The sequence below is a fragment of the Zophobas morio genome, unplaced genomic scaffold (genome assembly GCF_036711695.1).
Source record: "Zophobas morio isolate AGI-343-1 ecotype UQ-CSIRO unplaced genomic scaffold, CSIRO_AGI_Zmor_V1 ptg000532l, whole genome shotgun sequence".
In the NCBI taxonomy this organism is placed as follows: Eukaryota; Metazoa; Arthropoda; class Insecta; order Coleoptera; family Tenebrionidae; genus Zophobas; species Zophobas morio.
In genome coordinates this window covers 1890-62837 of record NW_026972635.1, presented here as the reverse complement: position 1 = coordinate 62837, position 60948 = coordinate 1890, and the positions used below count along the sequence as shown (strand labels likewise).

At 36.5% G+C, this 60948-nt stretch overlaps 7 protein-coding genes and 4 long non-coding RNA genes across 18 annotated transcripts; 5 read left to right on the top strand and 6 right to left on the bottom strand.

The window, feature by feature from the left end:
• The first annotated feature begins 4208 nt into the window (after nt 1-4208).
• Nucleotides 4209-5229, top strand: LOC135121219 (mitochondrial assembly of ribosomal large subunit protein 1-like). The gene is made up of 7 exons (XM_064045527.1): nt 4209-4218; nt 4281-4376; nt 4428-4625; nt 4681-4767; nt 4830-4890; nt 4953-5064; nt 5154-5229. Exons 3-6 carry the CDS (start codon nt 4449-4451, stop codon nt 5060-5062), a joined length of 435 nt encoding a protein of 144 aa, XP_063901597.1. The 5' UTR covers nt 4209-4218; nt 4281-4376; nt 4428-4448; the 3' UTR covers nt 5063-5064; nt 5154-5229.
• LOC135121218 (peptidyl-prolyl cis-trans isomerase B-like) lies at nt 5065-6046 on the bottom strand. Its single transcript, XM_064045526.1, has 5 exons — nt 5923-6046; nt 5772-5867; nt 5669-5719; nt 5358-5515; nt 5065-5264 (listed from the first exon to the last, which is right to left on the bottom strand). Exons 1-5 carry the CDS (start codon nt 6026-6028, stop codon nt 5100-5102), a joined length of 576 nt encoding a protein of 191 aa, XP_063901596.1. The 5' UTR covers nt 6029-6046; the 3' UTR covers nt 5065-5099.
• A 5027-nt stretch (nt 6047-11073) lies between these two features.
• On the bottom strand, nt 11074-13293 carry LOC135121228 (uncharacterized). The gene is made up of 13 exons (XM_064045540.1): nt 13214-13293; nt 12926-13087; nt 12757-12869; nt 12564-12692; nt 12324-12512; nt 12211-12257; nt 12033-12099; nt 11935-11969; nt 11762-11881; nt 11591-11708; nt 11432-11540; nt 11308-11359; nt 11074-11252 (listed from the first exon to the last, which is right to left on the bottom strand). The coding sequence occupies exons 3-13, from the start codon at nt 12840-12842 to the stop codon at nt 11074-11076; spliced, it is 1131 nt and encodes a 376-aa protein (XP_063901610.1). The 5' UTR covers nt 12843-12869; nt 12926-13087; nt 13214-13293.
• Nucleotides 13294-15246: 1953 nt separating this feature from the next.
• Nucleotides 15247-17319, top strand: LOC135121226 (uncharacterized). 3 transcript variants are annotated; one of them, XM_064045537.1, is made up of 8 exons: nt 15247-15460; nt 15512-15652; nt 15718-15899; nt 15955-16079; nt 16149-16292; nt 16375-16487; nt 16543-17176; nt 17264-17319. In XM_064045537.1, the coding sequence occupies exons 1-7, from the start codon at nt 15363-15365 to the stop codon at nt 17150-17152; spliced, it is 1413 nt and encodes a 470-aa protein (XP_063901607.1). In that variant the 5' UTR covers nt 15247-15362; the 3' UTR covers nt 17153-17176; nt 17264-17319. The 3 variants fall into 3 exon arrangements, with proteins under 3 accessions (XP_063901607.1, XP_063901608.1, XP_063901606.1); XM_064045538.1 differs by having other exon boundaries at nt 16543-16739; nt 16788-17300; XM_064045536.1 differs by having other exon boundaries at nt 16543-17300.
• Nucleotides 17320-18257: 938 nt separating this feature from the next.
• LOC135121214 (uncharacterized) lies at nt 18258-18971 on the top strand. 2 transcript variants are annotated; one of them, XR_010278890.1, is made up of 4 exons: nt 18258-18421; nt 18523-18602; nt 18695-18769; nt 18821-18971. It is a non-coding gene; the product is annotated as an uncharacterized LOC135121214 (long non-coding RNA). The 2 variants fall into 2 exon arrangements; XR_010278891.1 differs by having other exon boundaries at nt 18695-18843.
• Nucleotides 18972-19144: 173 nt separating this feature from the next.
• Nucleotides 19145-21195, bottom strand: LOC135121227 (transcription termination factor 1-like). Its single transcript, XM_064045539.1, has 10 exons — nt 20944-21195; nt 20489-20876; nt 20351-20427; nt 20218-20296; nt 20042-20150; nt 19847-19971; nt 19626-19785; nt 19449-19566; nt 19275-19392; nt 19145-19225 (listed from the first exon to the last, which is right to left on the bottom strand). Exons 1-10 carry the CDS (start codon nt 21193-21195, stop codon nt 19152-19154), a joined length of 1500 nt encoding a protein of 499 aa, XP_063901609.1. The 3' UTR covers nt 19145-19151.
• Nucleotides 21196-24107: 2912 nt separating this feature from the next.
• LOC135121240 (uncharacterized) lies at nt 24108-25116 on the top strand. Its single transcript, XR_010278899.1, has 5 exons — nt 24108-24160; nt 24236-24357; nt 24425-24506; nt 24851-24968; nt 25026-25116. It is a non-coding gene; the product is annotated as an uncharacterized LOC135121240 (long non-coding RNA).
• A 392-nt stretch (nt 25117-25508) lies between these two features.
• On the bottom strand, nt 25509-31075 carry LOC135121235 (sodium/potassium-transporting ATPase subunit alpha-2-like). The gene is made up of 29 exons (XM_064045547.1): nt 31036-31075; nt 30203-30280; nt 30018-30149; nt 29909-29969; nt 29721-29852; nt 29600-29667; nt 29448-29538; nt 29283-29390; nt 29156-29227; nt 29008-29103; nt 28756-28951; nt 28639-28694; nt 28442-28573; nt 28346-28385; nt 28126-28286; nt 27935-28046; nt 27820-27880; nt 27536-27761; nt 27375-27469; nt 27230-27323; nt 27049-27178; nt 26918-26988; nt 26810-26866; nt 26538-26742; nt 26251-26478; nt 26041-26188; nt 25869-25933; nt 25701-25804; nt 25509-25646 (listed from the first exon to the last, which is right to left on the bottom strand). The coding sequence occupies exons 2-29, from the start codon at nt 30269-30271 to the stop codon at nt 25528-25530; spliced, it is 3129 nt and encodes a 1042-aa protein (XP_063901617.1). The 5' UTR covers nt 30272-30280; nt 31036-31075; the 3' UTR covers nt 25509-25527.
• A 12651-nt stretch (nt 31076-43726) lies between these two features.
• Nucleotides 43727-45706, top strand: LOC135121222 (uncharacterized). The gene is made up of 7 exons (XR_010278894.1): nt 43727-43913; nt 44037-44143; nt 44208-44360; nt 44426-44545; nt 44670-44757; nt 44824-45489; nt 45542-45706. It is a non-coding gene; the product is annotated as an uncharacterized LOC135121222 (long non-coding RNA).
• Nucleotides 45707-49331: 3625 nt separating this feature from the next.
• LOC135121241 (uncharacterized) lies at nt 49332-51026 on the bottom strand. 2 transcript variants are annotated; one of them, XR_010278901.1, is made up of 4 exons: nt 50938-51026; nt 49902-50190; nt 49501-49748; nt 49332-49438 (listed from the first exon to the last, which is right to left on the bottom strand). It is a non-coding gene; the product is annotated as an uncharacterized LOC135121241 (long non-coding RNA). The 2 variants fall into 2 exon arrangements; XR_010278900.1 differs by having other exon boundaries at nt 49332-49748.
• Nucleotides 51027-52216: 1190 nt separating this feature from the next.
• LOC135121223 (pseudouridylate synthase 1 homolog) lies at nt 52217-54658 on the bottom strand. Of its 4 annotated transcripts, none has more exons than XM_064045531.1 (15): nt 54549-54658; nt 54416-54491; nt 54226-54352; nt 54091-54140; nt 53901-53994; nt 53780-53848; nt 53676-53726; nt 53471-53617; nt 53288-53410; nt 53134-53227; nt 52929-53044; nt 52798-52869; nt 52630-52693; nt 52490-52577; nt 52217-52435 (listed from the first exon to the last, which is right to left on the bottom strand). In XM_064045531.1, exons 1-15 carry the CDS (start codon nt 54571-54573, stop codon nt 52426-52428), a joined length of 1206 nt encoding a protein of 401 aa, XP_063901601.1. In that variant the 5' UTR covers nt 54574-54658; the 3' UTR covers nt 52217-52425. The 4 variants fall into 4 exon arrangements, 3 of the variants coding, with proteins under 3 accessions (XP_063901601.1, XP_063901602.1, XP_063901603.1); XM_064045532.1 differs by having other exon boundaries at nt 52217-52422; XR_010278895.1 differs by lacking the exon at nt 52217-52435 and having other exon boundaries at nt 52561-52577; nt 52747-52869.
• Between the last annotated feature and the right edge of the window lie 6290 nt (nt 54659-60948).

Genomic DNA, 60948 nt, shown 5'->3' with positions numbered 1-60948 from the left:
ATATGGTAATAGCTAAAAAAAGAGGTTTACTTAACAATTTAGGAAGTGTTTTCCTGATAAAAAAGTACAATTTGCCAAGATGCAGAGCCATTAACGGAATTATTAAATAACCTTAGCCCCAAATAACACCTTTTAAAACTTAATTGAGAATCAACCGATGTTTACAACTATTTTTGGAGGGACAAAATAAACTAATTAATAACTAAGAGAGATGGATGCCACCGTGCTCTTTCTTTTCTAGATTTTGTTAGTTACGGTTTAGTAGGTGATGAGGTGTTTTAATTACTTTATTAATTATATTATATTAGATCTTGAACTTTAAGCTTGTAAGATCAACACTGCTAAAAACAACAATGACCTAATAATATTAAAGTAGGTCGTTAAACTTTTGATAAAAGAAAAGTGAACCCCTTACTTTCGTCGCAACTGAAGTGGTAAAGTGTTAGAATGACCTTAACTATTAAAGCATCTTTTAGGGAAACGTAAGTACAAAGCCTTTTATTGGGCGCAAAAGTACGAATAAAATTAATAATGCTTACACTCTTAGACTTTTCACAGATAGAAGAAAAACCACCTTGGAACTGTCAATTAATACCTCTTACAGGACAATATATTGCTTCTTTTGTGTACTAAAGTAACGTGCCAGCTTCAATATTATCATTCAGTCGAGCAGGGTAACCAAATTCCTAATGACCGTTTTTCAAGGATTCTAATGACCCGTGAGTACGATTATTCGTCTTAACTCAAAGGTCCACGAGTATCCTAGAGGGTTCCTTACTACCACAAGACGCTTTAGAATATACACTAAGTCAGACCATCTTTGGAAGGCGTCCTGTAGTCTTCATTAGTTATTTCAAATTACTAGAAGACATGGGGATGATCGATCTATATATAGAATATACAAGTAAAAAACACTAACACTACTCATCCTCCATAGTAACGACACTGGTTTAAGGTCGAGCATCATAATCTATAGGAAAAAGCACTGATACTATCATGTACCTATAGCACAAACCGTTGATTAGCCAAACTTAATACGATTTTTCTATGATTTTATAGCGGCTGTGGGGTTAGCGTTGCTTACTTCTGCATTTAAGTTTAAAGGCTTTTCAAATACTTAGACCGAACTAACACATTTAACAGAACTTCCCAAAATATAACATTACCCTCAAAACAGAGCTGCATCCGGAAGGTACCATAATCATAGTGATATGATGGTTAAATAATTACAATAATTATATATGTTAGCAACATTTTGGTTATTCGCTAACTAGTTAAGTAAGACCTTTTTGGGATGGTCCGGTTATATAGAGAAGTGTGAGTAGCACTACCCTGTATCTATAGACAAAGGCACTAATTAAACAATACGTTTAGCATTTCAGTCCGTTGTTTAGCCAAACTTTATGCTAGCTTCTTGTTTAAGCAATGACTCTAAAATCGAGCATTTGCACTAGCAATCATCACCCATTGCCAAGTTCTTGCTTCCATGTTTTCAGCGGACCTTACTCACTCTAATAGAAGTAGTGTACATGTCAACTTAGCATGTTACTACCCAACATTTCACTGCGGAATTCGCTAAGTGATTCTAGCAGACAAGCATATATATTCAAATTCTTGTCTATAGACGCATTAGTCCTAAAAACTTTCCGATGGTTTCGATCTAGGTTAGTTGATAGGTTATCCTCCGTGGATGGAACACAGGCTTAATGCAGGTTCATTCCCTTGGGTCATGTCACCCGTGCTTTTTTTACCATTTTTAAGGTCATGTTCTTCAACACGCGTCAAACCTACGGCTTAGTAGGTTGTCATTCCGTACGCGGAGCACATGATCAAGTAGACCCATTCTCTTTTGTTCATTTCACCCTCTACTTTTCAACGGGGTCAACTCTCCTGTTGCTGTTAACTAATTTACTAATACTTTAACACAATTTTAAGGAAAACAGCTAATACAGATAAGTTTTACCTCTGAACGTTATCCCACCTCAGCATGGAAACCTATGAGCAACCTAGATCGAAACTATCGGAAGTCCGTTAGGACTAACGTCAAAGTCGGACAGGAATTTAAATAGATAGGCATGATCTTTTTTGTGCGCTTTTACGACACTTAACCTGGAGAAGAGACAGCAATCTTTACGCCAAATGAAGTTAGATTACGACAATAATATAAATTCTCGTGAAGCACAATAAAATTTTAGCCTCTACTCTTTGCTTGCTTTCTCCTACTGCCTACGTGTTTTTATTTGAGAGCGGGTAATATATATTTTTATCGACTCCCCCTATTAAATTTGGATGAACTATGTGAAAAATTGTAAATGATTCATATATAATAAATGAAATTGATATGTTGTTATTTGATAAAGCAAGGGGCGTTTGGCAGGACTTCATATCAATAAATGATTATTTGCCCTTGTTAATTTTTTAGTGAAATTAGTAAGTATCGTTCCACCATGATGTTAAGTCCCGAAAAACTTATTTTTCTTAGCCTTAAGGAATTTCTACTCCAAAAAATGTAATACGTCAGGGGGACATAATAAAACGCTATAAACAGTGCTATCAAAAGTTTTTTTTAACTTTGACATTAAAAAGGGCTCAGATAACATTTGGCATACTGAACTTCCTTACAAACTTTTTTAAAAACTGCCCTTAAAATTTTTTTTATAATAGGATAAATATCTAAGGATCCTTGCCGCCTCTTCTTTTACTCATCTATAAGGCAGCCCTTCCAGCCACTATAAGAGACAGTTTTGCACTTCTTTGCGAATGATTTAGATTCTATATTTTGCATTCCTTTGTACCAGTCAATAAGACTAATAAGTGGTTCGAAATTTAAAAAGTTATTAATTTCCGTGAAAGAGTTTCGCTACACGGCGCGGGCCTCTCCCCGTGTCCTTAGGCCTATATCAGTGAATATGGACAACAATTTGAAATGGACGAAACATATTTATTGTGAAAAGAGAAAAGGGTGACTTGCCTTAACTAAAAGATAAAATTGAAGTGTCAATATATATACAATTCATCCTCCCTTTACCTAAGCCTCTTCCGCATGGGTTACTGCTCTTCTAAACACATAAGGCCTGTTGTGAATGTTTACTGATGCTCCGGAGTGTATCGAGAACGCTCAGCTCCATAGATTTAATCAATGAAGCAATCTAAGAGTACGTTAAAGCACTGTCTATAATTACCTTTACACAGATGGGTAGACTAATAAACTTAGTAAAAAAAAACTTCAATTTCACCATAAACCAAGACACGCTCCCGAGTAATTAAGTTGTGCTAATAGTATAAATAGCAATTTAATAACTAAGCTGCATGGGTAACTAAAGATGAAGCAGTAGAAACATGTATATGTAGGCTGTGTATTATTATAAAAAGATATATTTATAATAAATAAACGCTGCTCGTCGACTTTTACTTATACCGAAAAATAAAGATAAACAGGAAAAAATTACTTGCACCCCCCTTTTCGAGGTAAGTGCTACTTGTCCAAAGAATAACTAAAAACAAAGCGAAGTCAGTGTCTCAGTAACCCTTCAACCTAATGCACGGACGTCTCCTTCGGAGACCGAATCGCGGGGGGGCTACCTCGACGTTTCTTTGCTGAACTTCAGGCCTTTCGGATAGTCAGTATATTTTCTTCAGAAGGATGCTATCGCGGACAATCGGGCCCACACTTTTTCGAGGAGAGAACTGAAAGATATGCGACTTAAGATCTTTCTTTGACGCCGCTTAAAGACTAAGTCCAAATTCTAAATACGTGTGTGCCACGTGCATTTATGTTGCTGGAGAGGGAGAGTAGTCTCAGTTATATAACCATTCCACAGTTTTAGGTTAAAAACGGTGTACTTTTAGAATTTTTATTATTATTTGAAAACCGTCAATATGTTCTTACACTTGCGCCTTGGCTCTTCTTGCATCCTTAAATGCCTGTTACTAAGAAAAGGGATTTTACCTAAACCTAGCTTGGTAAAAAATTTGGAAAATTTTAAAAGTTAAGCTAATAATAAAAATCCATTTTATATAAGCCAGTGTCATAACTTTAAAGCAGTTCATCTCACTAATAATTTTTCTGAAGCTACCTCAGTTTTGTTAAAGTGGCCCTTGTTTAAATTTTATTAACTTTTACTACTACACCTTATGTTATGATAATCAATACTTTCTAGTAATAACTTTGAAGGCAGAGGTGAAGAACTTTTATCTGAGTTTGATTTGATCGATTTAGTAACGATATATTTGCTTTTTGAAATGTGTGTTAATGAACTCTTTACGACGGACTATTATAGGTTAAGAAGATAGATTTTAACTACATTAAGGCACAAGGACACGTCTCTAACCTTTCTATTTCAGCGGACCTAGGCAACAAGTGTAGCCTTGAAAAAGTAAACATCTTGTATTAACTTTAAAAACTTAAATGACATCCTTATGCGAAGGTTTTTTTACCGAAAGTAGCTATGGAAACTTCATTAAACCTGTTTAAGAGACTCTGCCCACTTTTACTAGAATGTAAATGCAAGGCCCTCGTCGCCATCAATGTTTCTGGCCGTCACGAACGTGCTAACTACTTTATTATTGTCACTACTTTATCTGCGCGACACTCCCGCAAGGTCATAGAAGAAATTAAAAAATTGGTTGTTTTTTTTTTTCATTTTTTTTTATCTATTCGTCTATCTGTTAATTAACTAGTGGCAAGAATTGTCTTCAGACAAGAATTCTTTTGTTGTCGATGAAAACGATTTAAATTGGTGTATCTTGCAAATTGAAGGAGTTCAGGTAGGCGGGTTTATATGTCCAATACGTAGGTTTTCTTAATATACAACTACGTATTCTGATAGGTACATTTGTTAGATGCCCCGACCAGGCAAAGGCTTGAACTGGAAAAGCTCTGGGTTTTGGGTGCGTTTATAGTATTAGTTGAAAAGATACGAGAAGTACTTTTGTTTCCTGCACTTCTTAAGGGAAATATGACGATCAATTATGTGATATGATGACGAATCACGTGAAGTTGATGCCGAGGGGAAAAAGAAGGATGCGGATCAAATACATTTTTAACGAAAGCGAACAGTAAAGGTTGGCAACACAAATAGTTTATTCCAGAGGCAGTCCTATGGATCGGGCTTTTTTAGTAAGCCGCAGTTTCTGACGGTTACTTCTTCCAGAGGCCTATCCCGAGAACCGGTCTCGACTTCGCTTATTTTCCGTACTACATCTTGGCCCTCAAGAATTTCTCCAAAGACCACGTGCCTACCGTCAAGCCAGGGGGTCGGGACCTAAAAAATAAAATGTTTCTTTTTACTTTTTTTATTATATAATTAATATATATATATATGTTATGGATTTCAGTAATAAAGTAAAATTTGTACCACTGTAATGAAAAACTGAGATCCATTGGTATCGGGGCCAGCGTTTGCCATGCTGAGGTAGTACGGTTTAGAGTGCTTAATTTCAAAGTTTTCATCTTTAAAACGCCTTCCATATATGGAGCGTCCGCCAGTGCCATCACCATTTTCAAAATCTCCCCCTTGGCAAGTAAAAATTATCAAAGTTGTTTCTGATGAATTTTAGTAATTTAAATATTACAAGCTAAAGTGTATGCTTGTTTTTATATAGTAAAGTGTTTATAGTTTTAAATATTATTTAGAAGCGGTTCACAGTTAACGCCATTAAACTATACCTTGAATCATAAAATTTTTAATAGTACGGTGGAAATTAGAACCCTTGTAACCTGTCAGAAATAACATGTTATTAAATTTGATAGAATTTAAAACTGTTATAACCCTTTTCCTCAGAGAGGCACAAACTCACAAAGTTTTTGACGGTTTTGGGAACAACATCTCCGAATAAGCCAATTATAAAGCGCTCTGAAGTTTTTCCTAAGATAACTTTTTTTTAACAGCTGTTATTAAGAAAATTTGAAAAGATTTTAACCCCCTATGGACACATCCATAAACACCTTCTGAGTAATTTTCGGGGAATCGTCACCATAAGCTAAAAGAAAAAGAAATGGCAGTAAATATAAATATCTCGCCAGCATATTTAAAATCTTCCCAGAGGGACCGCCCAAAGAAGGTTAAAAAACTGACAACCTCTTTCCACCACTCCATCATGCAATAGAGAAAACCCTTGCGGTGTATTTCCTCTAAATTTTAAAAGTTTAAGTGTTTGTTCCAAGTAGTTGGCAAGTTCAACGTTTTACTTGAATAAAATAATTAGCGAAGCGAATAAAAATTAATAAAAAGAATTATATAAGATAAAGAACATAGACCATCCAGACTTACTTTGGCGTTTGATATATAACCACACAATCTACATACAAGTAATATTAACTTTAATATTAAAAATAATTTATTGCTGTAATTTTTTCAAAAATTTTTGTTTAAAAGGTAAAGGTTTAGTTTTTTAAAAGTAGGAACTGTATAAAACAAATTTTATATAAAAATTAGTTATTTGATTAAAGGGGTTTTCCGCTGAGTATAAAGCTATTTATTTATTAAATTAACGTTACCTAGAACACCCTAGATATTCTGAATTTTTTATTATTTTATCATCGCTTTCTGTTCCTGCAACATGGTATAAACTGGATATAGTGACTAAAAAGAGATAAAGCAACAATAATTATAATATAGTGGATAATTGCAATTAAAACACAATAACAATTGATATTAATATAATTTTAATATAGTGGATAGTAGCAATTAAAACACAATAACAATTGATATTAATATAATAGTAATAATGATGTGTTTTTATTAATAATTTTATAAAATTTTACAAAACAACAGTGAAGGTTTACTGTTTCTTTATTTTTGTAATATATATATATTTATAAAGGAAATTTTTCAATGTAGGCAGTTTTCAGTTTTACTTAGACATGACCCTTAAAGGCAACATAATATGACAGAACCTCCCAAACCCTCACCTCGAAAAATGTAGATTAAGCAGATTACTTTATTTATAACGACGGTAACATGCAAGTGCAAAAAATAAATAAATAGGTATATAATGTATATTAAAAGGTTCACCCGCTTACCCTAAGATTTAAAACCGAGAGGATGATCTTTTGTAATATTATTATTTATGCACGTTATCTTTAAGCACAGCGTGCTTAGCTTTAAATCCTGTTAAAATGAGTCTGCTACACTCTCCTCATTACAATTATATCTATATTTTTTTTTTAAATTAAAGTTACAACTTGATGCTTTGTGTTCATCAACAGAAATTTATGGATCATTATTTTGCAATTATATTGTGTTCTTTTTACACGAAATTAAAATGTAAGAAAAAGTTTTTATATCTTTTACTCATAACGTGGGTTCAACGAGTCCATGGTGTTCATCCGCACATTTAACGTGTTGAAACATGGTATAATTAGCGCAGAAATCAGCTGATATAATTGCTACGACTTAAGTGTTACGTCTTCGATTTGCGTAAATTTTTTAGTCTTATAAGTTTACTTACAGCTAACATTAAATTAGGTGGGTAAGTCTTTAATTAAACCATAATTGGTTTGCGATATCATATATTTTAAATATCAGAATGTCTTCAGGTCATTATATGTCAGATAAAGACATGAAGGTATTTAGATAACCTCAGTGTTGACAACTCTGCAGCCCTTGACAGAATGGAAGAAGATTATTCTGGTCTCTGATCATGAGTCAAAATCATCAGATATACCAGATAGAGTAGCTTCTGAGTCTAAGGAGAATGATCTGGATTTATGCACAATGACGACAGCGGAAGGTGGAACTACATGGTCTTGTAGCCCATTCCCATAAACAAAAACCCAATCACTCAGTTATTCTATTTTGAGAGGGTTACAATATATGGGTTTATTCTTAATTAACAAAAAAGGTTTAGAGTAGCAGTTTTGGTTTTGGCCTTGTTACATTCCCGGTAGTAACTCGAACATTGATGAGCAGTTAGTACATTTTCAAGGTAAATATTTGTTCAGGCAGTGACGACTCAAAAATATGGTGGCTATTCGATTTAAAAGTTTTTATCCACTAATGGTATTCCATATGTAGGAAAACAAAAAATGAACGAAGGTAACATAAATTAGCTACAAGCGGAGTTTTAAGGCTAACAGAACCAAATCATCACAAAAGCCGCAATGCAACGTGTGGTACTTATTTAACTGAATTTGAATTAGCTACATGGTTATTATTAAAAAGACTACACTATACGTTATATAAGAAAAAATGAGATTCATCCCTACTAGTTTTTTACCTTATGAACACAAAGAAGAAAAATCTTCTATTGATATGGGAAGACATGACGTTAGTCTCCTATGTGCCTAGGAAGAGAAAAGTTTGACACTTCTTTAACAGTGCAGGTTGACATTGGCAATAAAAAGACATAAAAAAATCCAGTATTCAGAGAAGATTCACTAATGGTAAGCTAGTCAGTTGCTTGATCCACTAGGAGATCGATAACACGAGACTGAATTTACCTAATGTTTGGTAACCAAGATTACTTCCTAGTTTAAAAGGTCATAGTTTCTGCAAGTTTTGTATGTTTTACCTTGGTTCATAAACCCTAGCACAGGAAACTAAACAACATTACAAAGATATTTAAAATTACCCAAATATTACCCCTCCATGCTAGGGAAGCTAAGTGCTACACGTTAGCTTGCTTAAAAATAAAATCGAACCAACGACTTTACGGTAAAGAAAAAAGGTTATTATACTTTATTAGAAGGCAAATAAAAAAGGTGTAGAGGTCTAGACCAACTGGTTCATGAGAATGTGTCCAAGAGAAAAACAAATAGTTGGCCGTTTGGCTTTTTTTCTCTGGATTACTGCGGTGTTTCTACTCATGTAGTTTGAACAAAACTACATTCTAGTTGGAATAGTAATAAACATTAAAAAGATTCCTTTTGAAAAAACTCACAGAAAGTCGGATTCCTCACATTTTCGTCGGTTTATTTACAACAACAACAGACCGGTTTTATCTTAAAATTACAAAAAAGTAGTCTCTTACTAACCAATTATTTTTTAATTTTTATTATTTATTCGAGCAAAATAATATTAAAACATAAACGATGACTTAGCGATTTATCAAACTTGAAACTTTTTTGCATTGTTTTTGTTTTTTTGGATGATGGCTAAGGATGGTCTGAAGCTTAAGCGTTAATGAAGACCAAATAGTGTTATAAATTGAAATATATATAACGAATGGTTAAAAGGGCCAAAGCCCGAAGAATTAGGGGCTAAAGAAAATTCAAAGTGAAAGGTTTGGAAGCAAACAGCACAGGTACACAGTGGCTGTGACTACGCGCTTGTCAGAAAATAAAGATCTCTCGGATGTAATGCGAAGCAATTCAACAAAAGATATTGACTTTGCCTTTTTCTTCTCTTCTCTATTAGTTAGATAAGAGTCGCCAGAGTGTAAAAGAAAGTTCTACGCGAAGGGCAGTAATAAACAGCATGAAGTAAAAAATAGAAAGATTAGTAGTAAACAAGAGGCAAGGGTTTCTAATTTTTCAGTGAGGAGCTCACAGCCGGGAAGGCCTCGCTAACGGTGGTGCTGGTTGTTGTCTCTAGACGGCTTCGGTTCTAGTGTTTATGGATGCTTCCGCGGTGTTGATTTTTAGCAATTTTTCACTACGCTAGACCAAAAATGGTGGGGGCCCGGGTCGAATGGACCAACCACCTACAGAAGGGAGGATTCCTAATTAAGCGGCTTAAGTTCTCTTACGAAGACCGGCTGTAGTATGCAAATGCCTACAAAATAATAAATTTTAAGAGGCAACGGGGTTTTCCTCATTTCTTATTTCTTTATTCGCTTCTTCGATCGCTTTTCCCTTACCTTCTTCTTATAGCCTTTAATAGAAGAAGGCCAATCAAGCGACGAAGAACCATAAAAGAATAAAAGGTGCTAATTCTGTCCTACAAAAAATCTTGAATGCAAATGCAACTTTGCTATGTTGCAAGATATGTATGCAGAGACATTTTTAAAGAACTCTGAAATGTAAAAATGTTAAATTATATACATTGGATAAGACTAGAAGTAAGGATGGTAATATTTAAACAGAAAAAAAATTATCAGGGTCTAATAAAGCGTCTACAGACACAGCTCCGTTTATGTGAAATATATAGATATCTGGTTAAGTACTATCTGGGCATGGGTACATTACCGATGTTACTCTTCCGGGGGAGTATCTAACATTCCCCATCAGGAGAGAAGACTTTAAGTACTAGACACACAACTCCCTAAGAACAATAAACCTCGTACTCACAAGAGCAACATCTTGCCGGCTACTCTATAAAAGTAGGGCTGTTTAAAAAAAAATCTGTTGGTAAGGATCTCAAGTTCTCCAGAAGTTACTACTATACAACCTTCTAACGTTGCCTCACAAAGTGCGGACGGGTGCATTAAACTTGGACTGTAAGTGGAGGAGCATTTTTGTAATACTTTTGTATTACTGTCAAATTGTTATTATCTCTGCTACTAGTTTTACAAACTATTACCGTGGCGGCCTACCTCTTAAAAGCTACACTTTCAAACGTAAAGTGAGCTATATCACTTTACCACTAAAATCATAAATATGTTTTTGAATTTGACCTCAAACAGTTATTTTTTTCAAAGAAAAGTTTACTTATAAAAAAAGGGACGAGAATAGGGATGTTAATTGTCTTTAGGCTGGACTGTATAACATCTTTTACGATGTGAGTTCTATTATAACCTTATACACCTTATCATTTCACTAGTTCCAAGTATTGCCATTGGTAAGTCGAACCTTTAGGATCTTTTTGCTCCCAGAAAATTCGCTGCGAGCCTAGTCCCGCCAGCACTTCATAAAGGATTGCCAATCCTATTCTCTAACTTGAAATGTTATAATAGGAGGGTCGACGCTATAGCTTTAGTTGATGGAATCAAAATTTTCCTCTTTTTTCGCTATCTCCTTAAAGGTATGAACATATGTTGATGAAGAATTACCGACTTATAAAAAAGTGAGCTTACAAGCCAGATTTGAAAGGCAAAAGCCAAACTACTATTATTGAGATAGTGAAATTTCTAATTATTTCATAAATTACACATAAACTTCCTTAAAAATTGAGAAAGAGAAACTGTTTAACATTAATTTTTGGAAAACTTAAACCAATTACAAGCACGCGCCACTAGCTTCGAAGAAGGGGAAGTAGAAGAGGACGGTAAAATGGGGGCAGCCTTTTCATGCACATCTAAAGTCAGTCGGTTGGCTTCTGTGCAAGTGCAAAGATACTCATTTTTAAAAGATTCTTTAAGTCGCAACGAATCTACAATCAAATTATTTTAGCAACGAGCTTTTTGATTAGTTTCCTTACACTAAACAAGTATCACCGCTCTTAAAAAAAAGGGTGGCTGCTGGAAGGAGACCACAATCCTGAAAGGTCCGATGCAGCATAGTGGAAAGCGGCGTGCGGAAAGGTGGGGCAAGCAAGTCAAAAGATTTTACAGTCTCGGTCGTTGGAATAATTTGCTCGACAGGCTCCACGTGCTGAGCCACAAGGTCGAACAAGGATTGGACGAGCTCGCTCGAGAGAAAGCATGCTTGCATAACTTCGCTGAAAAAAAAATAAAAGAAAGCGTATAAACAAATCTAAGAGAACCACACCTTTCGCTAAATCGTATTCTTAAAGATGTTTTGGATGGCCCGATACTATCTTCGACCTTCTTATTAGTATTAGAGGCCTTTTCTGAAAGTAAAACTTGGTAGAGTCGAAGATCGTCCTCTAAGAGTAGATTAAAAAATTATACAGGCAACTCTAGAAGCAGGTGGACGTGCCAGTAAGCTCAAAAAAAGAATCGGGGATGTTCAAAGCTGACGCGGAGGAGGCTGTTGAAGTTTCAAAGTAAACAAGTCTTTGCAATTCGGAATGTAGTTGAGGCGGTTCTTCCGTCTTACCTTTACTCCGCTGATTTCAATAAATAGTTAATTTTATTCACATGTATAACTACTTTGGCTAGGAGTTCTCGTTTCCATAAGGGGGTCCCTCACAATAAGATAATTCCAACATAAGCGTCCGTTAAAGTAAGAGTATAGAATAAGCTCTTACGAAACGCACTCTGCGGCCCCCCCATTATAGTTGCTTTGAGCGTGGGCTATAGAGTTGCCACCTTCTACTAATAAAAGCAATAAAGGAGAATCCAAACAAGTCAACCGTAGGGAGATTTGTAAAAAAAGCCAGCGCATCGTATCTTTCAAAATAGTTAAAAGTTAAAGGTGGGTCATACCGTCATTCGTCCTTTTCGCTTTGATGTCAACTAAGGGTGTCAAACTACTTCATAAGAGACCCCGAAGAATAAATAAAAGTAATAACAAGTAAATCAAGCATAACAATATTCACTTTATAGACTTTTGGGCAAAACTTTCTTGTGATTCTTTTGATGAAACTTTGACATCAGTGCAATTACTAAAGCAATAGCTCAGCTTAATTAGCTTCTTATAATAGTCGCACGGCGTTCCGGTAAAGGTGTTCGCGCCGTCAACAAGTAATAGTCTAATGTATACTCTTCCAGAAAATAAGCCTAACGAGCTGAGATGGTAATAAACCTTAAAAAAGTATTTTCTTAGTCGCTAGATGTACCGTAAACTTGTATATACAATGTCTTCAGGAAGAGAAAACACCTTTCTTTGTACAACCAGATTAATAAATTTGGTTGAACAGATAAATCCTTGGGAAAGATCTCCTAATTTGGTGCTTCTATTAAGATCTCTAGGAGATATACATACATATTAACTATTATTGTAATTTACTATTGCCACATATATTCATATACAAAAATCTACTGGACGCAAACTCAATAGGTTCAAAATGACATAATATTTGAAACAAAGTTGTTCCTGGTTCAAAAAGATCAACCATAACAGGCTGCTCAATAAGTTTTAAAGCCTATAAAAATATACTTGCTATCATAAACTAAATAATATTTATCCGGCTCATCTTACCACTTCAATATTAGTTTCTTCTAATAATTTCAGTCTCTTTCTTAAACTTAATTGATGGCGAGCATTCGAACTTATTGAACCCAAAGTATCCACTGTTTTAGCAGTGACGCCAAGAACGCAAAGTTCATATTCTTTAACGTCTAAATTTAATTTTGCACAAACCTTATAACAAGTTACTAACATCGTTTTTACTCAAATATTAAAGAGTTTTCATATTAATTTAATAATGTAGTATATATATAGATTATTATCATAAATATATACAGTTTAAATTTTATAGTAAATAACCCTTTCTAATAGAGTAAAAATAGTATGATTTCCTCCAAGTGTCACTTCACATATAATAGAACTGTAAGCCACCTTATAAGTCCGACTCATTTTTTTCTCAACAGCAAAGTCTTCTTAAAGAAATGGTCTTTTGAAACAGCAAGTCTATTTTAGTGTGCGTAAGTTATATAGCAAATCTTTATAACCCAATTAATCTTAACCAATTTGGGTCTCTCTTTACAATAAACACCTAGACCCATGTGGCGCATATACTGTCATAACTATTTTAGTGGTTTTAGATAATTGAATTTAGCATACAGTAATTTATCAAGTAAATAAATTTAAAGTCACACATTACTAGTCTAATGAAATTTAGAGCTTCTGCACTGTGCTTTTTCTACTTCTTCCGAACTTTTGTTCTTGTATATTCCTTTAACGCCACCTCGCTGCCAAGAGTTGATGATTACTTGTGTGTGGAGTAGTTTGCTAGTGTACATAACTTTAGCACCGCTTTTTAAAAATACCTACTTGAACACGGATTTTCTGTCATTCTAGCTTTACTGTCTTATCCATATCCCTAAAATTTAAGAACTACTGACAACCAAAATTTAAGTAATCATGCGCTATAGTTTACCTTGAAACTATTTCTTTTTTAGATATGTAAGTTCTACAAATCTTGATCAATTTGTTGTATTACATTTAAGAAATCATCTTCTGCGTTCACGCTGTTTTCCAACGCCACCCTCTTGGCCCCTCCATCGAAGTTAATCCAGACCTACGCCTGGAGTGTTAAAAGTAGAGAGGGTATAACAAGTTATGTATGTTATGTATGTTAATTTACCATTCCGAGCTTTAAGGTTGCCTAAGTAGCTCAGCGGTTAGGAGCATTGTCGCACAAACACAGTCCTGGGTTCGATTTCCACAAAATTTTTTTTTTTCTAGTCTATAAAGGTTGCGTATGTAACCTCGCTTATATAAGTTCGGATAGCGTATACATAGTAACAACGGAACAAAGTTTACTTACTGAAATTGTGCAGAAAAAATTTTACACGAGCATTAACTGCTTCAATATACTCCTTGCCCTAATTTACTAGTCGAAGATAGGACTGATGGAAATCATTATTGCTCAGTCAATTTACTTCTTTCTTGATTCGTAGATTCCAAAGTACTTTAAGTGTCTACTTAACCCTCGGGGAGATTTTTTCAAGTCAACTCTAAGTTGATAAACTAGAAAATTATGACTGAAAATTTTATTATTAAATTAAACAAAATAGATGATGAAACTGTAGGGATGGATTAGCCCTGCGCTAGACGCATGTGGTAAATGTGCACGTGTCTACGATATCAACTCTAGGAGAGATATCTTTTCAAATCACAAATTAATAATGGATGAATTTTTAGGGTGGACGATAATAGGAAACTTAGGGCGCATTGGCATGTTCATCAGATTATGTCTTAGTAAACTTAGAATATTTTAAACCTAAAGGCTTTATGACCCGTAATAGATATTAGAACTTCACTATTTTCTAATAAAAACTGAATAAAACTAATAAAACATAAAACTGGTTAGAAACTGGAGAGTAAAACAAATACACTTTGCCTATCCTCAGTTCCCGGGATTTAAGGTGTAATAAGTTGCAGTAGTTGACCCATAAAACCAGTTTCGACTACTCAGAGGGAGCATTGACAAGTTTCTATGCTATCTTTAATTTAACATATCAATTTAGGTAGCATAATTTGTTGTTAGCCTTTGGATAATAATTTTAATCTTATTTTCACTTAAGAAGTCTAATAAATAAGATTATCATTGTACATACACAATTTATCCCATTTTGGTATTCAGATATTTTAAACATTGACTCATTTCTTTCACCGGAGGCCTCCTCTACACAGAAACCCAAATTTTTTAATATAGCCCTCTTGTTGGATAAGCATTTAAGTTTAATTTATTTAGAAACATAGAAGTAGTAAATTAAAAAGCTTGAGGCAACTGATTATCTTGCTGCCCTCTAGGGTAGCAGGAAACCAAAAAAAATATTTGCTTGCTCGTTAGCAACCTGAGGAGTCCTATTTTAGTCTGCACGGTTTAGCTTCTAAAGTTTGGCCTTGCCTTATTGACAAAAGATCTCGTAAATGTTTAAAAAAAGTGTAGAATTTTTTTAGCTTAAAAATGAAAAAGTCTTCCCTTAACAAAGGAGGAGAAACGACTCACGCAGACCGTTCAGTTAAAAGTATGGCTTCTCGACCACTTAATTCAAATCTTGTTAGGTTGGATTATTGTTAAACATCTCAGAATATTTTCTAAATAATTTACATAAGCTTAATACTACGCTATGGATTTGAAGGGAAATTAGCCTTAATGATGGAAACCTTTACTATGTGTAGCAGTCCAGAATTCCTTCCTTTTGCTTACACTTTTAAAGAAATTTTTAATATTGTAAGAAAACAAGAAAAACACTGGTTATAAATTAAAGTATCTATTAAATTATTATTTTGTACTTATCCTTTTTTATGAACGTATTTAGTTTTAACCAGGACTATTTAGCTTTTTTTACCCTAATGAATCAGTTTAAGTACGCCCAGTGCAATTCTTTTGGAGCTTCCGCTTTTTTATCAGCTGAAACCTCCTCTTTGGAACTTTTATCTAGTTACTTAACGTGGGACTTAGTTGAAGTATCTTTGCTGCTCTTGCAAAGCAAGGAATCTAGTTAATTAGCTTATTTCAACTTGCTATTTACTTGATTTACTATTTGGTGTACAAGATTTCGTTAATTTAGGTGCCCATACTATACGACTTTTTATAAATGCCTTTGAAAGTTTTTTCTTTTCGAGTCCAAAACGTTTAAAATCCTTTTTTTCGGTTCCAATTCATCGGGCAGTTCGATGCGTACTAAATTAAAGTTTATAGTATTGTACACTTGGTATTAACTATTTTAAATATCTCTGTACTTTAAAGATTGTCGATGCGTGTTTTAAGATGCTAATAAATAAAGAACTTGAACTTGAAGGATTCAAGGAAACTAATCTATTCGAAATTTATATAGAGAGTTGGTTTCTACTTCATAAACTTCTTAGCGTATTATGCCGTGCCCTTAAGATGGTTTGCCTTCTTTAAATTACTGTTATTTTCGAATTTTATTGCCTTTTTTCTATAAAGAACCATAACTAATTGTGTCTTTAAGGACAGATATATATGCAAGGAGGTGAAATTTGAAGTACAGACCTGTCTGAGCACCTACTACAATAAAAGTTCCTACGAAACTCGAATTTTTACTCTGAGATCTCTGGCAGCTATGTAATAAGCGTAGTATGGTGTATTTGTTAAAATCATTAACTTATTAAACTAATAGTTATCCTGTTAAGGTGAGGCTTTGCTTAATTCTTGATCTGTTGAGAACAAGAACCAACTTTAAGAATCTCTCGGCTTTTTGCAAGTTAAGAAATAATGGAACGTTAACTTTCTGCAATGCTCCATTCTGTCTTCTGCTGATCCCGTCCTCTTTAAATTTGAACGACATTTATAGTAGTTTAACTTCAGCTGTTGAAGGTGAGCCTTTCAAAGTATTATTGGTTGTTTTTTTAACCATCTTTTTAGTTCATTCGTATGAATTTATTCAATGCGCTTTGAGAACCAGTAAAAAAGCTCTTTTTCCAGAAAGTGACTGCGAAGAAATAGTCCGACTAGTTTCTTTTTTACTTATGACTCTCCTTGAGGTGCGGAAACGCCTTTCCAGCCCGTACACGCCGGCGATGTTGCCCGATAACTATAAGTTTTGCGGTAGAGGAGGCGCCTCCGGACTGCGATGCACCAAGTGTCTCACAGCTTTCTCGCTGTCTTTACCCCGTTTGATACCGTTGTATGTCGAGAACATGGAGAAGCTCTCGACTAGTGGCAGGATCCCCGATAACTGCAAAATGCATCTCGATTTAATCACACAAAGTTGTTTCTACACAAACTAAGAAAAACTTGAAATGCGTAAATAAGTTAAGTTATGAAGATTTTTCTTAACTGCTTTCTTGGTATATCTGTAGTAGGTTTTCACCAAAAAAACTATTATAATTTCTTATCAGGCAGTTAAAGAATTTTTGCGCCTCCCATAGTTTGTAAATACGAAAGCACTATTGACACTATACTTAGACTTTTTAATTTGGGTTTTAATAAAAACACAAAATGTTATTTGTACGTTTTTGTATAAATTCTGTAATTAGAGACTTTCTTAATTCTTTAGTAACCACGAATCGGTTAAGAATTTTGCACTGTTAGCTAAGAATTAATAACTAATTCTCTACAACTTTAAGGTTTTCTTTCGAGACCTTCCGGCTGTTCCAAGCTTTTTTTACAGATAAATAATCTACGGAGTAAGGCAAAGTGAAAAATAGTATACTTCCTAGCAACATAACTGTTTAAAGAATGTACTTTTAACTTTAATAAAAAAGTTTAATAAAAATACGATAACGGTTTTTATACAGTTCTCCTCATAGTTATAAAATTAACAACAGAGACGTCCTTAACGAGTTAAATTCATTTTCAGAGGGCCTGCAAGTCTGTATGTTTAGTTATTTCATTTTTCTTGTATATTACTGTTGAAATTTTTATTAAATTTTTGTATTCTTCATAAGGATACATAAAAATACCTAATGTACGTAAAACTATTTTATAGAAATTTATAATTATTTAGTTTTTAAAAGGTACACTTGTAAATACGGGGCTTATCCCTTGTAATGCAGAGATAATGCGGCGCTGCGGTGTCCCTTGTGCATTAGTTAATCCGTGTAATGCGGTGAACCTCTTCTTTAACCCCCTATAGGTTACTGGTTACTATGTTTACCACTTGTCGCCTAGGTTCATTTTAGTGATTTCGCAGAAAAAAACAAATCTATTTAAGCCCCAAGGTTTTGCCCATTTTAGGCTTAACTACAAATTAAAACAGTTGGTTAGTGGCAGTTCGAGTATTCGGAGTCGACTCTATCGAGTGGGTGCACCCTCGAGCCAACAAAGAGGGGGTTGCTGACATTGTGGTTGCTTTGTATGTTTGCACCTCAGCTTTACATGGGGGTATGTAAGGTATGAATGGTAAACGTTGCCATCTGTTACCTGATACTAAAATTAATAATGAAAAAAATACTTCTTTCAAAAATAATGGTGGTAACAACAATAATTACTCAAGTTGTTTCAGCTACTATAACGACTGTTCCCGCACTCCTCTTGGTTCAACTGAAATTCAGCAGGTTTACACTAATTCTTCACTCACTATTTAGTGACTGTCCGGCACTTCTACTTTTCTTAGTTTTCTTTAGGTTTCCTATTTACATGTAGCTTTTTTTAACAGCTTTTATCAGTTAATGACTCTCTAATAAAAGCTTGCAAACTGTACCAGGACATCTGGACGTCGAAAGATTTAAATTTATGGTCTTAACATTCTATTTTATCATATACTCTGCTTTCTTTAAACTTTTATAAGTTCTTTTAACGACCCTTCTGATCTTAATACTTTTTATTAGTTACTTGAGATGTCTACACCGCAATATTGTAAAATTGGGAATGAACCATGACTTCTTTGCTCTTAATCTATTAATGTTTACCTCATTTACTAGTTATCTCTCTTATTTGATACCACCTAACTATAGAAATTCCAAGGAGAGCACTAATTTAAGCTTAGATAACTCTTCTATAAGTTTCTTGGGACCAGAAAAACCGGGTTAAATAGAATAAAATAGTTAAAGCCTTAACAACGTTAGATAATCTAATAAGTAAAATATTACCTGGCTGATTTTTTCAAACTACCGCTCTTCTGTATAAATAAATAAGCTATATATGATAACGCGAGCAAATTCTATTGTTTACGCTTTATTTATACGTATGATGAAATATGAGGGCGGCATGGGCTTTCCCGTGTGCCGTCCAGCCTCAAAAAAAAAGTTTATGTTATACCCTCAACAAGCAAACTAGACCAGCTTATCAGTTCTGCCTGCGATGTCTGCACTCAATTAGCTTTGAATATGAGGTGTGGTCGAGCATGTACTGCAAGCACTCTATGGTGGAAGAGAAAAATAGCAGTACACACGTGCGAAACAATGTTACCCTTAAACGATTTTTCAGCTGGCATGTTTAGGGGCAACATGTGCTTAAGCAGATCGAAATGGTATTGCAGGACCCCCGGACAGAAGCCAAACTCAGCAGCTAATACAGACCACGTGATCTAGTAGGGGGCAGTTAGCGTGAGACCCAGTTTGAAGGAAGTAACCAAGGCCTTACTTCAGACTCATCAGCAAAGCCTTTTTCCATAAGTTTTTTGCAGAGGGCTTGATAGTTAGAGATTTTCCAGAATCTTCCCATTTTTCCTCTGTTAGACCCATACTTTAGTGTGTTTCTCCTATAATATTTGTTATTTAAAACTTACAGAGTACAGGTTAAGTGGAATTTGTTAAGCACCATCTCACTTGACAACTTGGAGGATTCCTAGTGCCTACCCTCTTAGCTACTTCAACCCATGGAACACCAAACCACACATGCTTTAGTTCCTCCTCTGTGCAGCCCATGATCTCTTTGATGGCCTCGACAAGTCTTTGTTGCTCCTCCTGAGACCAGTAGCCTCATCACAAAAAAAAAAGCTTAGGAGCGTTATAATGAAGAAAGCAGCTATAACAGTGCACCTTTTCCAGTATATTCTTTTTGCCAGAGAAGTTGCTTATAACGACTACCGATGCGGTCAGCTGTCCTGTCCAATTTGGCTGCTAGCTCAAGAAGTGGTCGTTGCTTACTCCCCCTTTTTAAATATCTTTATACATAAGAGAAAGAAAAGATATAAACAGGAAGCTTATGTAAAAGTAGAGTATATGACAAAGTACTCAAGTATTATCTGATCTTCTTCGGGAGTAAAAGCTCTTTTTAGCTTAGTATTGTATAGTCTCTTTGTCCTCGCTATAACGGATCTAAGTGGCCTCAAAACACCGGTAGCTAAACGTGAAAGTAAGGAAAAAATAGGCTTATTTAAGGCAGTAGTAAAAACCCTTAAGAAAACTACCAACAAAACGCCAAAAATCGGCCGTTTCTACAGAAAATTTACTTTCTATTAACGATTCTAAATCTTTTGAGCCGTGGATCTGTGGAGAAGACAGATTGCAACAAATTAATTAGAAAATTAAACGATGATATACATCAGAGTATGTTTTCACGTTATTACGTATTAAACCATCTTCACGCCAAGTAAACTTCCCAGTGTTCCACTCAACTCCTAAAGGTATGTTCATGAAAAGTGAAAATATGTAATTCAGGTTTAAAGTTAGTGAAGTTACCGGCTTCTCTTAAAGAAGCTTTTAAATTTTTTGTCCAAGAAAATGGGAGTTCTGCAAATATAATTCCGCTATCTTTAGCGCCAATATGGCGAGGGGCTACCAGATACTTTTTAATATTAGATACTGTCTTATTTTCACCCGCATTTTCTGTAGCTAAGGGAGTAAAGTTGGTTTGTAGACCTTTTAAATCGGTTATCGGTTCAATACAGCTCTTTTTTCTTTTTTTTTTGCCAAGTAAGTTTTTTTTTCGTTTAACCTTTTTGGAAGACATAAGTAGTGGCTCTGAGGGTCCCAAATTTTTTAAGTTTTCTAAATCCTTCTCAGCTCCCCCACACCGGAGCTTTTTTTCCCTATTAATTTGACTTTCCAGTGGTTTAAAAGTTTTTTTCTACAGTTTTGCAGAAGTTAGCATGTTTATGGTCTGTGTTAAAAGTTAATTTTAGTAAAAGTTTTACATTAGGTTGGGAGTTGATCAGGCCGTCCTGCTGTGTCTTGAGTCTTTCCTCTTTTTTAGAAGCGACTCCCTTTTTTAAGGACTCCCCTTTTCTATCCTTCTTTTTCTTCTTCTTGTATTCACTATTACCGAAATTATATCGATGGCTTTTGGTTTTATGCAAAGAACCATTTTCCTTAAAAATAATGTCTTCCCGGTTATCAAAGGAGTCTACAGTTTTTCTTGTATCTTTTTTATGCTTTTTGCCCTTCATATTATTTAGTTTACAGGAGAACTCCTAGCTAACGCTCTTTTTTGAGCTGCTTGTATTTCTGATTAACCTCCTTTTTCTTTAGCCTTAAAATTTGTTAACTCAAGCCTAGATTTGGCCATAACCAAGTTATGAACAACATGCATACGTAAAGTTTACATGTTAATTTAGCCGTGTAAGAAAAGGGTACACAAGTACTTTCGTAACCGCCCTTTGTTTTGATGGGGTGACGGGCGTGGTTGACGCTTTCGTTTCCGTGAGTTCTTTTTTAAAATATTTTTTTGTTTCTTATTTTGAGGTCATCTTCCGAGAAGTAACCTTACTTCTCCGGCACGTACCTGTTGCAAATAGTCTTCGTTTATTTTTTTTAAGTGGTAAGCAGTGTTATATGTCTTTTATTTTATTAATAGTCCAACATGCAGCTCCTTTTTCAGGTATGTATTGAGGTATTTTAGAGCATATTACAATTTTATTTCTAAATTGTCCTCAAACTAATTAATAAACTCGGAACGAAGTGACTTAGTAAAAATACTAGGATTAAAGCCTTTGTCATACCCAAAATTGTCGACTTTAATCGTTTAGACAGTTATATAAGCTTATTCTTTAGAATGAAGATTGTTGAGGTCAAGAGTACTCTAAAACTTTTTGTCATTTCATCATTTGCTAACTAAATCATGTAGGTCATTGCATGTTAAGCAAAATTATATGGCATTACGTTATTATTTACATAAAGGAAATTACGCAATTACAGGCCTAGTTCCCCTTTGTAAGGATAGTTGTCCTCAAATGCCTGTACTAGTTTGCAAGTGCTTTTAGGTAGCGTTATAAGTGTTGTAGTAGTGAGGAGCTCTTGGGAGACGCTAGATTGCAGTGTCATCGGCGAAAAGCTCGAAAGGAAGGGTGGTTTCAGTAGTAGCAAGCAGTGAAATTAACGGCTTGTCCAGTGCGTGGGAGGGCGGTGAGTAATAATGTTACGGAACACCAGCTGGCGGTCAGCGGTACGAGCACAGTCAGCTTTAATTTATATTCAGTAGGTGCATTATACCAAAACGAACGTAATATTGTAAAGGTCTCACGTAGTACATTATTTGCGCAAACTTAAAGGCTTTGTTAACCTCAAAACATTCGTCAAAGCACAAAAAGATGGATGGTTGCACGCTCTTCGAGTCCACCTCCCAGCATCTATTGTACCGAGTTGTGGGCTTTTGTCTTATGCGTTTATAAGACGATTAGGCTTCAAGATACCGCGTAATGCGATCAGGCTCACTCCCGGCGTCAGTAAATAAGATTTATTATATAAATAGGTAGATGATTTCGGCGCCACACTACCTCGCTACTCACGGCAACATGAACAGCTGCTATTGTTCACTGAAAGTTATCGACTACCTCATCTAATAAAGCGGAATTCGAAGGGGGAGTCAGAGTGGAGGACAGTGAAAGCGCAATCGTAGCTGTTAATATTGTTGTAAGCTTACCTTGGTCCGAGGAAAGCACAGCCAATCGAGGTCGGCGGGTGTAACAACAAAGACTGAAAAATTTTAGCTGCTTGGACTATATCTTGCGTATAGCATGAAACCGCAGTTTTGGACAATGGTCATTCTCTCTAGCTACCATTCTATATGCTAGGACTTAATACCTAATCATTTTTCAAGGTATCGAGTTCTAACACATTTCCTTGCCTTAACAATTCAATCCATAATTTATTATCTTACAACTTCAAATCTTAAAAGACAAATTATCTTGGGGATGGTGACGCAAACCCGAGCAAATGGGCTCTCCATTTGTTAAATTTCTTGCCAGTTCAAAAAGTGAACGCGTACATTAAGGGGATAAGAATTCATTTATTAAGGTATCTGTTTTAATAGTGGGAAATCTTACACTTGATAAGTTGTAATCCTAAGTTCGCTTTCATTCCATCCAAGGAAAACCCCTATTATTCTATTTCTCTGTTTTACTGATTTTTTATAGGTTCCTTTATTTGTAATACACAAAGGTTGTATTTTTGCTAGTGCTTTGTTATTTAAAAGATTCCTAGTTATTTGCTCAATTGTTTTTAAGTAGTGGAAACCCTAGTGAAAAGTTTGATAAGTCTTTATTTATATTTTGGTAATATTACACTGCATGCTTGATATCTATATTCCCGCAACATAGAGGAGGTTAAGGAGGGTGATCTCCCTCACATTTTAAAGGTCTTTAGAAATTTTAACATAAAAACAGTGAGGCTTATTTTTCAGCGCTTACCAGCTTTTCTTCTTCTCTTTTTCCCATATATAAATAATTAAATAAGCGAGTAGATAATGCAATATTGTTATAGTTCTCGATTTTCTAAGATATGTTTAAAAACGTTTATGTAGTTTATATTATAGGAAATGCGCATGCAATGCATTAGTTATCAAATCTTTCCGTTTTTGGTTATGCAGAAGTGGCTCGGTCTCACAAGTAAACATTCTCAGGAAGTTGATCGAAGAATTAGGAGACTAATTTGTAAAATCGCAACTCATAGCAGATCAGATTATATCTTTTATACATTAAGCTTTTTTGTAATCAGGATTTATCTGGTGTCTTCTGCATAAAAGAGGACGTAAGTCACTTGCTAAGGATCATGTTTACTTCCCTTCTTTAATTATTTTTCAGCGGGGGTTAACTTTTTGGAGTGGTGGGGATAACAAGCACTGTATAGGGCTCGCTATCTTAATCTGTTTTTCATTCACGATGGGTGTTTCTGGCGATGACATTCTAGTAGTACCAGAGGCTTTTGGTGTTATTGAAAAAAATTTATTCAGATCCTCTATTTTCCATCCAGTGCATTTCCCTTTTATTAGGTATATTGTATGGCCTTATTTTGTTAGTTGATATTTGTTAAAGAAAGTTACTTAGAAATTTAAAATTAAATACTGTTCTCGTATTATCACCGGAAAAAATTGTCAAAACTCTTCTTGAATTTTTTCAAGGCGAAAACATAATTGTGGTACTTTTGTACCCCATTTCATTATTATTTTACCTGTTGATATTTTTTAGAAGAAATTTTACTTTACGTATTCAGAATCTTTTGGGGCATAAGTTGCGTGCCGAGTTAGGTTGGAAACCTGTTGGTGAGGAGTTAATTAAGGAAGGCCTTGAACTAGTGCTTGATTCAGAGAGATATCCTCTTTTGATTATGTGCTCGTAAGTGAATGTATTGCGGCACAATTTTACTTCCGCAGTACTTGTAGTGTTTTTCTCTTTGGCACAGTTTTGGTGTGCACCAAACAGGCATTCTTGTTGGGTGTTTGCGAAGACTTCAGCTTTGGAATCTAAACTCCATTATACAAGAAGTAAGTTTTTTTATTGTTTTGGTTTCTGGCATAGAGCCAAACTTGTGGTAAAGCTTGTTATGTTTGAAATAAAAAAACTCGACGTATATTGTCAGCAGGTTTACTAGACCTTTTTACTACGTTTTGAGAAAACTTTTTTTTTAATATACCTATACTGCGTAACAATTGCTTAGTTGTTACCTTTATCATTCGAAGGAAACTACTTGCTCCTAAACTTGGGCTTTGCATTAGTCGTAACTGAAATAAATATAGTATCTAGGAGCTGTAGTTACACTGGAGACGCCTTTTTCTTCTCCTTTTCCGTGTTTCCTTGCCCTTTCTTCATTTTCATTTTAATATACTAGTATCGCTTGTTTGTTAAAGATAAAAGCCGATATATGACCGAACTATTCGTTGAAGTTTTTGACCTCGACTTGATTACTCTTCCCAGCAACTTGCCAGAATGGCTTAGTATCCGTGCAGGTAAAAACTTTTTATCTTCTAATAAGAGGCCGTGTCAGCTTTACATTACTAAAATAGTTGAAGAATGTTAAAATGGACAACTAATCGTTTAAAGGGGGGCCTTGTCACTATATTTCATAAATCTTTTTTTACTAATATATTTTATAAGCAATAAATATTCAAACTTTGGAGCTTTTTAACATTACACTGTTGTTGCCCTAAAAAAGCGTCTGTTGTAACAGTAGAGAGCACTTTTTAACTCGAGTGTGGGCGATGGCAGTAAGCTTACCTCGTCTACTTGTAGCTCCCGCAGTCAGCAACAATACTTTAAAAAGAACAGTTAAGCTCCATAAAATTTTCGCATACAGGCGCTTTAGAAAGCACTAAGTCCACTATTACAATAACTCTTCTTTGTGTCATTACGTTTAATTATACCATGCCATAGTAAATGTGGACCATCACCTTTGTTCTACAACTGTCTAACAAGGGTACTAGACTAGCCTTTCGTCTTCAATAATAATAAGTTTCGAGAGGATCGGTTCAACTTTATTTTAAGGGGCAAAGAGTTTATTCAGAAATCCTAATAGTAAAGATTACGACGGACCCAACCCTGCGGGTATTTTCTAATGATTAGCTTGCGCATCTCGTCAAACAGCAGTATTAAGCAGGCGAACGGGAGGGCCGATACCCAGTAAATGGCTATAAATTATGATTATTTGAATATGCCATGGAAAAAACAGCCGTATTAGAGACGTTTAAGGGAGTAAGTTCGAAAAGCAACAGACATCCCGGGTGCATAAGTGAGCAGGATAATCAAAGTTGTTTCAAAGATTAAGGCTATAATCAGATGTTTGTTTCTATTATAAAACGATATAGTAACATGGAATGTTGCTTAGAAAGGTATTCTTAGCAGTTAAAAACCTCATGCCCTGGTGAAGGATCGACAACATCCGTGTTTTACAAATAATAAGGTCTGCCCATTGCACCTAAAGCACCACCACCCAACAAAAATGAACACAAGCAGAAGCGGCGGAGTCGCGGCAACATTTACTCGTCTAGCTGCCAGAAAATCACAACTAGACTAGTAACTTGCCTGAACAATAGCAAGCAAGAAAGCAGTCTGAGCCATCGATTCGAGATTCTTGCGACTTTCGTAGGTCCACTCTTGGCCATAAGAATCCCTCAGGTTATTGATATTTCTGTTATCCCACTGTTCTCTCAGGCCTTTCAGATGCTTCGGTCTGCGGGTCCGTAGAGGTAATAGAAGTCATACAAGTGCTATGGCGATGAATGGCGTGCTTACAAAAAGCCGTGGTCGCCCATCACAATGAGGTAGTTAAAAAAGCCAGCACACGCCTGGAGCACCCCAATTTGGAGGTAAGTGATTTGCAATAACTTGTTATTCACGAGTTTGTCCTTCTTGGAATCCCGCGGCCTCCGCTTCATTATATCTGACTCAGCGCTTTCGTAGGCCAGAGATATGGCGGGGTACATGTCAGTACCAAGGTCGATGCAGAGAATCATTATTGTGCTTCCCAGCAGTAGTAAGTTATAGATGAATGTATAAAACGATGCAGAGCACACCTTTACCTCAAAGGCAGTGGTATATTAAGTAACACATTAACCAAAAAAGGCGTCAGCTCAGGAATATTCGAGGTCAATGTGTATGCGATGGATTTCTTAATGTTGTCAAATATAAGCCGGCCTTCTTCTACACCTTTAACTATGGAAGAAAAATCATCGTCCAACAGGATCATATCTGCCGCTGACTTGGATACATCTGTACCGGCAATCCCTTATAGTGTGTATATAGAGTATTCGTTAGTAATTTGTGGCGTCAACGCCATCATAAATAGTTCAACCCATAGCAACGCCGATGTCGGCCTGGCGCAGAGCGGGAGAATCGTTGACACCGTCACCTGCCGGAAGCTCATTAATGCAAACAGCGCGACAAGATACAGAGGAAATACCGGTCACAGCAACTACGTTGCCAACGTTCTGGACCGCTTCTACAATGACCAACTTCTGTTGTGGCGAAGTCCTACTTAGAAACACCTTACTAGTTTATAAAATAAAACTGCGCGTCTTTCACCGCCAGAACCTTGCAAACACAATCTGGTCGTAATCCCGTATAATATTCTGCACCTCTTCCTCATCCATTTCCTTAAGCTTCTGCCCGCTTACCACTATGGCCTTGGCCTCGCCTGGTTCCACCTGGCTCTCCGATATGCCTGTAAAGCCGAGATTGGGATCAGTGCTTAGACACTAAGTTGGTAACGGACCTTTTCGTGCGGCTAACTCGTCGACGGTTTCATCTCGAATAATATTTACGGATCGGGCTATCGCCTTAGCGGTGAGAGGATGATCGCCAGTAACCTTGAAAAGCCGATAAAACTTCTTGACACAATTTTATATTAATAAAGCCACCATAATAACACGTATGCCAGCACTCTGACACGCCTTGACAGAGGACGGGACGGCTGGCCTGGGTGGGTCGATCAAGGCATATAGCCCGGCAAAAACTAGAAGCAAACAATGCATTGATAATATATGCATTGAGTAGGCAAGCAGACGTATCCCGACCGTACCCAAACCCTCGCAGGGAAAGTTGGGTTTCTCGGAGTCAAACTGAAAGCCCGGAGGATAGTGACTTGTGTCCAGGTTGTGATATGCAAAGCCCAGCACTCTTTCGCCAAGGCCACCCAATTCTTTGTAAGCTTTTTCAAAATGTTCTTTGTAGGTATCATCGAGCGGCGCCTCCTCATCACACACGAGTATTTTACTGCAGCGGGCAAGGACGCGTTCCGGAGCTCCCTTACCAAAATGGTCAGCCACCAATAAAAAATTTTCACTTCAAAGAGCCAAGTCAAACCTTCATGTAGACAACAAACCGCCCGCCCTCATCTCGCTGCTCGCACACCGTCACGGCATATCTGGCGAAGCATTGATAACAGCTTCCAATAAGTAACACAGAACAGAACGCAGACTTATTAGTAGAATTAAAGGGGATCTCTGCAACTTTAGGGTTGTCTTTTCTGGCGTCGGAGATGGGCCGAATTTGCTGGCAAAACTTAATCAGAGCAGATTCAGAGGCATCGCCTTAACGTTTGGGTAGTGTGTGTGTGACGGCATAGATAAGCAAAGCGAAGGTATCAAAGAGCGCATGATGCCAAAGTACCGCTCGTCCTCCACTCGCTAAGGGGCTTACTCTGGTCTGTCTCCTCAAAAGTAGCTCGTGAGTTCAGCGTGGCTATGCTGTACAGCATTTTAAAGGAATTATGTTCCTTTTGAAAACAGTCTTCAACGGCCGGATCCACTGCCCAGACTCGAAGATCGTACCTAGAAATGTTACAGTAGGCACAAGAAAGAGTGAAATTGCCGAGTAACCACGTGAATACCAAAGATGGTTGACGGTCATGCGATTCTGAGTCAGTGTTCCTGCAGAAATTGAGGCGATAAGATGAAGAAAAAGAGGTTCGCGTTAGAAAAGCAACCAGTCTTATCGGAGCAGATACACGAGGTGGAGCCTAAAGTTTCGACGGCCTCCAAGTTCTTTACAATCACATTGTTCTTCGCCATTTTTCTTGCAGTTAAAGTCAGTGAGACCGTGACCGTGGCGAGGAGACCTGAACTGATAGGTTAGCAGCTATGCTAGGCCCGCTGCGTGGGGCTAACTATGACAGAAAAGGACCTTCCGGGACATTGGCCACAATGATACCAATTAAAAACACGAGGGCCTGCAAAAACCTAGAAAAGAAGTTGGTCCTAAGGAGGCGCTGCAGGGGTTGGAGGCTCCCGCTAAGCTTACTGTTGCTTCTGAACGGTCATGGCCAGAGTGAAGAAGATGGCGCCCAGGAACAAGGCGAGCCCGGTAATGAGGTGGATAAAGTGCCGAATTTCCTTGCGGATGGGCGTTTCTTTTTTCTTTGTCTTTCCTACTAAACGGGCAATTTTCCCTATAAACGTGTCGTCTCCCGTTCGAAGCACAATTGCAGTACACGTGCCTTATAAAAAAACAGTAAACAGTTTTATCCTTGGGCACCAAGAACGGGGGAGACACCTTCAACAGCATTGGTTGAATAAAAAGCAAGATTCTTAGTTTCCATTGGGTTGTCGTCTGTGCACTCTGGGGACCGGCTGAGTGCCTCCGCCTCCCCTTATAAGGCTTAAGTTTGAGAATAACAATTAAAAGGCGAGATCCGTTTAACCAGTCAAAGAAGAGTTGTCCACTTTAAAGCTGGAGGCAGTGATGATACGGATGTCCGCGGGGACTACATTACCTGTAGAAGGTCGAAATAATTACGAAGCGTGAATGGATAAGCAAGAACGACTTGCCATAAGTCACGGTAATTATGTCGCCGACCACTAAAAAATCCGCATCCACCTCAGACCACTTGCCATCCCTCAAGACGTGCGACCGTTGTGGTTGCATCTTCAAAAAGCCTAAAGGACGTGCAGTATGTAGTAGCAGGGATGTACGTGTCTTATACTTTTCGAAACCTTTCATGACGGCATCCGACTTCGCCTCCTGGTAGTAAGAGAAGATAGAGGTGATGCAGACCACTGCAATCAAAACAACTCCCAAGTAGAGCTGTATAAATGACTCCCATTACAACCTGTTCTAGTGGTCGCTAAAATCGTTTAGAAACAACGTTGTCTCTAGGGGCACCGCTATCGCGAGAGTAATCGATGATATAGGCAATAATGGCTAACACTCCGCCTGTTTAAGAAAGCTGTCGGCGGTGGGCAACTTATAAGCAACAGAACAGTAACCAATCCACAGAAGCATTGAAAAGCCTCCAAACAAAGTAAGTAAAAACTTAATAACGGCAGGAGTTTGTTTCTGAGGAGTAAGTCGGTTAGGTTTTTCATCAGCCATCTTCTCAGCGATCGCAGATGGCAATCCTGTTTAAAAAAAGTGAGTAGAGTCTTTTAACCTTTAGTATATGCAGGCACTTCACCAGTTTCAACGTTGGTATTATAACGAGAGTAAAGTTCCTCCAGAGGGACTAAATGTTCATCCTATGAAAAATATTTAAACATAGAAAACTCATATAATAAACAAGCAACCATATTTAATTCTTCTTTTAAATCCGCTACGTTGTCCTTGGCCGACTTGCCTTGCTTCAAACGTTTTCTGTTTTCAGCCACTTTTGCTGAGACCTCGACTGCTACGGAGACAGCTGTGTTACGAGCATCGTCCTACAACACTTGAAAGTTTATAAAGTAAATTAAAAAAGTGTTAAAAATATAACCGCTCCTAATATTTGACTCCCTTTACGAGTCGTGCCTTCCGATTGCGAATAAATACTTCCACGTATCATAATTAATCACTAACAAAAAAATTAAATTTTAACATACGATAAAAATTTTTTTTACATAGGACTCCAACGATATTAATTCTCAAAAAATTTAAAGTACTATGTAGTATAAAGACTATAATATCAAAGTAATATATATAGTTTAAAAATGAACCGAATGTAAACAGATAAAAAAAATATTTGATTAGCAAAATAAGTGCAAGTAAAGAAAAAGGTTTGATAAAAAAATCATGTTTGCCTCTTTCTTACAAGGCCGCTTACTATCAGTTGTTGCGCTAAAGAGAAAATTTAAGCAATAAAGGATGGAAATCCAAAATGTCGTATAACCTGCGCTCTTTTAAGTAGTTTGAATAAGACGTCATATTAGATACCTTATAGTAAACCAATCATGGACGTTAAACTTATTTAATTCAGGCTAACAACTCAATAAACAAACGGTTAAATCTTAGCTGGTAGTTTAGTTAATGAAAGAGTAAATAAACTAATAAGGTTACATTGCGTAAGTAAAGATCAAAGTTTGGAGTAATACTTTTTCTTTATATTACAGATAAAAAAATAATACGATTAAACAATTGTTAATTATAAATCTTTTTTTTCTCCTTTTTAATAAAAAATTGTATATATTAACGTTTTAATATATATAAAAGTACTATCAATAACAAAAGAAAGAATAAGCCCAAATAACTTAAATTTACTATGCAATATTTTTATCATTTCATTTATAGTCTTAAATACAATACAAAATTTATCATAAAAAACTTGCGTACCTTTATAAGTGCTTTTGGAAGGTTGTTGCCTATGTTAACCTGGTAAAAAAAATTAGGACTTGGCTAGAGAGCATGAGTTAAAAGTAGTGCAATATACAAATCCTTTCTTATAATGTGACTAAAATCATCAAGTTTATAAAGCAAGCACTCTTCCAATCTAGCATGTTACCTTATAAATCTTATTTACCTTATTTATCCTTAAAGTTAACTTAAGCTATCTTCAAATTCACGATATTTACACCACGCGAATGAGGGGGTTTTAACCAGCGGTTCCCGGCCGGTGGTTCATGAGATATCAAAACGTAGGCCGCGAATTCATCAGAAAAATAACTAAATAATGAGGAATAACGTTAAGTTCAAATATAAGCTGTTGAAATTAGCGTTGAGCCGAGAATTGAGCAGAAAACACAAATATCATTTGAACGTCTGTTTTAGAAGTACGAGCGTAAATTTCCAGAAAACATTTAAATGCTAACCCCCAAGAAGAGCTCGTGGCCAGGGAAAGGTCTGCACATGTAACATTTTTATTTTTTAGGAAATGGCACAGCCGAAGAGAAATTATGACAAGGATAGTGATGACTTTGGATTCACCTTGATTGAAGTCAACCAAGAAGCGTGACCTCAGTTTGTGCTATATGCCACCGTTCTCTGCAATGATGCGTTTTATACCCGCAAAGCTGGCATGAAATTTAATAAACATTCATCCTAATTTAACTAATTATCCGCCAGAATTTTCCGCTGGAAATTCGAGAACCTAAAAAAATGAAGCTGGGCACAAGATTTTTCATCTCAAGTGCATCGTCTGCTCTTTCTCAAAATTGCGCAATTAAGCGTAAAATTAAAAATCCACATACCATTGGCAAAACTTTAGTAAAGCTTGTCTGCTAAATGCGGTGAAAGAAGTTTTAGGTGAGCAGGTCTAAATGAATTTTAAGAAATTCCCCTATCGAACAAAACGCTAAAAGTGCGAAATGCAAAATTGTCGTAAGATATAACAGCTTAAATACACGAAATCATCAACCGGGATCGAAAGTTGTCGTTCGTAACTCCGCGGTTAAGAGCATTGGCGGCGTACTCAAGGTCATGGGTTCCATTCCCACGACACGACACTCTTTTTCGGTCTTTAAAGGCCGCGTATTTAACCTTGCCCTCATCATTTTCTAATAAGATACTGAAGAACAACTTTTGATGATAGTTAAAAATTCAACTTATATGGTCTTACAGGGCGACGAAATGTACCGAGCTTACACAGTGTGGCCTATTTTTGGTCTTTGTTCGATTTATGAACGAGCATACCCAATTAAAGAGAAACTATTAATAAGAGAGAACTTCAAACTACATCTGGAACGGATGTAATGAAAATAATAACCGATTATTACGACAAATTCGTTATTCTATGGAAATGTAGTTGACTTCTGAACGAATGGAGCGCTCGCTAGGATCACTCTCCTGCCTAGCAACGTTGGTGAAAGAAAAAAATTGGAGAATAGCGACAACACAATGCAAAATTCATCAACAAGCACTGGCATTAAAAACGTTGCTGGGGATAACATTGGTGAATGCACTCAAAAACAGTGCTCTTGTTACGCGTATTTTTAAAATTTTACTTTGATATAGACTCCGAAAACGAAACACTACTTTCCATATGGAGGTTTGAAGACTGTCCAAAGGAAATATGCTAAGAAGGTTATATGAGCAGTGGGAAGAGCTAAGCGTTTTTTCAATTGAAAAAGGATTTTTTGTAATCCAAAATTCGAGATACGGCTGACCTATCTTGTGTACATTTCCAAACACACAAACTTAGTTGCAGCTATAAGATTCGAGCAATACGAAACTGGAAGGTAGCGCAAACACCTTCGGGTTCGAAGACAAACTTTTCGCGATTATTTGAAAACTCGAACTGTGGATAGGAAAAATTGAAGCAACAAATTATTTGGCGTTTCCAACGCTCAAGGCTTTCATTGACGCCAAAGATCGCTCGCATATCACGGTCAAGTTCAATTAAATGTTATATATTACCTCCACGAACTTAAGGAGTTTACAAGGTACGTTCTAGAAATGCAACGATGTGGAGATGGAAGCTATCAAAAATTAATTCGAAACACTTTCTGTGTTAACAGAAGAGTCCCTAATGAAATCCAAGAAGTCGTCAAATTTTTTAGCAAAGACAAGGATACGTTCGAATTAGGCATTAACCTCGAAATGTTCTGGCGCAAAAAGCAATCTTATAAAACAAACTAAGCTTTGAGATAACGCTATGCTGTGTCTTGATATGTATTCGACAACTTTTTTGTGCAAGAGGATTTCTCAATCTGCTTCTCATCAAAGACAAGGAACGGTTGGACGCTACCGACGACATGCTTGCAGCTTTAAGCAGCAGTATTAGTCCCAGAATTTCGCAACGAGTAAATATAATGCAAGCGAAAAAATCTCATTAATTTTATTCACATAAAATGTTGCATTATTAAAACATGTATCCAATAATTAATAGACTAATTATTTCTAAATTAATGTATTTTTCATAAGGGAGTCAACCATACTTCACTTCTTTGAAACGGTGGTACGCTGTATTTTAAAGGTTGGGGGCCACTGGTTTTAAATGAGATGCATGAATAAATCTTTGATTGATAAAGAAGTTCCTTGGTGACAAAGTGTATGGCGGCTAATGTATTTTTGGCTGCACTAAGTTCAGTTAAACCTTATGAAAGAACCAAACCGATGCATAACAAATGAAATTAAAGTGAATTAACACGGTTTACATACGAGCCAAAATGAAAACATCAATTTACTTCGAAGGACTCTAGCTTATATATAAAAAAGGTGTACCTCATTCCCAAAATGTTAAATCCTTCATTGGATTAATCTTTAGAAAGACAAATGCTCTGCTCGTTATTCGTAGCTGTGAAAAGGGCATTATAGTTTATAATGCGCTCCATAGAACTAAAGACAGGTATCTTAAGCTATCTATAGAAATAAGGGACTGTAACACCAAGACAAATTTCTTTATTCTCCGCTGCGCTGACCAATCTTTAGTTTTTACGACAAAGCATGAACTCCCATCTCTTAATGACAAACTTATCATTAAATGAGCGTTTTATACGATGGAGTTTATAAATAAAATGGTTAAATTCTTTCACTTGTTGCAAGCATTTATTATAATAAGTTCATTAACTCATTTACTACTCATCGTAATATACCGTTAAAAGGTTGTTTGTCTACCGAAAACACTTCTTAAACAACCAAGCTAAGGACTGGAGTTTCTTTAGCTCACTCTCCCGCTTAGATAGAGTTGCAGAGCCTATGATTCTTTCAGGGCCCCTAAAATTTGTTGATGATATTACAGATTATCAGGTTGTTTTCCGGAAAAGCCATTATGTTGAGCAAAGACTCCAGTTCATAATTTTTTAAAGCAAATTGTCATTTTAGGCAAGTCTTTTGATTGCTTTAAATATTGTTTTATCGCAAAATTATCAGCATATAAGTAACATTCGCTTAAAAAAAAGTCTCATTAATTTTTTTTCTGCGCTTTCGTCTAAGTCTCGCCCGTACATCTTTAACTTATAAATATATATCTGTGAACAGTTAATTTCCAAAGGTTAAGGTTTAAATACCCTAACACATAGTACCCCTCAACAATTTGAGGTTAATGCAAAAACACAATTAATATTTTTATAACAAAAAATGCATCGTCTTCTTTTATTAAACTTTAAATAGCTTTGACATGTTACAAATGATTATTTACAAAATGATCTAGTGCGCATTCTGCTTTGTGCCTCGTGCAGGGCCCCCGGGTGTCCTTATTATGCCTGTCTAACGATCTTCTCCATACTTGTTGTTCTGGTGCACTACCTTTCTAGTAGTGCAAGTTTTATGAAATTTATTCAGTACAGAAACTATATACCATAATTTATTAATTTTCACTAACCCTGCGACGCTACTCATCGCTAGAGGCAGCCTCTCACAACCACCCATAGAAGAAATTAGTCTCTCGGGCCGCACCATTGGCTAGCTTACATATATATTTATACAACTTTGCCCTCCAAGTTATAAGCACTTAATATTTACATATCACACAAATTTTTGGAGTTCTGTGTCTATGTTAATGTCATCCCCCCTTCCACCCCCCTCCAACTTAAAATCCTCAACTTTTTTAATAAAATTTATGTTAACTTAATTTAGCTTATTTAAAGGATCGATTAACAATGCGAATTTCGCGAAGTGCCACGCCATACTATTTTGAAGAAGGAACAGATATAGGAAGACTTATTTTAACTTTAAACCTCTCTTCCTAAAAAGTTTAAAGGCCATGGCACCATTATAGGTGACAACCTAATTTTGAGGCTCTCATTAAATACTTGAATAAGAATTTTAATATACGATCCACGCTTCGTTTAAATGTGGTGCACTTGACCTTGATAAGTTAAACATCAAAAAGCTTTAAAAAAACCTTTAAGAATGTCTATAGGAGAATCTCGGTATATGAGACTTTCCAACATAAAATGTGTCACGGAAGTATGATCTTAAGTTTCTTTAAACACAACCTTTTGTATTTTTGTTAGCCACGTACGTCCATATTAAAACCCAGACAGCCCCATTGACTAAAAATTTGGAATGAATCCACTATATTACCGCACTAACACTATATATAGAGGCCACGGAATCGCTGCTCATCATTGCGTGGTTTTTAGTTTGCTTCAATTTAATTAAGTTTACCTCGGTATTCTGTTCAAATTTTGACGTTATAAGCACGGACTCTCTTTCAAACACTGATGATTACTAATACAAACTGACAAGGATCTTTACTATGGAGCATTGCCTTTGGATATTAAACTAGCCTTCACTGAACAAGGCAACATGACGTTTTCTTTCTGCTTAAGAAGTCAGCGATTGGAATAAGAGTAACTATGAGCAAATAACGAGGAATTTTTTAATCAAGACTTAAAGAGTTTAACAATAACTAGCTACTAAAGGCAAGGCTCTAGGAGCTTCCCATTGCAACAAAAAAAAAAGAAAGCTACTTGATTACCTTGTAGTCATAATACAGGAGCAGTGCACCATTAAAGTGATGACGAATATTCTAAGTTGATGATTTGTTTAAATGATCGTCCTAACCTATAGAAGCGGCCAAGAATATAAATATGACGTAATATCAACAGAACATTACTACAGCAACAACAATGAAACTCCTTACTTCATGCCAAAACAGGTATAACACAAAAGTCTGCGAGATAATAAACGCAAACAAAAGCGACAGTAGCGGAAATGTATTGGCCCCCATGACACAACAAAAAATACGTCACTAAATGCTTCAGATGCCACGGAATCCATCCGCCACAGCAATGCAAGTACAAATTCAAACAGTTCACCTATTATCAAAATATTGGGCAAACAGAGATGGCATACAGTTATTACAGATGTAACGCGCTACACAATTATGAATACTGAAAGCATAAAATTTCCTAGTGCACCTTTTGCCACAGCATAAAGCACATTAAATCAGCTTTTTGAAAGTAGAGAAGAAGCACAAATTTTAACAACACGTATGCCTCAGTACTTCAAGACAATAGAATCTACTAACTTTTGAAAGGAATCTAAAATCGACGTGCAATTTTTATGGTCTATAGTACATTAGTGTTCTCTTTAAAGTTAGACAGTTTGAGGTTGTAAATTCATTGTAGGTAATTATTAAGCCAAGCTCGGAGGTCTGTATTCTCCGTAATTAGACACTTTCATAGCTTCATTATAGCTTAAGAGAGAGGAAGACTCTATTATCATAGTGAGTTCGTCGTTTATGCTAGGTTCTTTTGTTCATACTCGTTTCCTCGATTCTTGGTCTCTATTATAATTAACATATTAGATAGACCAGTTTTCGATTTTTACGTCTGTGGTAGTCTAAGTTCGGTTTGGGGAAAAATGAATCTAAAATCGACCACGATACTAGCCATTATGCCTCTTTAAAATCAAACCCTTAACAATGCCCTTCTCTCTGGGATAAGGCTCAAGGCCTCTTACACTGACTGTTAAAACTGCTGTATATCCACTCACCATTAAGGACGAAAAACTAATATATGATGTTAAAGACGAAAACAACATCATAAACGCAATAAAAAGGGAAATATACACAAAAAAAGCAGAAAAACTTAACATATTTATAATGGCCGAGCTCTGTTCGACAGTTTATTTAAACACAAACTCCTGTCTATCGGTAAACTGGATAAAAGTTAATATACCACGACTTTCAACGCTATAACAGTCACAGTAAGTCCAATAACGGGCGCCTAGTGATGAGAGAGACGAGAAAAACGGTCTACAAAAACCAGACAAACTTTGCAAACATGAACGACGAGCACATAGCGACCAAGACAGCCCACTTGAACTTTAAAGTACTGATAAACCAACTACAAGTAACTTAAACATAGAATACCTGAACTACAGCCACGAAGGAACCACTGCTTTGACATTTGTATCGCCAGGAAATTAAAAAAGAAAAAGCTAAATAAGTCAATCAGGTCCCATAAACAGAAGGAATCTGGCGAACTGTTATACATCGATGCACTTCGGCAGGGCATAATCTCGAAACTTGGCAAACAATACGCTATTTAACAGATGCTAAATCTACAAAGATATTAATTCATCACCAGGGCCAAAGACCAAATTAAATGCGCCCTTTACTACTGGGTATCGGCACATAATAAGTACAAACTTAACAGATACGTTAACGACAAATATAAGCTATCAATCACAGAAGAGATTAGAGTCGAAAAACGGTATGTAACTTATTAACAAAGAGCTAAAACGGATTCAGAAAATTAAAATTATAGTAACAACCACTTTTAAATGTTGTCATCAGTATATACTCAGTTTAAAAACAATCTAGATTAGGATCTGAATACTAGGACGAGGAGATAACTTACGCAGTATTCATTATTAATCGACACTTCCGTAACAATGAAAATAAAACCCCTAATGACGTTTACGGTATTAAAGAGAGGAAATTGTACTTAGATCGGAGGGTTCCTTGAGATTGTTAGTTCGTTATTTTGTTCTACTAAAGTAGAACCTCTGTAAGCAACGCGCTAACAAACTAATTCTGTAGTTCATGCCTTCGACAAAATACTCAATCATAGACACAAAACTAAGACGCTACCAAACCTCAGCTAAACTGACGAATACAGAATCTTAAACTTAAATACGGAAATATTAAATCTAAAAACATGTGCGCTGTGAAAACACATACCCCGACAATCAAAGGTAACGTACTAACGGAGCAACGTCCTTAAGAAAAAAAGCACGGGTAATATAGTTTAACCACCAACACAAGGGTCTGAAGACGATAAAAAAGCCAACTCCGAAGATAACGAAAAAAACTGCTATTGGAAAAATTAAGAAAATTTGCATCTTCACAAATTTAAAAAAAAACTAAAACGGCCCGAATTCACTGAACCCCACATATAATAGACCAAGGCGACAAGATTTAAGAATTGGACACAAGTATAACATTTTCCAGATAAAGACACACCAAAAACAGTACACAAAATTTACACGATACCAAAAAAAAAGTCTTGAAACTAATCAAAGATAATAAATAACAACCAATATCTAGATGCATAAAAATTAACGACAAAAACTTCTCGGACATAGATTAAAGATATCCCAAGGAGAATAACTAAAAAAACAAAACGATAATAACGATTTTTATCCCTCAAGAATACCATACGGAACAAAAATATAAAAGAGGAGAACAAACACAGAAGGCCCATCAGATTTGAAATCACAACTTTAAAACGGAAACCTAAAGGCCCAGTAAACAACAATGGTCAGCAATTGAGTCGAAACAACTAGCAATCGAATATTCGCAGCAGAATGAATAACCGATTTAAGAATCTATAAAGGTTAAAACAAACGAAGTTTTTGAAAACGACACAGATATCAATATGGAAGTCGTTTGAGCTCACTACTTACCTATACAGAGGCTACGAAAAACCTGATTAAGAGGACTATAAAAAAGCCGCTATGCTTTAGCTGGAAAAAAAAAATATTAGTCATAAGGCGCAGCAGATTCACATTAACTCGTCGAGCTCAATTACTCCTGATTTAAAATATTACAACCACGTAGAAGTTACATAACAAACGCAATCATTATAAAGGTAGAAACTCTATGCCAGGAAATATATGCAAGAGAAAGGCATCGAATACCATGAAACATACTCTCCAGTTCTCGACTTATAATACACTTCGCACACTAATAATTATGGCACAGCTCAAAATTATGCCATGCTCTTAGCCGATATGAACCCAGCTTTCTTACACATAAAACTTGAAAATCCTGTCTACATTCATATATCCCAAGGCATGTATGTAATTAAGTATAAATTAGGCCCATGGCAAGGCTACTCATCTATTCAGCACTACCCAAAAGAAAGAAATATATGTGGACAGGGTAAAAGTTGCAATTGGTGGACTAAAAAATCAGCAAGGCTTTTTTATCGCAAGCTCACGTCATACGTACAGTCTCTCATCGACCGCTGCGTATTTTACTCTATCGATCGTGAAACAATAATTGAAACCTACATAAATGATTGTTTTCTATTCAGAGACCAATCTTACATAATAAACAAGTTCAGGAAGATTTCGAAGTAGTATCCATTGAACGTGACAAGGATTCTAGGCTCAGGCATTAAAGAGACTACTTGTGGAATTCTTATTATTCAAGCAATTTTATTAACCCAGTTAGGCGAAGCCTACGAGATAAAATCTAGTAAGTAAAGTAACTCGCCACTACTAACTAAAACTCAGCTCGAACCGCCAGATTTTTATGAAGCAAACAAACTATGCTCGTCTTACAAGAAGCCTTAGGTACATAGCCTTCACATGCACAGGCATCTTTTACCACCTCACAACTAGGGAGATTTTAACACAAGAATGACGTTACCATCTACAGCAGCAGTACGGATGCTCAGTCACCCAGTAAACACCGAAGAGCACTCCATACATAGAATAGGTAATCCCACGGCACCTTTTTATATACGATGCTGCTCATACTCATCTGGGACAGATACATTCGAGAGAAGGAAAACCATGGGACATATCATAAACAATAATAACGTAGTGACATGGAAGAGTAATTTAGACAGAAACAAAGAACACAAATATAAATGTCAAGCGGGATATGTGGCCCTAAGCATAATTACTACTGAGATAATTCCTTGAAAACTTAATTAAAAAAGTTTTTTTAGAATAAAAGGCTGAAGGGCTAATATACAGAGACAACGAGCCCGTTAGCAATATCATTAGAGGAAAAGCTCCTAATAGCAAGACTGCGCCAAGTAGGTATTATGTAAAGTAATAATTTAAAAAAAATTCCCTATATAAAACATCATATAATCACAACCGTTTAGCGGGCTTAATTAAATTATTATCACCCCGGAAACATAAACATATATTAACAACACTCAAGCTTCACCGAACATGAGCAAAGCTTCAGAAACGCTTTGAGACCACTGGCAGTTACTCGGTCCCCTTATTGTTTTCAAGAATGACTTATGTCTTCAATAGTATGTCTAATAAGTAAAGATCTAAGTGCTGTGGTCTAGAATGTGTCCTCAGCTTTATTTTGGTAGGATTCATTTGAGTTGCGAGCTACTAATACTATTTTTTTAAATCGTTTATAATTATATTTTCGTTTCAGCATTTAAACAGAAACTTAAGGCTTACAAGCTAGCACAGCCCTTTTAATTACCATAAACCGCGACCCTTTGCTGATTTTTAACCTTTGATGGAGTGAAGATTCCGTAGTTTTCTTAAGCGAAAGCTTTGGGAGTCGTCATTGACAACAAATTTTCCCTGGCCGCCCCACGGGGACTATGTAGTGACGACGATGGGCAAGGATAATAAGAAGGCAACGAAAAAAAGGCAAAAGAGGAATAAAAGGGGAGACAATAAATGAGGAGAAAACGTCTTACCCTTTAATTACTTTTAACCTATATATATATATATATACTTTACAAAATTAAAAAATAATAATGCAAAATTCCAAGTTTAACCCTATGTTTAAATGATATGGCGATTGAGTAAATTTTAAACTTTAAAATATTGGTTGGTGAGAGGTTAATTTTTGAAATTTTTATAGTATAACCCTGTATTACACAATCCTCAGCTTATTTAAAAATTTTGAATGTTCAGTTTGTCGTGTTTCTGTTTTGAAAGTGGTTTTGTAAATATAATAGCAGTATTTTGCTCTGAATTTATATGAGCATGTTAGTTTTTTTGATTTACAGCTTGTTTGACAAAGTGAAAAGCAATATCAATTTAGCGTATTCCCTATGGAGAAGACGATCCTTTAACAATGTTAACTACAGCTCATTAGCTGCATGTACACGCACTAAAAGTGAGGAATTGGAATTAATTCACTTAATAAGTTTTTTAATGAAAGTAGTACTTGCAATAGCACTACTTAAAGCTATATATTCCGCTTCGCAAGAGGATTTATGTAGGTTGTTCTATCGATCTTAGTCTTCCAGGTAACGGGGTTTCCATTCATAAATATAATACATCCCTTTGTGGTACGATAATCTTAACTATCTGCCAGGATGCATCAAAATAGAAGGCGAGGACAATATTATCATTCATATTTCCGTTACTTCAATGTCTTCTGTGCAAATAATAAGTGATCATTACCAGTGTTCTGTAGAAATCTCACAATAAGAGTAGTCACGTATGATGTATCGCCTTGTATATCACGATACTTTTATAGAACCCACAAGACTGTTACACAAGGTTGTTCTATTGCTCGTTGATGAGGCATCGTTTTGGTAGTTAGAGTTTTATATTTCTAAGAAATAGGAATTTATATTGTATTTATATGGCAGTTGTTCAATTATTTAGGATTGGTCGAGCGAAAATTGTATCATCTGTATCTGTTAAATTTGTATATAATCCCAAAATTTTATTACTTGTGGCGACTCCTTAAACTCATATTCGCCCCTCATCTTTTCTAAAAATCTTTGTGCGTCACCCAAAATTATAAAGCCATCCTCGTATATGCCAACTATGGTATCGAAAAAAATTTCCCAATAAATATGCAATCAAGTATACTTCGCATGTAACCCAAATTTAAGTAATCGTTTTAATAGATCTTTGTAAAATAATCTTGTAGACCTCAATAATCCATAGCTTGCAACTAATTTCAAAGATACCCTTTTTCTTCTTGTAAAATGGTCGAGCAGTGGTTATCTTTGTTCAGTAGATAGTAAGTTTTAAATTAAATACACACTGTGCATATAAACATAAACTTGCTTGTCTAATTTTGTGTATGAAAGTCGTAGCAATATCTGCAAGATGTAATGGCTTTTTTTAAATTTTGCAATATTTAACAACAATCAAAAAGTTTTTTTTAGAAAGTACGGGGGAGGGAACTACATTAAAAACAATACCTTCCCTTTGCTGCTATCACTAGCTGTTCGCTTTGCTTTGTAGAGATTACTTGTTTTTTTATATGATGAAGTAAGTAGTAGGTATTTCCTGTTTCACTAGCTTCAGAAATTTTTTTATTTTTAGAGCCATCATATATGTGCAAAGAGGAGAGTACTTTAGGGGCAGACTCCATGTATTTCCTCTTGCCCTCTGTATTCATTGCCTCCTTAAAGGTTAAATATATGCTACAAAACAATGAATTGTTATTTTTGTTCTTTTTAATTGTAGATTTTTGTTCTTTATCAGAAATTTGATGAGTTCTTTTATACTTATTCTCTACTTCTAGAGCGGGAATTTGTTCAATAAATAAGGGTTCGTAATCAGACAAATAATAGGACTTATAACCAGAATTGATTTGCAAATTTTCGTCAGACTTTAGTAAACTACTCTTGCAGCGGTCACCGTTTTTTTGGGTGTGATTTAGTCTTTATTTGCCCTGAATCTTCTTTTTAGTTTAGTTTTAATCGTTGTTTCTTATTTTTAGATGAATCTGTTGTAATTGTTGTATTTTGAGTGAATTGTGCACCATTGGGGATTTTCTGATTGTTTAATCAGTTTATTATTATCGTTGATAAGTAAGTCATCGTGCATGTTTTTACTGATTTGTGGTTTTAGTGAGTGTGTATTTTTCATGTCCATTTTTAACTTGATCAGTAATACTATTTTTATTTATAATAGTGGACGGTAATACGTCACTTGTGTCTTGTAAATATTTAGCATTGGCTTATCATGATTTGTAATTAGGTTAAAGTCTAAAGTGTTGGAGGTATTTTGACTCCACTTAAATCAATTGGTAGCGATATTTTCTTTATCAGTAAAGTAGAATTTTTATAATGGTCTAAGGTAATATTGGGTAAAGGTGGTGCCGTGATGTAAAGCCTTCTGTCGATTCCGCTGACCCTTTCTAAATGTGATGAAGATAAGTTGGTAAGGTTTCTGTCAATTATTTCATTTCTGTTATTCGGAAAAATTCTCTACATCTCTAGAACGGACGACTTTATTGGTGTTTGTAGGGTGTATTCATCTGTTTCGAGAGAATATTGCCAGTATTTGCTCTATTTTGGGATTTCCCGTTTATATTCTGAATCATAAAAGTAAGCGATGCAATCGAGAAGCATATAAGTTTTAATGTCTCGTGATTGTAATCCATAAATCTGGTTTGGTGTGAATACATTGTCATTTTAACGGCTGTAGTTGGTAATGAAGTCGGCATCTCATATAGCTTCGCTCCAATATTTCAATGGTACTTTGGTTGCTGTTAAGATGCGTCAGGTCATATTACAAATTGTTTGAATGCTACGTTCACTATGCATAACTGAGGAGTATCCTTAAAGACTGGTATGTAGAATACCTTCTCGTCTTAAGAAAGCCTTTAAAGTTTCGTCTACATATTCACTCCTTTATCGGTTCTTAGTTTTCTCAATAGTGTTATTAACGTGGTCAAATTGACCTGTTTGTTTTTTTTATATGCTTGTTATGGCATATATTCTAGTCAACAAATTTGTCTTTTCTTTCGTCTTTATTTTTAGTGAAAACTGCTATGTTTAGTATTAGCCTCGTTCCAATAAGAACAAACTGGTAGCTATCAAAAGAAGGTAAATCCTATTGGAAAGTATCCAATACAAAAGTTGACCAGGTAATCTATTGCATTGGGGACAACTAATTTTGCTTACTTTTTATTTATTCATTATACATTTGAGATATATTTCGCACTGACGGATCTTAAAGAGTTTAACTTACGGGGCCGTGTTTTTAAGATATAGCTAACTTGTACTGTTCTAAGAATGTCTCGTTGTTCTGGTCAAGGATCTGAGGACATAAAGCCTTTGAGCCTAGAGGTTTTTTAATAGAAGGTGTATACATCCAACTTTTTAGAGATCCTTCTGCAACTAATATTTTTTTCTTTTAATCGTAACAGCTTCAAGTCAAATTTTGTAGTGTACATTCTCCTTTAATTATCATACTGAATTTAGATTATGAAAGAAAGAAGGGCTTAGACTACGTTGCCCTTATGTTGAACTTATAAATAAGCAGCTTGGTAAGATTTTAAGTTTTCTTTTATTGTTTTAATGGAAGGCTTTTTTAAAATACATATCTTCTACCAAATCTTATCTTTGATAAAATTTGAATCCGACGCAGAGTCAATACTAAATTCCGATTAGGGTTTTTAGGGAATATCGAAATTGACACGGCTTCTGGGCTTTTTTTGATAAAGGCGCTTAGGCAATGTGCCCTATCTTGCCACAAAAGGTTCAACGAGTTTTTAAAAGAGAGCAATTACTTCGTAAATATTACAACCCTTACATATGAAATTAGAAGAAACATTAATGGTTGAATTTTTTCTGTCCCGTGAGGTGACGTTACCATAAGTTGTTGTTTTCAAAGATGTAGATGCGGTTCCTTCTTCTTATTTTCTAGTCTCCGCTTATAATAACAAAGCATAATATAGTTCAATTCGTTCGAATCGGTGTAAAGTTGCTCTAGTGATATCTTGTCGTACTTATATTAGCTCCACACTGTAAATTAGAGCAATAGTTTAAAGTAATCGCGAATTTTAGAGATAAAAGGGGTTAATTCTTTTACAGTACAATGCTCCTGAATTTCTCGGGCTAAGTGATTAAGTCTGTTAGCATATTGTGGAATAGACTCTTCTTCTCCTTTTGAAGTAATACAAAGTCTTGCATTTTTACCAATGAAGCAGCAATTGATCTAGGCCAAAAGTATTTTTTCACGCTTCAAGGTCTGTTTCAGGCTGTAATATCTATATTGCCTTTTTGCTTTTTATGTCATCATGTACGCTACTCATAACTATTTGAATGCCTGTGACAGATTTACGAGTTTTTCATGTGAACTTATTTCTTTTTCTCCTATTTTCTCAATTATAAAGAATAAGTCATGTATGTCATGGCAGGGCAAGGTCAGTTTGATATCCATTAGCCATTACAAGGTTGTGAAAACCCCCGGAGCCTTTGAGTATTCCAGGTGGTAGAACCTGCTAGATGATTTTGCATGCTTTTTACTCAGTGTATTAAAGAGGTAGAAGAATGAGTTAAATGAATGAAGGCGCAAAAAGATTGAAAAGGATGAAACTTAGTAGGTAATAAAAGAAAAATAGAAATAATGAGGAACTTTTTGAAATGCGCGAAAGAGTAGAAAAAGAGAAAAATTGAAAGGCAATATTCTCAAGTAAAATATAAAAAAAAAAAGAATGGAATAGGAGATAAAATAAGAAAAAGAAAAAAAAAAAGCAAATTTCGTGCTTATAACGTAATAAGAAGGCAAGCGAAAAAAAGCAAAAGAAGAACAAAGGTAAAGATAATAAAATGAGGATAACCTCATCCATTTGTTTATTTGTTTATTAATGACAATTCCTAGCGCTCAACCGAGTTAAAAAATTCGAACACTCGAGCTCTCAATCAGGAGTGACCGCAGATTATATTGCAAATAGCATCAGGGGTCATTATTTCTTTACATAAACAAAAAAGAAACTGGAGTTTAAGCGCGGCGCGTGGCAGCAATAACTTACCCCGCCCCACGGCTCGTAGATAAGTTCGCTCAACAGCGGGCGATTAGTGTACCTGGTGAACCTGTCATAAAGGATCACGGCATGGCGTTGAAAGACAATGTTTAAAGGGACCCGCTGAAGGCCCGGTAACGAGCAGCATTTCGTATATACCACGGCGCCTTAATCAGAACACGCAGCAATTTGTTCTGTCGCACTTGAAGTGCCGATGCTATCGCAATGGAGCCGTAATTCCAAGCAGCTGAGGCGTGTGTCATTTTTGGCTAGATGTCAGACAAATACAAATGCCATTTGTTTCACAGAGAAAGCTTACTCTTGATACGAAGTAGAGGGTAAAGTGTAGTGGTTGCCACCTTGACCTTCGGCACTACATAGTCCACGTGAAGCTGCCAGAAAACTTGTCGATAATGACTTCCAAGTATTTCGGTTGAGAACACCATGGAATCTTCACGCATTAAAGGTGAAGGACACACACAAAGGGACGCGTTTCTTGAAATTAATATAGCTTTACTCTTCATCACATTTATAGTAACCTTCCAAACACGGCACCAGAGAGCAAGGGCGTCAAGATAGCACTGTAGATGCTTGCATAGCAAGGTGGGTGACTTGGAAGAGGGATATAGGGTCGTATTATCAGCGTAAAAGGCAATTCGTGTGTGTGGGTGGGACGGCAAGGGCACGTCGGCTCATATAAATTACAAATAAAAGAGAGAGAAGTGTTCTTTGAGGGGCCCCTGCTGCCAGAGTCGAAGCGGCGACAGGGTGTCTCCCACGCGCCCGCTGAAGACGCCACCATTCAGATATGATTTCAGCACGTTATGAAGGCCATGAGGGACGGATAACAAGCGCAGTTTGTGCAGCAGACCTTCATGCCTAACTTGAACTAATGCCTTTTCAAAGTCAAGGAAGGCAGCGCCTGTTGCCTTCTCATGGTTAGAAGCGCGACTGTTTCATTCAGTTAACCGGAGGAGCTGCTGGGTCGTGGAGTGCCCATGCGAAATCCAATTTGAAAACTCCGGTGATGCTTTCCGGGCATCAACGATCTCTTTAAGACGGCGCAGTACAATAGCCTCCCAGCTTTGCCCCGCTGACAGTAAACTTATGGGTCGGTACTTGCTAGATGTTGATTACGGTTTAAGTGTTTTTCGTAGCATCACAACGATCGCCGACTTCCATCAAATCGGAAAGGCGCCCGAGGAGAACGAAGATTTTTATGAGGTAAAGATAGTGCATCCCTATTAATGACCTTTTCTTCAGCATCTCATTAGTGATGCCATCGGGGTCAGGCTTTTGTCTCTTACGTAGCTCTTCGACAGTTGCTTGCACCGCGTCAGCATTAACTAGATTAAGTAGTTCGTAGTTAACTGGGAGGGGTAAGCTCGGTTGAGGGGACGCATCATCACTGACCGTACAGTGAGCAGCTGGCACACTTTGGGTAGCAAGAACATTAGCGAAAAGCGTAGCTTTATCACCATCACTTTCGGCCACAAACACCGGATTTTTGATTTTTTTAACAAATTTTCCAAGAGGGCGGCTGCTGCCTCATGATTCCGATATATGATGCGGTTTGCTCTCCAGTTTATTGTTAAAAAGGGCCAATAGCTTTTTTTTAATGCAACTGTGAAGTCGATTAAGCGCAATGTCTTCGGCGCTCTGCGGCATAGCTACTCGAATAAGACGTCGACGATGGTAGATAAGTGCCATTTGTACGTCAGGCAGGCGACCGGGACAGTGTGTTACTTCACGAGTTGTCGTGGCAGTAGTGTAAGCAATGCTTAGTTCGGTTTCGAAAAGGGCAATAGCATTATTCCGCAGGGCGGGTGGGGACGGTGATGACGGACACGGCGGCAGCGTGGTTTCTAATACATCAGCATATATGTCCCAGTCGGTAAAAATACTTGTAACGGTATTAGGTGTGTCCTTCTCATCCCTTAACTTGAGAAGACAGGGTGGTAACCGGAGGTAAGCTCGTGGAGCGCTTTCTTTAAGTGTGGCAATGTTCATTGCGTCCATTGCGCTTGTAGTTGCCAACTGTGTTGGTTGCTGGGGGTCTAGCACGAACAGCCCGTGATGGGCCTCTAGGGTGCGGCCATTCGAGTTATCGGCTCGGCTGCTCCATAGTAGGTGCTTGCAATTAAGATCTCCGCACAAAACAGCAGAAAAAGCACTCTCAAGGATGCCATCCAAATTGGGGGGCGGAAGGAGCTTCCAAGGGGAATTGTAGGCAGCGATTACATACATCGGGGAATCCTCACTGTCTCGACACTTTGTAGAGGTGGCATAGATATCGAATGATGTCGAATAGTCCGTTTTTGACCAGGACAGTCACGCCCCCGGCGCGAGCATCAATTCTGTCTTGGCGATACGTAACAAATTGCACAAATTAAATACGACTTTAGGAAGGAGGTGCACCTTGTTTTTGGCGCACACATCAATTATTTCTCGTAGTACTCTGAACACCATTTTGCATTCCAGAAAAGGAGCCGAATGTGGCGGCGCATCTTTGGCTTAGAAACCCTGCGCAGCTACCGAAGAATAGAAAATATAGAAACAAAACATTTTTATTTTAAGCTGTCATGTTCCAAGCTCTTTATGCCCCTTATGAGATAAAGCCAAATTTTTAATTATCGTAAAATGCAAGCAACCCCGTCCTTACTGTCAAATACGTAAAAAGTTATCTAAAAATTTGGCTTGTAGCATAAAATATATTACCTTATTGATATTAATGTTGAAAGAAGACGTTAATTTCTGTCTCAGCTGTGCCACGAAGCAAACCAGCCAAGTTGGCAAGCTCCCACGAGCTACTTGATAACAAAAGTAAGAAAACCGCCTTTCCTTCCACCCCTTAGCTGCAGGATAGCTTGTTTAATCCAACTATGCATTTCTATTTGAACTTATTACTCCATCTAACATCAACAGGCTACAGCTCTTACCAAACAAACTTCCCAAAGTGGTTGTTGCGCGGAGTCTCGCACTCGAGAAACTTTCTAACTAGTATAAGGGAGTCAAATATATTCTCTACTTTTACTTTAATAACCTTATTATTTTAAGAATACCACTGCCTTATATAAATCTTGAATTTTACAAGTAATTAAAACAGTAGAAACACAAATAATATACTGTTATTAGGAAACAACTACTAACTCAATTAACGAACGGTGACTGCAGGTACCAATACAGAAAACAGATATTTAGTAACTACTACTTAACTCTCTTTTAAATCTACTATCTACAAGAATAATTGTTAAAGCAGAAGTAATATTTAAAAAACTTCCTTGGTAACTTTTGCTTATATTTAATATTTGATAAATGCGTTGTTCACATATAGGTGGCTTTTTGTAGCAAACCTCCCTGCTGATCACCTCTTTTATCTTCTTTCCCGCTTTTCGGTTATTAAATATTAATAACCTTAAGTAGAGTATATAGAGTAGACATTTAGACAGTGCAAAATACTTGCAATGGAAACCGACTAGCAAATAAGCTGCTTAATTGCAATGAGAAGTGGTCGTTATCTATACATTGAACTCTTCCAGAAGAATACAGAAGATTCTAGAGTCCTTAGCAGTGAGGGAACATAAATAAATCAGTTTATAGTATGTAAAATAATAGTCCACCAGGGAAGTATGTGAATATATAACGTATACAGATTGATGTGATCGTATTAGTATGCAAGATAATTGCCTGAAGCAAAGAATCTTCGCTCGAGGGTACCAAGTACCTACAAAAGTTATTTACGAATTAAGATTGTTAGCCATTTTGCTTATGTACTAGCCAGATGATAAAATCTTAAGTTTGTTGAAAAGGAGTTGTAACAGTAAAGAAACGCAACTACTCTTTGCTTTAAATAAAAAAACAGAAAAAGAAAACTTACTAAATTAAGTTTTCACCACCACTTTAATATCCTATAAACATCTTAACTTAAGGGGGCCGGTTATTTTGGTCCCTTCGGCTTGAAATTTTGGGCAGTGTAAAGAGATTCCAAGCGACGTGTACTCAATTAGAATTGATGGGGGCGAGGTTAAAAAAAATATATGCGACCATCAAAGACCGAGAGAGTGGTGAAACCCACTCCCTGAGTATGCGCATAAAGCCCTCATCAGCTGAGCTGGGACGACAACTCCGCAATCCCCGTAGGATGGCTTTACGTACATAACGTTACCCTGATGAAATGACAAATAATAGAAAAAAGGAAGTGAGGTTATATTTTAAGAAACTGGTGTGTGCTTGTGTTCTTTTGCGTGTATATGTACTTAAGCTTTTATAATAGTGCGTGAAAAAGTTTTGTTAGTTATAGGAAAACTGTAGCTTTTTATTTGATTTAGGAGGAATATAAGTAATAAAACCATTTAAGTTCAATATATCGTCATTAGTTTAATTTATACGCACGAGAGGTTCAAAAAATTTTACAGCAAACTAAATGTAATAACAGGGATTTTACCCTCAATACTTGTATTCAAGTAAAAATTATTTTGATCTGATTACTTTAGCTCACTACAAATGTTAAAAATTGACTTGGTGTATCATATTTCAAATAACTATACAAAATCATATATTTGGGTTAACTTTTGGCGAGTGTTAAGAAAAAAACTTAGGTAGTTTTAGGCTTAGAGTGAAGCCAGTACGATTTTAACTAATTTAAAAAATTTGAAACGCTAAAGTGCAATCGTGGCATCACTCTAATAACTGTCATTTGCAGATGAACAGAACTGAGTCTATAATTGAAAGCTTTAAGGTTTTAGTTTTGAAGTAAATATGCATAGCTATATCAACTCATATAGGAATCAGAGCTTTAATAAGAAGTTACTGACTAATGGGTGTAATAGGAGCACCACAATTAAATTTAAAACAAAATTTTACGAGAAAACTGAAATATATATAAATGCTTTTAGAAAGTAAAAGAAAATTACCAATTTAGCATAGGGATGATTTTAAGTAAAGTAGGAGGAGTACTAAAAATTTTTACTTTGAGCAAATAAAACTCCACTGCATCCGAGAATTAGTTTGCCGGAAGAATCAGTGACAAATTTACCCATAGTTCAAAATAATAAATAAAACGAGTATTCAATAGTAAATAAGTTTCATTTATGGTTCCGATGGTGCAATAATATTAAAAAATAGTTCCAATCTTAAAGCCAATATTTGTTCATATAGTATCATTAAAAACAAGTTTAATTAAAGCAGCCAGAATTCAAAATGAAACCTCAATATTTTTAAACTAAAGAGCGTTTTAGTAAAAAAATATCGAGTAGCTTTATATATAGGTTTTAATAACATAAAGGAGTCCAAAGCAAACTAAGGCCTACTATAACTTCATAATAAAAAAGGCAGTGCAACTGCTACATATATACACTTTACAATATAGCGAAGGCCTTCTAATCCGGTGATGAGACATGAGGCGCACTATATACACTAAAGAGCAAAGCTGAAGAACAAAATATAATCAAAACCGGCAACCTAAATAATTTCATAGCTGCCGTCCTTAAAGCATATGAACATAGAAAACAAATAATTACCAATGAAAAACCTGTGTCAGCATATGGGACGAATGAACTACGTAACTATTAGTGAAGTTCAGAAAGATTGAAACACACCTACTCTAACCCGAAGAGAGCGTCTCAAATTTTAAATGTGACTATAGTCACCTTCAGTACAAAGCTATAAATGTGCAGGAGACTAAAAACGTGCGGCGGAGCTTTCATACATACCTATATATATAAGGAAAGGCCAAAGGTTAGTTAACGAGGGAAAAATACTATTTTATTTAGCGAACTCTTTGATAACAAATTTAACTTTCAGCTTAAAACATGAAGTTTTCAAAAGTAAACCGGCAAGGAACATATTATTCGTATAGATCTCCTAATAAAGATAGTGGTAAACACCTCTGGGAAGTAGTGAAATAGAAGACTACAGCTGGCAGTTCTCATAAACTTAAATGAGATCCAAATCAAGAAGCTGCAGGAGAAAAAAAATAGTGCCTTTCTAAAACCCGACATAAAATGTATTCACTTGAACGATTTAGTCTACTAAAAGTGTGAAGGTCAAACGCAAAGACCATAAAAAATTCAAATGAAGCCCTAAAAATCCCTAATAATGCCCAGGAGAAGTCAATATAAAGTAACTTGAAGGGAAAAAGTAACTATTATTTGGTCAGTTTATTTATAGGTTAGAGTGAATAAGTATGCCAGTCACCTCAATAATTTTTTTAAAAAAAAAATTAACAAATATTTCCTACTACAAAACGAACGAACTGACAAGAAAGATCATCTGATGTCTATAATATATAATGCAGTCCGTAAAAACTCTTCTGCGCTATTGACTCATTTGCAAGCACTATAAACATGCTACAAGAGACACATGAGGTGCATGCTTACTCTGTTTAAAAAGCTTACATACTTTTAGGGGGCCCTAACAAATAAGCAAATGGCGAAGGGGTTTAAAAGGAAGAAGAAAGGGTAGTACTGCTGAACACTGCTGCATGTTTCATTTTCAGGAACGCAAAAGTCATGCGAACTGTACAACTTGATTAACCAGTTGCCCATCGATCCCTCTTAATGGTGTATTCTGGCTAGGAGAATATACCACAACTAAGATCTAGCAACCTTGCTTTTCCGTGGTAATGATATGCGGAGTTATAACCTTGTTTTCAAACTCTTCAAGGGCTTCCTATACAGCAAAGAAATATAATGGAGAGGGGCTAACAATCAAGAGAAGGTTACGAAAGGCTAGGGAGTCGACATATAATGCAATAGAATATATTAAGAGCAGACCCAGGAAGAATCCCAGTTGATCCCTCCTGATGAGCCGTTATTACACTTTCGGTTATAGTCCGTAAAGAACACCTCCGAAAAAAATAACAAAATGAATGAATCAAATACATACATACTTCTTCGTTACATACTTGCCGCAGAAGAAGGCCGAGTCCGGGGGCTTTGGGCACATGGACTTTCAAGTTTGAAAAAGTTTTAGTAATATAAGTTTCCGCACACAACCCCCTAACGATGCTTATGACCAACCCTTTAATTATAACAACACAAATTAAAGTGGATTAGCGTAGTACTTTAAAAGGGAAATGAGAAGACTAAAGAGCATCTTAGCACAATTACCTATCATCTTTCTTATTTGGTGGATCATAAAACTTTGCCCTTTTATGGAAAGACGTATGAATTCCACGCCTTCCATAACAAATGGTTCGGCACACTGACGAGCAGTAAGCAATAAGTCACTCTTAAAATGAAAGAAAAATGTAAGGGAAACTACGGTGAAGTCCATGATGAACCGGATGGCACTGGCATCTGTAAACTCCTTTCCTGAAGTATAGTTGTGAAAATTATGGGTACCAACAAAGACTTTCAGTAGCCTTCGAATATTAGTTAAGGTGGTCTATAAAATGCAAGAAAAGATAGTGACGCCTCAAGACTGCCAGTAGCTAAAGAAACAGACTTGACATATCCTATAAGTGTCATTCGTAAGATGCAAGGACTTCGCAAAAGAAAATGTTGGCAGTATGTAGTCGTATAAGCGAGCAGTGCACTGATTTTTACTATTAAACGACTTGGTGCACCTCTGAATACCCATGACCCGAATATCCTTATAAATTAAAAACATACCGTGTTTATAAAACTAAAAAAACTTAAAACAAAAATACCGGCGGTAAAAAATTGTTAATGTTTTCTTGCAAGTTATCTGTCATATGGACGTACATATGTTTAAATACGAATAGTTATAATTTAAATACTTTTAAAAACTTATCTTTAAAGACACAACATTTTCCCGAGCGCTGACCCCCTTATCTGTTCTAGCACAACGTTGAAAACTTATCTTAAAAAAAGTAAGAAAACTAAACAAACAACAAGCAAAGTTTAGCAAGTACTTTGCTCAGAGAATCTGCGTTCCAAGGAGATATTGCTCCCGCTTTCACTAAAGCCTCGTGTAACTTAGATTCAATGGTTTCCACACCTGGATTCCTTTGTTATAATATGACTTAATAAAAAAAAGTTTTCAGGGTAAATGAGAATTATTACTAAATCGAAGGTTACTAAAAACGCGGTTATAAGTATTACCGTTGCATTCCATAATATTTAGCGCCAGAATAAGATAAAAGCAAAGCAACCTATATAAAAACAGTTTGTTAAAATTAAAACTTATAAAAAATTTTTGAGGCCTCAATCCTATATAAGAGAATAATAGTTAAATACTTTTCTCTTGGGGATTTTCTTGAACCGCTTAATAGTAGAATTTTCTTCGTAACCGGTATAGTTCAAACATTTTCTTGCACCATTACTCCCCTCACATATTAAACTTGAATCGTCCCTATCATTCATGCTGCAAAAAGGTATGAAGTAAAGTACAATTTTTTTGTTGGAGTTAAGTTAAAAGGACAATAACTGTCTCACAAGTCCGACGTGCCCACTCTGAGGTATAAAAAAATACTCCCATCCACAATAAACTGGGTGTGCTCCTCCTGTAATACCGGTTGTACAAGTGGCGGAGCACGACTTTGGGCAGCTAAAAAATTAACCTAAGTCTGTAGAGGCCCCTGGCATACCTTATCGCTTTGTTATGTGATGTTTATCTTTGCTGGTAAGATAATTGGTTTTTTTTAATTATTTAATTATGTTTCAAAGAATTACTGTTTAATATTTAATATATCTTTGAGTTATTAAATTGTTATTAATTTAAACCCTTATTTATCTACTTTTTTGTCACAGTTTTGGCTTACGAAGAACCCGATGACGAAGAAGAAGAACTTTCTTGGAGCCAGATTAACCTGAAATAAAAGAAACGGAGAGTGAATCAGAGCAAGTTTTTGGATATGAGGAGAATATTAAATCAAGCTTTTCTAAAAAGTCGCCAAGAGCACCGACATTCATTGGTAGCGATGGTACCAATCTTTGGAAGAAACTTTGTGCTAACGAAAGCATTAAGGGCAAGGAGACAAGATATCATTCCTCGAATTTCAGGCAGTAAGAGAGAATTCCAAAAAACCCAAAAACTTCTTTAGAATACTGGTCTTTCCCTTTATTGATGAGAATTTAAGCGTGATCCCGAAAACACTAATTTTTATTTTTTTAAAATAGTATACGCGAGGGGGGGAAACTAAGCCTACAAATCTTCTAAGTACTAAGACTTTCTTAGGTTTTTGAAATTAGCAGTTACCTTAAAAAGTAGCCGACTAGGCACATAAGAATTACGGGACAGAAGTGGGATTGGTGCTGAACGTTGTTGGCTAGTGATGCTGATTAAGTTGCCTGCGATTTGACGATCTAGCAAGCGCTTCAAGATGAAATTGTAAGCGCTGAAATAGTAAAACGGATGACTTGGACGAAGAACAAACAAATTATCGTATCCTCGGTATAAATGGTAGATTGTTTGTGAGAGCGAACTGGAAGGAAAATTCGAAGAGTAGCAGTGTTAGAAGAGAGTCTTGCAGGACTCACGGTGTGAGATAGTAGGGCGACGACGGTGCAACCCGACTCGCTTTTAAAGACCCTGCCGTTTAGGTACAACTTGAGAACTTTTCGAAGGCTGCGCGGTATCGCCAAAGCATGTGGCTTGCATAACAGATCACCATGTCATACTCAATTAAAAGCCTTCTCAACATCGAGAAAGACATCGGTGGATTTTTTGAAATTAAAAACTGTGGTCGTCCACTTGGTTAGGCGAAGAATTGTTGGGTCGTTGAGTGTCCCTTGTGAAATCCAAGCTGAAACTGGTAAAATCCCACGAGCGTCCACAATCGCCTTGAAACGGTCAAGCTTTACTGCTATCTTACCAACTGCCGATAAAAGGCTATGGATCGCTAGTTGTGAGGCTCTGACGCCAGTGGCAAAGTCTTCAGTAAAAGCACGACTACTGCCCTTTTCCAACGACCGGGAACATAACCGAAGGTTAACACCGTGTTGACGAGGTCGCATAGAGGATTCATGGCAGCCTCTGGCAACGTATCAACATCAGGTTAGTGATGCCGTCAGGGCTGGGCGCCTTTCGCTACGGTAGTATTTGATAATTGATTTCAGCTCGTCTGTGGTAGACAGCTCCAGAAAATCAGTGGTATCAGACGAGATAAAATTATGCACAAGGGGAGCGTTTTCATCGGTTAGGGGGGAAAACAGCGAACACTGGGAAGCCAAACGATCAGCAAAACGTTTCGCTTTATCTTCATTGCTTTCGGCTACGATATCGCCTTTGCGAAGTGGTGGTTGAGTCGAATGTCTTCGCGATTTTTAACTCGCTTATCAAATTTCCAAAAAGAGGCGCGACCGTTGGCATCAGCGTCCGATACTTCTTTAATTTGTTATCTCATTAACAATTCTTATGCGCCATCAGCTTTTTCCTGGTAGGCCGGTGAAGGGAAACTTAACACCAGTTTGTCTTCTGCGCGTTGGAAGGCCATGACTACTCGGATGAGTCGCCGAAGCTTGCATATTAATGCCCAGGAAGGCGTTTAGGGCGGCACACAACTCCACGTGTCGTTGTTGCTTTGCCGTAGGCTTCTGTCATCGCGCGTTCAAATTCGACTACAGCACTGTTTAGTTTAGCGAAAGTATCGAACGGGGGCGTAAACCGTGGGAGCGCCTTCCCGGGCAATTCTCAGATGTTGTTCCAATTCGTGTAAGATCGGGTGATCGTTTTAGTGCTTCCTTTTCGTCGCCCAATTCGAGGAAGACAGGCGAATGATTCGAGAACAATTCATTTAGCGCCTCAATAGCCGTTGGAAGGCATATATTTTTTTTTAACACGGCGATATTAAACATGTCCACGTCCCGTCTTCCTCGCAATGTGTGTTGGCAGCTGTGGTCCTAGGGCCCTCAACACACATTCTTCAACGTTAGCATCAAGGATGCAGTCATTCCGATTTGCAATCCGGCTGTTCCACGCAAGATGTTTACAGTTAAAATCTCTGCATAGAATGACCGGCAAAAAAAAAAAGGCCATGCATTAGGGGGGTATCAAGATCGAACAACTTGAGTGGTTGGCTGGGTGGTTTATAGATTGACGTTACAGTTGTGAGCCCCACTGTTTAGCCAATTAAGGGTAACACAAACCGCCTCGATTAAGGGTAACACAAACCGCCTCGCCTTGAAGAGCTGGTAATGCTATTAAGTGGTGTTGGATACCTCGCTTGATAAGAATAGTTACTCCTCCACCACTGGTGTACAACCGATTCTGGCGATACTTAGCAAAACCGCAGGGGTTAAAGGGCGCGTTAGGGAAGATCTGTGTTTTGCTGATAGCACAGATATTTATTCTTTCACGTTGCATTAACTCCTGGAATTCGTGTTTTTTCTTCTGAATGTCTCCGCGTTCCAAAACAGTAATCGGGTGTGTTTAATCGTTTGAATTTTAAAAGCCGTTGCAGACAAATTCTAAGCCTTTTTTTCACGATCTTGAGTATAACCGGGAAATTCGCCTTCAAAATAGCGAGCAGCTGTCCTAGAATCGGTTGCGATCGCAGTCCTTGTTGTTGAGTAACTCAGCGTTATCGATGTTAGTAAGATGATTCCCAGGGGGTGCTTAGCGCGCCTCGCTCTCAGGCGGGAAGCATAGGGGTATAGTAGCATCCGGACTGGGCATTGGATCTCGCGGTAGCGTACATTGGTCAGCTATTAGAGAACTCTGCGTGTAACATTTCTGAAGTCCTGGTGTTGGCGGTATGCACCTCACCGCATTCAACCCACTGAGGTACCGCAACGCAAAATTTTGTTTTGATTTAAAGCTGGGAAATAGTCTTCATTTCTAATAGCTTAGTCGTTCAGTTCTAAGTGTATGCACCAACACTAATGGGACCGACGCTTCTTCCTCTCACCACTGACAGTGTCCTCCGTATCCATTCATGCTAGCTTGGTAGGAGGGAGGAGGCCTTGCGTGCGCAGATCCACCTCGACGGTGGAATGACGAGTTCACATTCCAAGCTGAGGTCTTAATTTTATCTGCTTCCCACCCGAAGTGGGTTCTAAATAACATTCCAAATATAAAAAAAGCTTGTAATGACGCGAACTGAGGGCTAAGTTAAAGAATAATGCAAGTAATTAGCCTTAGCTATCTCGAGCAGAATTTTTTTTCTCGTTTTTGGGGTGCCAAATTAAAATTTTATAATACACTTTAGTCACTCAATTGGATAGTGTCACATTTTGCAGATTAGCGATGTTATTTATGGCGACAGCTAAAATCCTTTAGACCAACAACTGTAAGTAGCGCGAGTTTTTAAATTATTTGGTAAAGTTTGACCCCTTTTCAAAATGGTATTCTAAAATGCACATATGAAGGTTTCGTTCTCTAGAACTAAAGTAAAAACTTTTTAAATAGCTTTATTAAGAAGATTATCGTAAATTTTTATAATAGAAGAACGACTTGAAATTTTATACAAAAATACAGTTAAACTGTTCACCCTTCAACCCCGACGCTCCTTTAGATCACCAGAATGACAGTACACAATCCACAAAGACAGAGTAAGAGCCGCGTTTGTGGGAAGGGGGCCCATAACCACGAATTTGCGCGTCATTGTTTTTAATTGCTGAGCTACGCCGAAAACTTTTAATCCCGGTATGATGGACTTACATATTTATCCTGTTAAAGAGGTCTCACAAGGGCTGCAAAACACCTTAGTGCTTCTGTAAAACCTTCTAGCTAACCCACTCCTCCACCCCTTCAAACCACCACTTTGTGTTCTCTGACATATGATACAGTAGTGAAGCTTGGTCTTTCTTCCTTTCTTTTTTTCTCTATATGGCGCATAGTTACCTATGTATAATGACACAAAATCAGCATCACTAGATGATGTTGCCCAATTCTTCTCTTCTAGTGATCCTGTTTAAATATATTCACACCTTAGCTCCTTTTTAAATAAGTACTTTAATAGCTTTAAAATAAGTTGTGTATTCCTACCTAAGCGAAGAAGACACCAGGCGAATGCTTCAAACTTAACGGAGAACATCTAATGATTAACAGGTATCACCTTGTTAAAAGAATGTGTTAAATAAACACATAGCTAATGCTTTTAACAAATCCAAGAAGGTACTGTCTTCTCTTTACACCTATCTAATTCTCAAATTAAACATATGCCTCTCCTGTCTTCTCAGCAACGTTAGTGTTATCAGAATAAGCTATCAATAGTGTTTACAAAACGCCCCGTGGTAAACAGCAATGCTTCACTGCATCATCTACGAATTTATAGGGTATTTAGCGGGAAAATACGTAAAATTGGAATGTATCAGTACGCTGCGATCCTTCTGGAATTTTCTTTCTAGCGTGATTAGGAAAACTTAACATTTAACTTTCAAATTTCATGCAACTCTACACATTAGACGAAGCTGTGAGGTCACCATTGTGTTAACTGCAATTTGATAATTAAATAATAATAAAAAATGAATTTAGTTCTATTCAGGAGTAATAAAGCTAGTAAGCGCAATCCTAACACGTTAGCGAAGATTATTCTTTTCTTACAAAATGAAGACTTTGGTTCTATGTGGTTATAGCAACAATAATAATTTTTATCATGGATAATAATCGGACGCATTAATTACCACAGTATTGGGGTTTATATGCTTTCCCTTTACATAGCTCTCTTTGCCCTATAAGGTTGCTTTTACATTGACTATAAGAAATAAAATTTAGTTTACACCAGTGACTCTAGTACGTTCTGGTGGACGGAGTTTTTCCCCTTATTAAAACAAATTTGAAAGTTAAATTAATAAGTTGGGAAAAATGTGTATAGTCTGTGCCCTTATAACAAAATTGAAGGTGTAACAATTAAACTCACTCTCGATAAGATGAGATTTTTAACATTAAAGCTTCTATGAACTTGAAAAGAAACTAGACACTGCTACCTTCATTTCTGCTTTCCACGTAGTAGCTGCACGATACCCACCTTGAAACGCAAGTTTGTTTGCAAAAGAAGGTAGAATCGAGAACTTTAACGCTCAGAAACTTCTAGCTACTAAAACCCTCTGGTTTTTTTGTATTTTTCTATGACTCGCCATGAGGGATACTACACTGGAGTTTTACTAATTATACCACTTTAATGGGTATAATAAAGCGTTGAATAGCATTTCTATCAGCTAGCTCCAGAAATGTAGCTTTTTTAACCTTTAAGTCTTCTAAAGTGAGCGTTTTTTAACCGATTTTAAAAAGAATGTACAAAGAGTTTATCGTCCTACGCCACCTGAGTTCTTTTTTAATAGTTTTAAGTATATAAAAAGTAGCGGGCTACCAAATTAAAAATTCCGCTTTTTTAAAAAAATTGGATCTTAAGTCTCTTCAAAATAGTTATTTCTTTGTCTACGACAGGGGCTACATTTTAATTCTGCCAAAGTAAAAACACTTTTCTTTAGTTAGATGTCGACTTTTATATCTTGCAAAAATAATAACTACTTTGTATAGTCGTATTCGTGTCATATCACATATTTATGGCTATTTCACATGAATTGACCCGTTTTTAGATGGTGCATCATTGCTAATAGTTATTAGTTATCAGCAAAGCGGGTTTTAAATCTATAAGTGTACGTAAAAAACCATTTATTTATTTAGATAAAAGTTCAAATAGTCTTTTGTCTTTTATATCAATGTATATAAATAGGCAATAATCATTTACGTGGTTGTGTTGTATAGCCCTTTTTAGTTCGTCGGACTTGTTTGGGCTGATGTGAAAAATATTTTATCCGTAGGAGGTTGCTTTGTTTTTTGCGCGTATATATACTATTTTGTTTTAACTACAAGATTTACAACTACTTAAGCTCTGATATCTAGAAGCCCATCAATAAATTTTTTTTGGAACAAAACTTTGTGGGTGCAAAGGTCTTCCAAGCCAAGCTTATCTTACAACGTCCTTTTCACCATAATGCCACGCAGGTAAATTGTGGCATCTTAAGCTCTGAGGGTGGCGAAAAAAGGTAAACCTTCCAATAGAGCAGGCAATAACT

Coding starts and splice junctions, on each gene's coding strand:
- LOC135121219 (XM_064045527.1), top strand. CDS start 4,449: ATGGAAACTTCATTAAACCTGTTTAAGAGACTCTGCCCACTTTTACTA. Junction 4,626..4,680: donor TAGAAGAAATTAAAAAATTG/GTTGTTTTTTTT, acceptor TTAATTAACTAG/TGGCAAGAATTGTCTTCAGA. Junction 4,768..4,829: donor TGCAAATTGAAGGAGTTCAG/GTAGGCGGGTTT, acceptor GTATTCTGATAG/GTACATTTGTTAGATGCCCC.
- LOC135121235 (XM_064045547.1), bottom strand. CDS start 30,271: ATGATACGTGGAAGTATTTATTCGCAATCGGAAGGCACGACTCGTAAA. Junction 29,970..30,017: donor TAAAAGAAGAATTAAATATG/GTTGCTTGTTTA, acceptor TATTTTTCATAG/GATGAACATTTAGTCCCTCT. Junction 26,743..26,809: donor CGACATCGGCGTTGCTATGG/GTTGAACTATTT, acceptor ACACACTATAAG/GGATTGCCGGTACAGATGTA.
- LOC135121227 (XM_064045539.1), bottom strand. CDS start 21,195: ATGAAGGGCAAAAAGCATAAAAAAGATACAAGAAAAACTGTAGACTCC. Junction 20,877..20,943: donor TGATCAACTCCCAACCTAAT/GTAAAACTTTTA, acceptor GCAAAACTGTAG/AAAAAAACTTTTAAACCACT. Junction 19,786..19,846: donor AAAAGAATATACTGGAAAAG/GTGCACTGTTAT, acceptor TTTTGTGATGAG/GCTACTGGTCTCAGGAGGAG.
- LOC135121228 (XM_064045540.1), bottom strand. CDS start 12,842: ATGGTTGATCTTTTTGAACCAGGAACAACTTTGTTTCAAATATTATGT. Junction 11,970..12,032: donor GGGGCCGCAGAGTGCGTTTC/GTAAGAGCTTAT, acceptor TCTTATTGTGAG/GGACCCCCTTATGGAAACGA. Junction 11,360..11,431: donor TTATTCCAACGACCGAGACT/GTAAAATCTTTT, acceptor CGGACCTTTCAG/GATTGTGGTCTCCTTCCAGC.
- LOC135121226 (XM_064045537.1), top strand. CDS start 15,363: ATGAAAAAGTCTTCCCTTAACAAAGGAGGAGAAACGACTCACGCAGAC. Junction 15,900..15,954: donor CTTGCAAAGCAAGGAATCTA/GTTAATTAGCTT, acceptor TTGGTGTACAAG/ATTTCGTTAATTTAGGTGCC. Junction 16,488..16,542: donor CTGAGATCTCTGGCAGCTAT/GTAATAAGCGTA, acceptor TTAAACTAATAG/TTATCCTGTTAAGGTGAGGC.
- LOC135121223 (XM_064045531.1), bottom strand. CDS start 54,573: ATGCCAGGGGCCTCTACAGACTTAG. Junction 54,141..54,225: donor AGAAAATCCCCAAGAGAAAA/GTATTTAACTAT, acceptor GTTTTTATATAG/GTTGCTTTGCTTTTATCTTA. Junction 53,411..53,470: donor ACACTTATAGGATATGTCAA/GTCTGTTTCTTT, acceptor TGCATTTTATAG/ACCACCTTAACTAATATTCG.
- LOC135121218 (XM_064045526.1), bottom strand. CDS start 6,028: ATGCTGGCGAGATATTTATATTTACTGCCATTTCTTTTTCTTTTAGCT. Junction 5,516..5,668: donor TAAAAATTTTATGATTCAAG/GTATAGTTTAAT, acceptor TTACTTGCCAAG/GGGGAGATTTTGAAAATGGT. Junction 5,265..5,357: donor CTCAGTTTTTCATTACAGTG/GTACAAATTTTA, acceptor TTTATTTTTTAG/GTCCCGACCCCCTGGCTTGA.